We start from the raw sequence: 70,043 nt of genomic DNA on the forward strand, positions 1-70,043 counted from the left end.
CGCTCTTACTCACGTGGCATCTTTTATTTTGAAGCAATGTCTGCCTTGCTACGAACTTTTGGTTAATTTCCAGAGTTCTAAAACCACTTCTGTCTACAAGTGCCAGGGATTTTTGTTGCTTGCATGAGGCACAAACTTCTGGAGGTCTCTACTGTGTGTGTATGTGTTTCTTTTTCCTAAAATTACCCTAAATAGGCCTTTTTTGGTGGTGGTAGTGGTGGTGGTGGTAGTGGGGTGTGTGTGTGTGTGTGTGTGTGTGTGTGTGTGTGTGTGTGTGTGTGTTTTACTTGCTGAAGTTGAACCCAAACACATTCTACCTTGGAGTTACACCCCCAGCCCAATTTTATATTTTAATTTTTTTTTGTGGTACTGGGGAATAGAACCCTTTTACCTCTGGGCTATACTCCCAGACTTATTTTATATTTTATTTAGAAACAGAGTCTCTTAAGCCAGCAAGGCTGACTTCGAACCTGCACGATCCTTCTGTCTCTGCCTCCCAAGCGCGGGAATTACAAGCGTGCGCCACCACGCCTGGATATTTTTATTTTTTTTAAAACAGGGTCTTAGCCGGGCGTGGTGGCGCACGCTTATAATCCCTGCGCTTGGGAGGCGGAGACGGGAGGATCGCGCAGGTTCAAAGCCAGCCTCAGCTGCTTAGTGAGGCTCTCGGCAACTTAGTGAGACCCTGTTTCCAAATAAAATATAAAATAGGTCTGGGAGTATAACCCAGAGGTAGAAAAGCCCCTGGGTTCCACTCTCAGTACCACGAAAAAAATAAAAAATAAAAATAGTGCAGGGGTGTAGCTTGGAGGTAGAATGCCCATGGATTCAGCCCCTAGTACCACACACACACACACACACACACACCTTAAGGTAGACTAACAGATTGAATCTTATCTCCAAATGCAGTCATATTTTGAGATAACTAGAGATTAAGACTTCCACATATGAATTTGGGAAAGGAGGCACAACAGCCCCTAACACTATCCAGACAATATTCCAATTAATAAATATTTGATGTGAGGTTTTTTTTTTTTTGTGTGTGTGTGTATGGTGCTAGGAATTGGATTTAGGGGTATTTCTGCTCCAAACTATTTTATTTTTTTATTTTGAAACAGGGCATCAGTAAATTGCTGAGGCTGGCCTCAAACCTGTGATCCTCCTTTCTCAGCCTCTCAACTACAGGGGTGATAGGTATGGGCCACCACACACGGTAATAAATATTTGTTTAAAAAATCTTTCTGCATAAGTATAATCTGAGCATGTGATTTCTTATGTTTTTCCTTTCCCTCTTTATTGGCGGTGCTGGGGATTGAAGTAAGGCATTCTACCTCTGAGATACACCCCCAGCCCTTTTTATCTATTTACTTTTATTTTATTTATTTTTATGGTACTGGGGTTGAAACCTGGGGGCTTCTACCTCTGGGCTACACTCCCAGACCTATTTTATATTTTTATTTGGAAACAGGGTCTCACTAAGTGGCTGAGAGCCTCACTAAGTAGCTGAGGCTGGCTTCGAACCTACGTCATCCTCCTGTCTCAGCCTCTCAAGCGCTGGGATTACAAGCGTGCGCCACCACGCCCGGCTATTTATTTTTATTTTGAAATAGAGTCTCATTAAGTTGCTGAGGACCTCCCTAAGTCGTCTGGCCTAGAGCCTGTGGTCCTCCTGTCTCAGGTTCCCAAGTCCTGGGATCCAGGCGCGTACCACCACGCCCGCTCTCCTTTCTCTCTTTGAACACAAACCTCGACTCGCTTTTCCTCTCTGACTTTTGGAAACCTAGTGTTGCCTCGCTGCCGTCTAAGCTTGGCTGGGGCTGGGTGGCCACCTCATTTCCCAGAGTGTCTTCCTTTGTGAACTTTGACACAGTGCACAACTCACTCAAAGAGATTAAAGCAAAAAACAAAAAACAGGGTAAGCTCATAATGAATAAGGGTGGAAAGGACCCTTCTTACTCAAGGAAGGAGTGGCTCAACTGTCCCCTGGCTTCTCCACTTCTCTTTATTAATGATGACTTTTTTTGGTTTCGTTTTGTTTTGTTTTTGCAGTACTGGGGATGGAACCCAGGGGCATTCTACTTCCGAGCTATATCCCCAACCCTATTTTTTATTCTTTATTTTGAAACACGGTCTCACCAAATTTCAGAGGGCCTCACTAAGTAGCTAAGGTTGGCCTCGAACCACAATCCTCCTGTCTCGGCCTCTCAAATGCTGGGATTACAAGCGTGTGCCACCACGCCCGGCTCCCTGGGAATTCTTGAAAGGCAGTTCTTCTGAGTTTCAGAGAAACGCTGGCTCTTCCAGAGGTCCGAGGGAAGCCCTGGGGCACAGGAGGGGCCTCTGCACCTCGTTTCTTTCCCCTTCTGACTCCTCAGGCCTTCAGCCATGACAGCCATCTTCACCATTTTTACCGGCTCTCGTCTCTCTTCTTGGCAGCCCGAGGGAGTCCTGGTGGAGAAGACACACAGCTCCTTGCTATGCCCCAAAGGTGGGCGCTCTCAGAGAGGGGTGGCAGGGAGTCCTTAGAGGCAACAGGGGTTTTTCATAGGCAAAAGGTAGGAGGGTCTAGGAGTGCCATCCCTCCTGGGGCCAATGGAAATGTACAGCGCGTGCACCACTCTTCGGATTTTAATTTTACTCAACATCACTATGATTAAGTTTTAAAATATCTGCCCACAGCTGGTTGTGGTGACACACTTGTATTCCCAGTACTTGGGAGGCTGAGATATGAGGATCACAGTTTCGCGGCCTCACTTAGTGAGGCTCTCTGCAACTTAGTGGGACCCAGTTTCAAAATAAAGAATTAAGCCAGGCGTGGTGGTGCATGCTGTAATCCCAGCATTTAGGAGGCTGAGACAGGAGGATCGTGGTTCACAGACAGCCTCAGTTACTTAGTGAGGCCCTCTGCAACTTAGTGAGACCCTGTTTCAAAATAAACAATAAAAAATAGGGCTGGGGGTGTAGTTTGGAGGTATAATACCCTGTGTTCTAAACTCAGTACTGCAAATAAAAGAGAGAGAGAGAGAGAGAGAGAGAGAGAGAGAGAGAGAGAGAGAGAGAGAGAAAGAATAAAAAAAAATAGGGCTGGGGGTATAGCTCAGAGGTAGAATGCCCCTGGGTTCAATCCTCCAGTGCCACCAAAAAAAAAAAAAAAAAAAAAATCTGCTTCTATTGCACAAACAATACAGGATACAGAAAACCCAAGCTTATAGAACATTTTTCTATCACTTAGGTTTGGGACCCCACATAATTTCCAACATGGATAATGTCACCCTTTTCTCTGCCCCTTGCAGGAAAGGTGGTTTTAGACTCCGTCCCTGGAGTTCCCTGAGGATGCCATACCTGGGTCAACCAAGGCTTCTGTTACTGCTCTGAGTAAGCCCAGAAAAGTATGTTTGGCTTATTTTTGCTTCTGCGGGGCACACAGTAGGTGCTCACTAAATGATAGCTAATATGTATTTGTCGGGCGAATGATAAGGACGCCTACGGGTTTCTTCTCTCTGCCTTCTCCTTCCTCTCTCCTCTTGGAGCCCAGGGGACATTCTGGGCACCGCCCTGCAGAACCTGGACAGCCTGGTGCAGATGCCCAGCGGCTGTGGGGAGCAGGACACGGTCCCGTTTGCTCCAATCAACTATGTCCTGCGGTACCTGGAGAAGGCAGGGCTGTTGAGCGAGGAGATCAGAGCTCGGGCAGTGGGTTTCCTGGAGATTGGTGAGTCAGTTCAGTCTTTCTTTCTTGGGTATTCTCCTCAACGGCGCATATGATAGATTGATAAAATCTAGGGAGGTTCTAGCTCCTGAGGGGTGTCCCACATCCTTGAAAGGCTTGGGGAGCCTACTCCTTGGGAGGCTGACACAGGAGGATCGCAGGTTCGAGGCTAGCTTCAGCAATTCAGCAGGGCCCTCATCAATTTAGTGAGATCCTGTTTCAAAATAAAAGGATAAAATAGAGCCGGGCATGGTGGCGCGCGCTTGTAACCCCAGCACTTGGGAGGCTGAGACAAGAAGATTGCAGGTTTGTGGCTTAGCCTCAGCCACTTAGTGAGACCCTGTTTACAAAATAAAAGAATAAAAAAATAATTAGGACTGGGAGTGTAGTTCGGAGGTAGAATGCCCCTGGGTTCAGTACCAAAAAATAAAAGAATAAAATAGGGTCAGTGGGTATGTGGCTCAGAGATAGAATGTCCCTGGGTTAAATATCCAGTACCACATTAATAAAAAAAGCAAGCAAGCAAGTGAGCTGGGCATGATGGCACATGCTTGTATTCACCAGGACTTGGGAGGCTGAGACAGGAGAATTATAGGTTTGTGCGGCCACCTCAGCTACTTAGTGAGGCTCTCTGTAACTTAGTGAGACCCTGTTTCAAAATAAAGAATAAAAATCGGGCGTGGTGGCGCACGCTTGTAATCCCCGTGCTTGGGAGGCGGAGACAGGAGGATCGCGCAGGTTCGAAGCCAACCTCGCTATCTTAAGAGACCTTGTTTCCAAGTAAAGATATAAAGTAGGTCTGGGAGTGTAGCCCAGAGGTAGAAGGGTTTCTAGGAACCCCAGTACCACCAATAAATAAATAAATAAATAAATAAATAAATAAATAATAAGTAAGTAAGTAAGCAAAAAATAAAGAAAAAAACCCCATAGGGTTGGGGTATAGCTTGGAGGTAGAATGCCCCTGGGTTCAATCCCTAGTACCACCAAAAAAAAAAAAAAAAAAAGAAAGGAAAAGAAAAGAAAGAAGGAAGGAAGGAAGGAAGGCAGGCAGGCAGGAAGGAAGGAAGGAAGGAAGATGGGATGTCTGGGTTTCAATATCCCCTTCAACGGCACACCCCCAATCAATAACCTAAAATCCTCCAACAGGTTCCGCCTCCTGAAGATTTCACTACCTCCCAGGCCTTTGACACATGAGTCTTTGGGGGACAATTAAGATCCAAACTGTAACACACTGTGCAAAATGTACCTGGAAGCCGGGTGTGGTGGCGCACGCTTCTAATCTCCGTACTTGGGAAGCTGAGACAGGAGGATACAGGTTCACAGCCAGCCTCAGCTACTTAGTGAGGCCCTCTGCAACTTAATGAGACCCTGCTTCAAAATAAAGAACAACAGCCGGGCTTGGTGGTGCATGCTTGTAATCCCAGCATTCGGGAGGTTGAGACCTGGAGGGACAGCCTCAGCTGCTTAGTGAGGCCCTCTGCAACTCAGTGAGACCCGGTTTAAAAATAAAGAATAAAAAATAGGGCAGGGGGAGTAGCTCAGAGGTCAAATACCCCTGGGTTTTATCCCCAGACCCGCAAAAAAAATAAATAAATAAAATAAATTTTAAAGATTAAAAAATAAAGAAAAACAACAACAACAAAAAAATAGGGCTAGGATGTAGCTTGGTGGTAGAATGTTCCTGGGTTCAATTTCCAGTATCACAATAAAATAAAATAAAATAAAATAAAATAGCCAGGCGTGGTGGCGCACGCTTGTAATCCCCGCACTTGGGAGGCTGAGACAGGAGGATCGCATGGGTTCGAAGCCAGCCTCAGCCACTTAGTGAGGCTCTCAGCAACTTAGTGAGACCCCGTTTCCAAATAAAATATAAAAAAGGTCTGGGAGTATAGCCCGGAGGTAGAAAGCCACTGGGTTCCACACCCAGTACCACACACAAAAATAAATAAATAAAATAAAATAAAATGTACCTGGAGATACAAGACACAGCTTGACTACACAGTCCAAGCAATATGTCCTCCTTTCTTCCAGAGCCAGCCAGGCCATTACGGAGCCCATCACTTGTGTCAGCAAGTTTAGTGGTTTGGCACAGGGCCCCGGCAGACTCCTGGCTGCAAATACCAGTGTTGCTGGTATCGCCTTGGACAAGCTACTTAATCTTTTTAAGTGTTTGTTTTCTTATCTATAGAATGAGCATAATGGTTTAGATTAAGGCTTGCTAAAATCTTTTGGGAAAGGTGCTCAGCAGGGGCAGTGGTGTTTTTGTTTTTTTTGTTTTTTTTGTTTTTGCTGCCTGGGATGGAACCCAGGGACATTCTACCTCCGAGGTATACCCCCAGCCCTATTTTTTAGGTGTTTTTTTTTTTTTTTTTTTTTTGTGGTACTGGGGTTCCTGGAAGCCCTTCTACCTCCGGGCTATACTCCCAGACCTATTTTTACATTTTTATTTGGAAACAGGGTCTCCTAAGCCAGCGCGCGGCTGGCTTCGAACCCGCGCGATCCTCCTGTCTCCGCCTCCCAAGCGCGGGGATTACAAGCGTGCGCCACCACGCCCGGCTAGCAGGGGCAGTCTTGCTCCTGGACAAGGAGCCAGCCCGGTGCTTCTCAAGGGAAGTTCTGTTCCAGGATGGTCAGGCTAAGTGATGCTGAAGGCTTGTTCTTCATTCTTCTCCGCCTTTTAAACCTTGAATCCCTCTGACTCTCTTTCTTATAATTCCTAAGAGTCCCCTGTGCCAAAAACCTCCTGCTACCTCCTGCAGATTAGTGCTTACGGTTGTGTAGTTACTGGAGTCCAGTTCAGTCTCCCCTCTTTGTGTATTTTAGAGAGTTGGAGCTACAGAAAGCTTGCAGAAAGCCGGGCGTGGTGGCGCACCCTTGTAATACCAGCATTTGGAAGGTTGAGAGAGGAGGATCACGGTTTGCGGACAGCCTCAGCTACTTGGTGAGGCCCTCTGCAACTCAGTGAGACCCTGTTTTCAAATAAAGAATAAAAAATTAAGGCTGGGGGTGTAGCTTGGAGGTAGAAAGCCCCTGGGTTTCATCCCCAGTACCGCAAAAAAAAAAAAAAAAAAAAAAAAAAAGAAGGAAAGAAAAGAAAAGAAAGAAAAAAAAAGAAAGAAAGAGAGAGAGAGAGGGAGAGAGAGAGAGAGAGAGAACAGGAAGAAGGAAAGATTGCAGAAAGGGACAATAAAAAAAAATTCATCCAGTTGTGCAAGGTGGCCCAAACCTGTAATCCCAGCTTTTCAGGGGGCTGAGGCAGGATCGCAGACTCAGGGCCATCCTGGGCAACATAGGGAGAATGAATGTCTCAGAATGAAACATAAAACCTGAGGATCCTGGTATGGTGGCACATGCCTGTAATCCCATTACTTGGGAGGCTTAGACAGGAGGATTGCAGATTTGAGCAATCTCAATTGGCAATCAATTTGGCAATCAATTTGGCAATCAATTTGATTGCCAGCCTCAACAACTTAATGAAGGCCTCAGTTTTAAAATAAGGAATAAAATAAGACTGGGGGTTTAGCTTTCAGGTAGAATGCCACTGGGTTCAACCCCCACTACCTCCCCCCCCCCATTCATCCATTCAATCCTTTCAGAGGGGATGCTTTCTTGAAACTTGCAGAAGATTCCTGCAGTCCCCAGCTGCTGCTCTCTGCCGTACCGTGCTTCTCCCTCCGTCTAGGGTGGTGTTGAGGACGAGGTCTCCTTGACAGCGTACATCACAGCAGCGTTGCTGGAGATGGGAAAGACGAGAGCGGTGTGTCTTCTAGCCCCTCCTCTTTATCTTTCTCTCGGCCTCCCCGTTCCTAGAGGCACTCACCCCTCTGTCCCTACGCAGCCCTTTAAGGTCTGGGAGGTTATGACGATTTCCTTACGACTTCCCATTTCATGAAGAATGAACACTGCCTGACTTCAGATCTTCGGCTTCACTTTACAGGACCCAGTGGCGAGCCAGGGTCTGCGGTGTCTCTGGAATTCTGACTCCTCCACCAGCAGCCTCTGCACACAGGCCCTGCTAGTTTATACCTTCTCGCTGGCTGGAGAAACGGAGATCGGGAGCACCCTCCTCAGAAAGTTAGATCGACAGGCTGTCATCTGGGTGAGTTGGCCACAGACTTCTTTGGGATTGTGACAGTATGTTACAAGTTATGTGTCCTCTTTGTCTGTCCCTCTTTGGGATTGTGACAGTATGTTACAAGTTATGTGTTCTCTTTGTCTGTCCCACACACCGTCTGCGTTTGGTTTTGGTTTTGGTCCTGGGGATTGAACCCTGTGGCATTCTACCTCTAAGTTACATCCACAGCCCTATTTTTTATTTTTTTATTTTTTATTTTTTGCGGGTCTGGTGATGGAACCCAGGGGCATTTGACCTCCGAGCCACATCCCCTGCCCTATTTTTTATTCTTTATTTTGAAACAGGGTCTCACTAAGTTGCGGAGGGCCTCACTGAGTAGCTGAGGCTGTCTGCGAACCATGATCCTCTGCTTTCGGCTTCCCGAATGCTGGGATTACAAGCGTGCGCCACCACGCCCGGCTTCCTATTTTTTATTCTTTATTTTGAAATCTCACTGAGTGGCAGAGGGCCTCACTAAGTAGCTGAGGCTGGCTGCAAATCTGTGATCCTCCTGTCTCAGACTCCCAAGTGCTGGGATGACAAGCGTGTGCCACCACACCTGGCCACTTTAAATTTTTGGTAGTGCTAGGGGATTGAACTCAGGGACATTCTACCTCTGAGCTACACACCCAGCCCTATTTTATTTTTTATTTAGAAACAGGGTCTCACTAAGTTGCTGAAGCTGATGGCTAATCTTGGATTCTCCTGTCTCAGCCTCCCAAGTACTGGGATTACAAGTGTGTGCCACCACGCCCAGCACTGTTACACTTCCACACAAGGAGAGACTACCTGGAAGAAGTGAGTAGGAAGTTGTACTGACAGTCATTGCAGAGTCAGAACACTGGAGATTTTTGCAAATTCTTTGGTATACGATAACTTTGCATGTGTTTAGAATGATATTTGAGCCAGGCACGGTGGTGCACGCTTGTAATCTCAGCATTTGAGAGGCTGAGACGGGAGGATCACGGTTCACCTACAAGCCTCAGCTACTTAGTGAGGCCCTTTGCAACCCATTGAGACCCTGTTTCAAGATAAAGAATAAATGCTGGGCGTGGTGGCTCACGCTTGTAATCCCAGCATTCGGGAAGCTGAGACAGAAGGATCCAGGTTTGCCGACAGCCTCTGCCACTTTGTGAGGCCTTCTACAACTCAGTGAGACCCTGTTTCAAAATAAAGAATAAAAAATATGGCTGGGAGTGTAGCTCGGCAGTAGAATGCCCCTGAGTGCCATCCCCAGTACCACACACACAAAAAAAAAGAAGCTACATTTTCAGCCCTTTTTATTTTATTCTTTGGAAACAGTGTCATTAAGTTGCGGAGAGCCTCAATAAATTGCTGAGGCAAGCTGGGCGTGGTGGCGCACACTTGTAATCCCAGCATTCCGGAGGCTGAGACAGGAGGATTACGGTTCATGCCAGCCTCAGCTACTTACTCAGCTACTTAGTGAGGCCCCTTTGCAACTCAATGAGACCCTGTTTCAAAATAAAGAATAAAAAATAGGGCTGGGGTGTAGCTCGGAGGTAGAATACCCCTGGGTTCCATCTCCGGTACTAAAAAAATTAAAATAAAAAATAAATTGCTGAGGCTGACTTTGAACCTTACATAATCCTGTCTCAGCCTCCCAAGTGCCAGGACCACAAGCGTGCACCACCACACCCGGTTCTCAGCTTCCCTTTTCATGACAGACAGCGATGTTGTCCTCCCGTAGGAGCTCAGTGTAGGTTTCGGGCTTGTGTGTGCACAGCTCTAGCCAGGGCCAGAGCGTTCCAGACAGTGAGTGGACCACGCTGATTAATTGTGATGGTCTCTTTTCTATTATCTTCCTTTACAGGCTCATTTGTCTTCTGTGGTTCTTCCAATGAGATTATTTCCTGGGAACTATTCATTATCTTTCAACTCCTCTGTGATTAGACTTCTAATTTCCACTTTTCTCATTTTCTTTCTTTTTTCTTCCTTTTATTTTTTATTTTTTAATTTTTTAATTTTAATTTTTTATTTTTTGGTGGTACTGGGGGTAGAACCCAGAGGCTTTCTACCTCCGGGCTATACTCCCAGACCTTTTTTATATTTTATTTGGAAACAGGGTCTCACTAAGTTGCTGAGAGCCTCACTCAATAGCTGAGGCTGGCTTCGAACCCGTGCGATCCTCCTGTCTTAGCCTCCCAAGCGCGGGGATTACAAGCGTGTGCCACCATGCCCGGCTTTCTTTTATTTATGTATTTATTTACTTATTATTTATTTATTTATTTAATTTATGCAGTACTGGGGATGGAACCAGGGGCATTCGACCTCCGAGTTACACACCCAGCCCTATAACCACCCACACCTACTGGGGTTCCTGGAAACCCTTCTACCTCTGGGCTACACTCCCAGACCTATTTTATATTTTTATTTGGAAACAGGGTCTCTTAAGCCAGCGAAGCTAGCTTCGAGCCAGCGCGATCCTCTTGTCTCCACCTCCCAAGCGCAGGGATTACAAGCGTGTGCCACCACGCCCGGCCCTATTTTTAATTCTTTATTTTGAAGCAGGATCTCACTAAGTTGCTGAGGGCCTTGCTAAGTAGCTGAGGCTGTCCGTGAACCGTGATCCTCAGTCTCCTGAATGCTGGGATTACAAATGTGCACCACTGTGCCTGGCTCATGAAAGATTTTTACTAGCCAGGTGTGGTGGTGTATGCATGTAATCCCAGTATTTTGGGAGGCTGAGACAGAAGGTTCGCAGGCAGCCTCAGCAATTTACTGAGACCTTTATTCTATACAAAATACAGAATAAAAAACAGGGCTGAAGGCAATTTACTTTCCTATTTCCATTAGTATTGGAACCTAAAAATTAACAAGGGGGTTGTTTATGTCACTTTTGGAGGCAGGAATAATTATCTGTGTTCTAGTTTTACTTTAGGGAATTATGTACGAGTACACACACACACACACACACACATACACACACACACACACACACACACACACACACACACACACACACAGCAACTCCATTTTTGCCTCATGGCCAGTTCAGCAGCTGATTCTGAGTACTCTTTTCTACCCATGATGAATTCTTTTTTTTTTTTTTTTTTTTTTTTTTTGGCGGTACTGTGGATAGAACTCAGGGGCATTCTACCTCCGAGCTACTCCCCCAGTCCTATCTTTTTATTCTTTACTTTGAAACCAGGTCTCACTGAGTTGCAAAGGGCCTCACTAAGTAGCTAAGGCTGTCCCTGAACTGTGATCCTCCTGTCTCCACCTCCCAAATGCTGGGATTCCATGAATTCTTGGTTGCTACTCTGTTTTGTTTGTTTTTATTTGTGGTACTGGGGATGGAACCCAGCGGCATTCTACCTCCAGCTACACCCAGCCCTATTTTTTATTCTTTATTTTTCACTGGGGCGTGGTGGCGCAAACTTGTAATCCCAACGCTTGGGAGGCTGAGACAGGAGGATCGCACAACTTCGAAGTCAGCCTCAGCTACTTAGTGAGGCTCTCAGCAACTTAGTGAGACCCTGTTTCCAAATAAAATATAAAATCTGGGAGTATAGCCGGGAGATAGAAAAGGCCCTGGGTTCCATCCCCAGCACCACAATAAATAAATAAATAAATAAATAAATAAATAAATAAATGCGAAAATGCTATATTTTACAGAACAGCAGTGGGAAAATGTTCTCCTTCCAACTTTCTATGGGCGTCTTTCTCCTCCATAGGCGAATCCATTCACTGGAGCGGGAAGCCTGCGGTGTCACCAGATGCCAGCCCCAGGTCGGAGCCTCAGGCTCTGGACGTGGAGCTCACGCCTACGTGCTCCTGGCGCACCTCCTCCAGGCCAGCCTGACGCAGGAGGAGAGGGCCAGGGCCACTGGCATAGCGGCATGGCTGGCCAAGCAATGGAATGCATACCGGGCCTTCTCCTCCACTCAGGTAAGCAGCCGGCTCGCCGCCTGTCGCCAAGAAGGCTTAGATCCTGTGTGTGGAGGCAGAGAAAACATGGGATAGGAGGTTCACAGATTCGTCTGCAATTTCATGAGACTCTCAGCAACTTAGTAAAGCCCTGTTTTACTTATTTTATTTTTATTTGTTTTTTATTTTATTATTTTGTTGGTGCTGGGGATCTTGAACCCAGGGGCATTCTACCTCTGGGCTACACCCCAACCCGATTATTATTATTATTATTTTTTGTGGTACCAGGGACGGAACCCAGAGGTATTGTACCTCCAAGCTATACCCCCAAGCCTTATTTTTTAAATTAATTAATTAACTTTTTTTTTTTACGGGTCTGGGGATGGAATCCAGGGGCATTCAACCTCTGAGCTACACCCCTGCCCTATTTTTTATTCTTTATTTTGAAACCGGATCTCACTGAGTTGCAGAGGGCCTCACTAAGTAGCTGAGGCTGTCCGTGAACCGTGATCCTCCGGTCTCAGCCTCCCGAACTCTGGGATTAGAAGCGTGCGCCACCACACCCGGCTGGTAAATTACTTCTAAAGAGACAATTCATCCGAGCGTGGTAGGCACCGCTTGTAATCCCAGCGTTCGGGAGGCTGAGACTGGAGGTTAGCGGTTTGAAGACAGCCTCAGCTACTTGGGCCCTTTGCAACTCAGTGAGAGCCTGTTTCCAATTAAAGTATAAAATAGGTCTCGGAGCATAGCCCAGAGGTAGAAAAGCCCCTGACTGGCAGGCATGAATCGGTGGCTCCGCCCCACCTCACTGGGAAGAGACTAGACTGATGCCAGGGGTCCCTTCAATTTTGGGGGCCTTTCCCGAGAGGGGATGGTGGTAGAAGATGGTTCAGGGAAGGTAAGAATATCTTCTGCGGGTTAAATCTAGGAATATTAGACTTGGGACTTTGAGAACAGGCTTTAAAAATAAAGTTTGAAAGAAAATCTGTGCATCTGGTTCTTTGCATATTTCCTTGGATACCACTCTCTATTTAAAGGTAATGATCATCCTTTAACAAAAGCTAAAGAATTTGGCTTCTTTAAACCTGTTGACCAAAACTTCTCAGAGAATCACATCAGCGCCGAGCGTGGTGGCGCACGCTTGTCATCCCAGCATTCGGGAGGCTGAGACAGGAGGATCGCGGTTCGCAGTCAGCCTCAGCTACTTAGTGAGGCCCCCTGCAACTCAGTGAGACCCTGTTTCAAAATAAAAATACAAAATAAGGCAGGGGTGTAGCTTGGAGGTCAAATACTCCTGGGTTCTATCCCCAGAACGCAAAATAATAATAATAATAAAATAATAATAATAATGGTAATAATAATGTCAATTTTCATAATATGCCAGCTATTCCATGTTTTGTAATTCATGATGACAGGTTTTAGTTGTCAGCTTGAAAATACATGTGACACACACATCCAATTTTTATTTTGAGACTTGTTTTACTTTTAGACTACAAAGGTAATTCTATAAGTTAATTTGTATATGTGATCCTCTGAATTCTCCTGTTAACTTTGTGAAAGTCTATTTCCCTTAGGAAATAGGGGGATAATACTTTATAAGCCCTTAGGGCAAATACCTTATGAACCACAAAAGTAAATCTTAAAACTCAGGAATGCGATGGATGCAGCTATTTGCTCAGTCTCTTCCTGCTATGACCGCACAAATGTCAAGGCCTGGCGAACAGCCTTTACTGAATGCCAGAGGAGCTACAAGGCAGCACTCCTAGCAGCTGCTCGCTCTGGCTCTCAGAGTGAAAGAAGAAAGCAAAACACCCATTTATGTTAGTATCAGAGAACATTTCAGAGCCACTCCTCAGATCTAAAAATAGATTACCCGCCTGGCGTGGTGGCGCACGCTTGTCATCCCCGCGCTTGGGAGGCGGAAACAGGAGGATCGCACAGGTTCGAAGCCAGCCTCCCTGGCTTTAAGAGACCCTGTTTCCAAATAAAAATATAAAAAGTAGATCTGGGAGTGTAGCCTGGAGATAGAAGGGTTTCCAGGAACCCTAGTACCACAAAAATAAATGAATAAATTAAATTTAAAATAAAATAAAATAAAAATAGATTACCAGCAACCCACAGCCCTGTGTGTCTCTTCATCAAAACCCCTTCCCAAGCCAGGTGTGGCGGCGCAGGCTTGTCATCCCAGCATTCCGGAGGCTGGGACAGGAGAATCTGGGTTCGCAGACAGCCTCAGCTACTTAGTGAGGCCCTTTGCAACTCAGTGAGACCCTGTTTCAAAATAAAGAATAAAAAATAGGGCTGGGGGTGGAGCTTGAAGATAGAATGCCCCTGGGTTCCAACCCCAGTATCGCCAAAAAAAAAAAAAAAAAAAAAGAATGCGTCATATCTCTACAATGGTATCTTATTTGGCCATAAAAACACAAGCTACAATTTGGATTAAACTTGGAATACAGAAGCCAGGCATAGGGGACACTCGCTTGTCATCCCAATACTTGGGAGGCTGAGACAGAAGGATTGCGTTCGAGGACAGTGAACTGTGATCCTCCGGTGCCAGCCTCCCGAATGCTGGGATTACAAGCGTGCGCCACCATGCCCGGCTTAATTTTTTATTTTCAAACATGGTTTTGCTGGGTTGTTAAGAGTCTCTCTCCATTGCTGAGGGTATTCTTGAAACCGTGACCCTCCTGTCTCAGCCTCCCAATTACTGGGGTTACAGGCATGCCTCATTAAGCCCGGCTTAATTTTTTTGTTCTGAAACAAGGCTTTGATAAGTAAAATAAAAAATTAAATGCGAGTAAAATAAAAATAAGTGAGTACGGCGGAGTGTGAAAAACACGAGAGAGGTCCGGTACACGTGGCATGTAAAGTTTTAATGGCACGGCTCTCCCGGGGATCAGGGCGAGGCACCGTGGGGCCCGCGCGCCTGTCCGAAGCTAGAGGACGCGGGCTCTCCTTTTAAAGGCATGCATCTCGCGAGATGAGGGTTTACTCGCGGGAACGCCCAATTCTCGCGGGGGTTTCAGCCCCTCCCTTGCCCTGCAGAGGTCATGTGACACAAAGTCACATGAGTGCAGGACCCAACTTAACATTCCGGCCTTTTGATGGTAGGGATAATGGATGACGTTGGACCCTCTAGCTTCTTCCTGCTGTCAAGGGGCGTCGTCAGGGGCCCCAGGCCGGGAGGAGTTGGGAGTCCAGTCCCCCAGAAGGGGGTGCAGGTGGGTGCATAGCTGCAGTGCGAATTGGAGGTTACCCTGGACAGCTTAGTGATGTGCGCTTGAGGAGGCTTGAACAGGCAAGGGCTATTAAAGAAAAAAACAAATCATGAGATTGAGCAGGCGACCAAAAAGGAGACTGGTTTACTCAGTACCTGGAGAGCTACCCTGAGCTGGCAAAGAGGATGGAGGTTGAGGGATCCAGGAGCCGTCAGTCTTCAGCCAGGCTGAGTAGGGCCAGCGGCGGGGCCTGGTCTGGAAAGGTGCTCCCCCTGTGTTGAGGCACCTGGGGCTCACCCTTTTCCAAGGGCATTGTTCCAGTGGCCCTCCTGGCCACACGCCGAGCAGTCTGATTGGTAGGCGTGGCTTTGCCCCACTTGAGGCAGGCTCCTGGAGGTAGTTGTTGTTGCAGTCCTCCACACCTAGGTGGCGCTCCAGAGGGCTGAGCCGCCACCACCAGCCAAAGGGCAGCTACCAGGGATCTGCTTTTTGGCAAAGTCAAGAGTGTACGCTCCATCTCCACCTGTTTCTCTCTGGAATTAAAACTTAGATGCCATGTTAAGGTTCTGTCAGCTGCGACGGACCTATACTCACAAAGAGCACGTCCCAAGACGGGTGTCTAGCAAGAATGGCAACGCGGACTCCGCACGGGCAGACAGAGAGTGTCGCCCCAGCCCCGGCCTGTCGTTTCCCGCAGCACCTAGGGAGCGCCTGAGCGGGCCACCCAGCAAAATTGCAGTCTGGCGCAGGCCAAGATGGTGACTGTGACATCACCAGGCAGTGACTATGCGCCATCACAAAATGGCAGCTGGCAGGAAAATAAATGGAAGCTGATGGGGGAGAGCATTTGGAGGGATACCAGACCGCTTATAAAAGTTCCTAACTATTCCTGGGCCACCGCAACCTATTTCCCAACTCGTATCAAGGCAGACAGGCTCTCAGGGCATCTGCTAGTATAAAGGTTCGACTCCCCATAATTGGTTCGCGGGCGGAAACGAAGAACAGGAAATGGGCGTCCCCGATTTCCCTGCTCAATCGTTCGGAAGCAGAGGTTAAGAGATAGGGAAGAACGTCTTCATTCCTTCTCAAAACCGGAGGATGACCTGGTCATCCGCAGCGTGGTCCCAGTGGACCGGGGGACAATGGGTCACCAAGCGCTTGGATTTTTGGGTCCCAGTGGACCGGAAGACCCAAGTCCGGAACCCGCTAACCAAGGGAAGGAGGCAGTTTACCGGAGTGAAGTGTTGCCAGCCAGCGCTGGCTGCGACAGAAGCGCTGAGAAGCTGCTGGGAGCATGGTGGAGCTGGGGCGCGTGGATGCCGGTGGCTGGTGTGGATGGCACTGGCGGCTGGCGCAGGTGGGATCAGTGGGGGTGCGCAGGCGGCATGGCTTGCCGGGCCCGCGGCGTGGAGACAAAATGGCTTCCAGGCACACGCCAGACGCTGAGGCTGGGCCCCGAGGAGCACCGCCAGTGAGCCTGGCTCGGGGAGGGTGGGGCAAACCGGCCAGAGGTCCCGGCGGTGACCGGAGAACCAAGCTGGAACAGTGCTTTAGGAGGTCCAAGCGGCAGGCAGAGGTCCTGGCCCGCGCAGGCGGTTGGCAGGCAGAGCAAGTGCCAAGCTGCCTGGCTCGGGCCGGAAAGATGGCCACCGACTCCTAGGATTGGTTAGGAGTGGAAAGTGGGAGGGATTAAAGATGGCGAGGCCTCCACTGAGGCCATGAGGTGGGAGGGGTTAAGGATGGCGAGGCCTCCAGTGAGGCCATGAGGTGGGAGGGGTTAAGGATGGCGAGGCCTCCAGTGAGGCCATGAGGTGGGAGGGGTTAAGGATGGCGAGGCCTCCAGTGAGGCCATGAGGTGGGAGGGGTTAAGGATGGCGAGGCCTCCAGTGAGGCCATGAGGTGGGAGGGGTTAAAGATGGTGGGGCCAAGATGGCGGCCCCCCAGTGATTCCACGTGTCCAAGATGGCGGGCCAAAGCTGACGACCCCCCCCCCCCAGTAATTCCATGTGGCTGCTTACCGGAATGGCCAGGCCCAGGCAGCAGGGGTGGGCAGGCACAGGGTGAAGGGCGCCAGGGCGCGAGTCCGAGTGGAGGAACCAGCTGGAGCGCGGGCTGGACTTGGCGGGCTGGGGGCTGTTTAGCAGAGTGGCGGCCACCTAGATGGAGGAGGCAGGCAGCCCCGGCAGGCGGGTCTAAGCAACGCCAGGCGCGGAGAAGACATAGGCGCGCGGTGTGGCGCAGTCCGCGGGCGGCGCGGTCCCATTCCAGCGGCGGGCGGCGTGGGCGGGTGGGAACGGCGGTTTTAGGAGGTCCAAGCGGCAGTGGCGGGAGCAACGCCTGCAAGCGGAGCGCTGGTGTGGGACCTCACAGTCAGCTGCTGGCGGGTCGGAGAGTCCAGGGCTCAAAAAGAGAGTAAAAATAAAAAGAGAAAACAGAAAAAAAAAAAAAATGGGGAGGGACCCAAGAGTTCTCCCGGTTCGGCACCAAATGATAAGTAAAATAAAAAATTAAATGCGAGTAAAATAAAAATAAGTGAGTACGGCGGAGTGTGAAAAACACGAGAGAGGTCCGGTACACGTGGCATGTAAAGTTTTAATGGCACGGCTCTCCCGGGGATCAGGGCGAGGCACCGTGGGGCCCGCGCGCCTGTCCGAAGCTAGAGGACGCGGGCTCTCCTTTTAAAGGCATGCATCTCGCGAGATGAGGGTTTACTCGCGGGAACGCCCAATTCTCGCGGGGGTTTCAGCCCCTCCCTTGCCCTGCAGAGGTCATGTGACACAAAGTCACATGAGTGCAGGACCCAACTTAACAGGCTTCACTAGGTTGCTGACGCTGTCCTCAAACTTTTGATCCTCCTGTCTCAGCCTCCCAAGAACTGGGATGACTGGTGTGCACCACGACGCCCAGCTTTTTTGTGTGTACATGGGTTTGGCACTGGAGATTGAACCCACAGGGAGTTCTACCTCCAATCTATGTCCCAGCCCCTTTTTATTTTGTTTTTGTTTTTTGCAGTACTGCGGATGGAACCCAGAGACTTTCTACCTCTGAGCTACACTCCCAGCCCTATTTTTTATTCTTTATTTCGAAACAGGGTCTCACTGAGTTGCAAAGGGCCTCACTAAGTAGCTGAGGCTGTCCTTGAACCATGATCCTCCTGTCTCAGCCTCCCAAATGCTGGAATTACAAGTGTGCATCACCATGCCCAGCTCAGGTTTCTTCCCCATAATTTATCACTTTCTATAAAGGTGAATAAAAGTGTAAAGCCTAATCTTTTTTGGGAGGGGGAGATACTGGGGATTGGGCCCTGGGGCAGTCTACCCCACCCCCATACCCCCAGCTCTTTTTATTTTTTACTTTTAGACAGGGTCCTGCTAAGTTCCCAGGCTGGCCTTGAACTTGTGATCCTCCTGCCTCAGCCTGCAGGTATGAGGGAGGTCCTAGGTAGAACTATGTATTCATGGGTTTACAGGTTTCACAAGAGAGGACATCTTTGGCATCTTTTACTTTGCTTACCATAGTTTAGTAGCAGAAAGAAGAGAAAAAGAACTTAGGGAAATCATGTAGAAATTTCTCTTTACTGTTTCCTGGGCCGTTTCTCCGGTATCTTTGTGTACTGGTACCTAGAGCGATTTCCCTAGTTAACGAAGGCACAGGGGACCTCGCACTGCGGAGATTCACCCTGGCAAAAGCCAAGCTCCCAGACTGCAAACATTGTGTCCTAAGCATTTCAAATAGGTCTCTCACAGGACTCTGTATTCATGCTACGAAGGTAGTTGTTATGGATTGAGAGAATATGGTTGTGGGGAAACTGTTCCCGGGGACCCCTGTTAGGGTCCCGGACACAATTTCCCTCAAACCACAACAAAACCCAAAACGACCAAAACCAGAAAATTACCGCGGGTTCTTGTCCTAAGCCAAGAATAAATATGCATAGCTTGGGCAGTTGCTGAAGATTTAAAGAAATTTATTAAAAGATAGATATACAGAGAATAGGTACAGCTCCATACCAGACAATACACCAAAGGGATCGCACGTGGACCGGACTTTTATACCCATGACCTCCATCTTGTTTACAACTCTGACTTAGTGAACGTCCCTGTAAGGTACCCCCCCCAGCAAGGTGTGGCCGAGGTGTCTCCTATCATGAAGGTCGACCCCTCCTACCATCTTAGCCAACTTATCCAATCATGTAGATCTATCTTTAGATAAAGGACTGGTTCTCCTCTCCTATTGACTTGTTAATTACTTTTAGCTAGGTTAATTTACATTGGAATAGTTGCCTGCTTTTAGGCAGAAACCAAGCCCTTGCACAGATTTGCCCCTCACCCAATTTTTGAAATATATTAATAATCATAGCTTTCTCAAATCTTCCTAGGCCATTCCTAATACTAGTACAGTAGTGACTTTGCCCTGGAGTCAGAAAGATCTGAATTTAAGTTCTAACTCCAATACTCACTACCCCTATGAACCTTGAGCAAGTGTGTGTGTATGTGTATGTGTAAAGAGGTATGTCCCTTTTAGGCAAGGGCAAGAGCATCCCTTAACTAAACCTGGATATGTAAAAGAATTTTAACTGCTATTATCTGCTTCTGTAATCTGCTTCCCTGCTGCAGGGTCTTGAGGATGCTGCAGGGTCTTTCAAAGGATTTAATGATTTTACAACCATGAAAACCTGACTTTTCTAGTATCCCCAACTTTGTAGCCAAGGAGTATAAAAGGTCCTTAAGAGCCGGGCATGGTGGCTCACACTTATAATCTCAGTACTTAGGAGGCTAGACAGGAGGATCACAGGTTCGTGGCCAGCCCCAGCTACTTAGTGAGGCCTCCGCAACTCAGCGAGACCCTGTTTCAAAATAAAGTATAGGGCAGGGTGTGTAGCTCAGAGGTCGAATGCCCCTGGGTCCCATCCCCAGACCCCCAAAAAGAAAAAGAAAAAGAAAACAAAAGTAGCAATATATATTGTTACGGTTTGGGGAGAATACGGTGTGGGGAAACTGTTCCCTGGGAACCTCTGCGAGGGTCCTGGACACAATTTCCCCGAACCCATAACAAAACTCAAAACGACCAAAACCAGAAAAACCGCGGGTTCTTGTCCTAAACTAAGAATAAATATGCATAGCTTGGACAGTTGAAGATTTAAAGAAGTTTATTAAAAAGATAGAATTATAGAAAATAGTTACAGCCCCATGCCAAAATGGCATGAGGGGGGAGGGTGGCCTGGGCCAACTCACCACTCCCAAGATACAGCACATGGACTGGAATTTTTATACCCATGACCTCCATCTTGTTTCCGTAATTCTGACATAGTGAACGTCCCTGTAAGGTACCTCCCCTTACCCTGTAAGGTACCTCCCCCAGCAAGGTGTGGCAAAGTGTCTCCTTTCATGAAGGTTGACCCCTCCTACCATCTTAGCCAACTTATCCAATCATGTAGATCTGTCTTTAGGGAAAGGCCTAGTTCTCCTCTCCTATTGACTGGTTAATTGCTTTTAGCTATGTTAATTTACATTGGAATAGTTGCCTGATTTTAAGCAGAAACCAAGTCCTTGCACAGATTTGCCCCTCGCCCAGTTTTTGAAATATATTAATAATCATAGCTTTCTCAAATCTTCCTAGGCCATTCCCAATACTGGAACATATATATAGTAGGCAGTGCTTCCTCCAGCTGGCCAGAAAATAAAGTGATCTCTTTGGCATCTGGTCTGTCTCTGTAGGTCATCTTGCAACTCTGTGTGTGTGTGTGTGTGTGTGTGTGTGTGTGTGTGTGTGTGTTCTAGGGAATGAACCCAGGGACATTCTACCTCTGAGCTACACCCCAGCTCTTTTTATTTTGAAACAGGATGTCCTAAGTACAATATTAAGTTAGATAAATTGAGTCGAGCAATTTATCTAACTTTCCCAGGCTTTAATGTCCTCTCTGTAAATTAAAGATTAATCACTGGCAGAAAAGATTATTGAGAGGGTTGAATTCATCAGTGTGCAAAAGGCTCTAGTAGAAGCTCTAAGTAGATTATGAGATGTTTTTCCCTTTAGACTTCTTTTTTTTTTTTTTTTTTTTTTTCTTCGGTATGGGGATGGAACCCAGGGGCATTCTACCTCCAAGCTAGGCCCCCAGCCCTGTTTTTTTATTCTTTATTTTGACACAGGGTCTCACTGAGTTGCAAAGGGCCTCACTAAGTAGCTGAGGCTGTTCGCGAACTGCGATCCTCCTGTCTCAGCCTCCCGAATGCTGGGATGACAAGTGTGTGCCCCTATGCCCGACTCCTTTAGACTTCTCCTCAGGGGCTTCTCACTCTTGGCTGAGGGCACACAACCCCAGAGGGTTAAGTCTAGTGCTTGAGATGATAAATTTGTATGTTAAATATTAAAATAGTAGACCAAAAGGCATGAAACCTAACAAAGGTAAATTTAGTACACAAGAAAGAGGATGTCCTTTTTACATGATATAAGTTCATTAGCTAAATTCATTAATGCGGAGAGTGGTAAGTTGGCCCGGGCCACCCTCCCCCCTCATGCCATTTTGGCATGGGGCTGTAACTATTTTCTGTATTTCTATCTTTTTAATAAACTTCTTTAAGTCTTCAAAAAAATAAATTCATTAATGCATAAACTTGCTACCTTATAAAATAAAATTGTAATATAAACCAGGCGTAGTGGTACATGCTTGTTATCCCAGTACTTGGGAGGCCGAGACAGGAGGATTACAGGTTCGAGTTCAGCCTCCACTAGTGAGGTCCTACAGAACTTAATGAGACCCTATTTCACTATAAAGAATAAAAATTAGAGCTGAGAGGCCAGGCGTGGTGGCGCACACTTGTAATCCCCGTGCTTGGGAGACTGTGACAGGAGGATTGCACAGGTTCAAATCCAGCCTCAGCTAGTGAAGCTCTTAGCAACTTAGTGAGACCCTGTTTCCAAATAAAATATAAAATAGGGCTGAGAGTATAGTCTGGAGGTAGGAAGCCTCTGGGTTCCACCCCCAGTACCACCAAAGGGGGGAAAAATAGGGGTGGGAGTGTAGCTTGGAAGTAGAATGCGCCTGGATTCAATCCACAGTAACTCCCTCCCAAAAAAAGAAACAAAAAATCATGATATAAATAAAACATAACATTTTAGATATATTAGTGATAACAGAAATTGGGTTATTAGAAGATAATAACAATGATAGTCTGTACTATTTGTCTAGCTTGTATGAAGCACGTTTTTGTGTGTGGGGGGGTGCTGAGGGTGGAACCCAGGGGCTTTCTACCTCTGGGCTATACCCCAGACCTATTTTATACTTTATTTGGAAACAGGGTCTCATTAATTTGCTGAGAGCCTCACTAAATAGCTGAGGCTGGCTTTGAACCTGTGCGATCCTTCTGTCTCAGCCTCCCAAGCGTGGGGATTACAAGTGTGCACCACCACGCCCGACTCCTTCATCAGGAGAATGAGTTCAATCTCCAGCAAAATACACACACACACACACACACACACACACACACACACGCACATGCATGCGCACACACACGCACGCACACGCACGCACACATACGCACACACACAACACACGTACACACACACACGCACGCACACACGCGCGCATACACACACACACACACATGCATATCTGTATCTCTTTTGAGAGCAAGCCTAGATTGAATCAGCGTGTTAATTTTTTTGGTACTGGGGATTGAACCCAGAGGCACTAAGAGGAAGTCCAGACCTCCCTCCTCTGTGGGATTCCACCCACCAGCTCATGGAGGTTTTATATAAGAACTAAAAAGGGTGTATTCATTTTGAGTCACTCCCCATGCCATTTTGGCATGGGGCTGTATTTATATTTTCTGTATTTCTATCTTTAATAAACTTCTTTAAAAAAAAAAGAACTAAAAAAGTGGTGAAGACCTCCCCCACCCCCCGTTTTTTCTTTGTGGTGCTGGCAATGGAACTCAGGTGCATTCTACCTCTTGAGTTACATCCCCAGACCTATATTTTTATTTATTTATTTTATTTTATTATTATTTTTTGCGGTACTAGGGATAGAATAGAGGGCATTCTACCTCCGAGCTACACCCCCTGCCCTATTTTTTATTCTTTATTTTGAAACCGGGTCTCACTGAGTTGCAGAGGGCCTCACTAAGTAGCTGAGGCTGTCCACCAACCATGATCCTGTCTCAGCCTCTGGAATGCTGGGATTACAAGCGTGCGGCACCACGCCTGGCTTATTTTTTTATTCTTTTTTTTTTTTTTTTTTTTTTTGGCGGGTCTGGGGATGGAACCCAGGGGCATTCGACCTCTGAGCTACACCCCCTGCCCTATTTTTTTTTTTTTTTTATTCTTTCTTTTGAAACCGGGTCTCACTGAGTTGCAGAGGGCCTCACTAAGAAGCTGAGGCTGTCCGCGAACCGCGATCCTCCAGGTCTCAGCCTCCCAAATGCTGGGATTACAAGCGTGCGCCACCACGCCCGGCTTTTATTTTTTTATTCTTTGAGACAGGGTCTCACTAAGTTGTGGGGAACCTCACTAAGTAGCTGAGGCTGGCCTTGAACCTCGAATCCTCTTGGTGTCTCTCGTGTCTCAGCCTCCCAAGTACAGGGGTTACAAGTGTGCACCACCAGGCCTGGCTTGCCCTGTTGCTGTAGCTCTTCCTCTGGCTCAGGCCCCTCCACCTCTCAAATGGCCTTGTTTTTTCTAATTAAAACCTCCGCTTTTGTCAGGCGTGGTGGCGCACAGGCTTGTAATCCCAGCTCTTGGGAGGCAGAGACAGGGGAGACCGGAGGACCCAACAGGTTTGAAGTCGCCCCAACCACTTAGTGATGCTCTCAGCAACTTAGTGAGACCTTGTTTCTAAGTAAAATATAAAGCCGAGCGTGGTGGTGCACGCTTGTAATCCCCACACTTGGGAGGCTGAGACAGGAGGATCACACGGGTTCGAAGCCAGCCTCAACTACTTAGTGAGGCTCTCAGCAACTTAGTGAGACCCTGTTTCCAAATAAAATATAAAATAGGTCTGGGAGTATAGCCCGGAGGTAGAAAGCCTCTGGGTTCCACCGCCAGTAACACACACACACACACACACACACACACACACACACAAAATATATATATATATCCTCTGATTTTATCTCTGACTGGAGTATGTTGAAATTCTTTTTGCCATGGAAGCCAAGAACCCACAGAAGTTACTGTGTTTTCGCACGACAAAGCTACATCCTCAACCCAAGCGCTGGGATTACAAGGGTGCGCCACCACGCCCGGCTACCTAGTTCTTATTTAGACATTTTCTACTTGCCAGGGATTATGAAATGCTCCCCCCTCCACACACACCTTCTTGTGTTGGGGATCACACTGTCACAGGAGAAGAGATATCTTTGGAAGAGGGTGCGGGGAACTTCCGAAGAGAGGGGGCCACTCACTGCAGGACCAGCAGGGTGTCAGGTGTGTGAAGGAAAGGACTTTCAGCCCCTCCAATAGAGGCGCAGGGGATACCCAGAGGGAAAATGGGCCATGTGGGAGGGAGGGGAAGAGGGAGGCCCGTGGCAGGGAGGCATGTGCTTTGGGAGTTCACCCCTCTTTTTTTGTGGTACTGAGGATTAAACCAAGGGGCATTTTACCTCCAAGCTCCACCCCCAGCCCTATTTTTATTTATTTCTTATTTCTTTTTCTTTCTTTTTTTTTTGTGGGTCTGGGAATGGAACCCAGGGTCATTCGACCTCGGAGCTACACCCCCCTGCCCTAATTTTTCCCCTTTACTTTGAAACAGGGTTTCAGTAAATTGCAGAGGGCCTCAGTAACTGAGGTTGTCCAAGAACCGCGATCATCCCGTCTCAGCATCCTGAATGCTCGGGTTACAAGCGTGCGCCTCCATGCCCGGCTCTGTTTTTTATTCTTTATTTTGAAACAGGGTCTAACTAAGTTGTAGAGGACCTAAGTAACAGGCTGGCTGCGAACCTGTGATCCTCCTGTCTTATCCTCCCAAATGCTGGGATGACAAGTGTGAGCCATCACGCCTGGCTCCACCCCGCTTTTTTTTTTTTTTTTTTTTTTTGTGGTGGTGGGGGCTTTTCTTGTGTATGGTTTTTTTGTTTTTTTGTTTTTTTTTTTTTGTGTGTGTGGTTTTGTGGGGGGAACCAAGGGGCTTTCTACATATGGGCTACAACTCCAGCCCTATTTTATAATTTATTTGGAAACAGGTTCTCACTAAATTGCTGAGAGCCTAAGTAGCTGAGGCTGGCTTTAAACCTGTGCGATCCTCCTGTCTCAGCCTCCCAGGCGCTGGGGTTAAAAGCCTGCGCCACCACGCCCGGCTCCACCCCTTTTTTAAAAAGGGAAATTCTAGTAAGGGCTGGCCGGGAAAAGGTGTGTGAGGGATGACTTCAGTCTGAAGAGCACAGCTGGTTTACGGAGGCCTAGTCATTTTCAGGATTCTCAGGCTGATCCCGGTCTCCATTATTATTAACCTGGAAAGTCCCCTACAACAAGGTAATTGTGATACAGGAGTAAATATCCAGTAAGTTTAAGATCGTGAATGAAGATTTAAAGATTTTCTAGGAATTTGAGAGAGATAGGTCTAGGGGAAGAAAGGTTTGAGGGGTTTTAGCACAAGATGTGTGTGTGTGTGTGTGTGTGTGTGTGTGTGTGTTTTACTGGGGATTGAACCCAGGGGCATTCGACCTTTGAGCTATACCCCCAGCCCTATTTTTTCTGCTTTATTTTGAAACAGGGTCTCACTGAGTTGCAGAGGGCCTCGCTAAGTAGATAAAGCTGGCTGCAAACCTGCGATTATCCTGTCGCAGCCTCCCAAGTACTGAGATCACAAGTGGGTGCCTCCACGCCCGGCTTTTATATTTTTCTCATCTTGAAAGACCCTAGCTCAGCTTGGCTAAAGCGAAGCCATGATTAACCTAAATCTGAACCTGGAAGATAGAGTGCTGCTGTGGAGGGTTTCAAAAGTCAGTAAGCCTGCCAAACAGGAAGAATGGGAGCATAACTGCTCGCTTGCAGTCTCCTGGCAGAACAGACCGTTACCGTATGTCCTATACAATTTTCTATTAAGTAAAGGCCAAAACAACCTCATGATCGAGGTCGTCTTGTTCCCTAGTTACCGGGACCAATAGCAACTCTGTATCTAGGCTAACAATGCTTTTCTGCTTCTGTAACCCCGCTTCCGCTGCCCCTATAAAAACCCCCTGAAAAAGACCAGGGGCGCGCAAGTCTCTGTGCAGACTCTGCCGCCCACAGGTACCTGTGTTTAATAAAATCCTCATGCTATTGCATCCTGTGGTCTCGGACTGATCTCTGGGTTCCGGGGTCTCCATTCCTAAGGGAAAGACCACTCGGGGGTCTTTCAATCTACCTTTTTATTTCTCTACCTATTTCTCCCGCTCTTTCTCTCCCCCTCCCTTCCTTCCTTTTTCTGGTATAGGGGATTGAACCCAAGGGAATTCTACTTCTGACTTCCACCACTAGTCTGATTTTATTTTTTTATTTTGAAACGGGGTCTCCCTTAATTGCTAAGGCTTGCCTAAAATGTAGTATCTTCCTCTCTCAGCCTCCCAAGTACTGGGAGTCCAGGCGAGCACCGCCGTGCTTGGCTCTTCTATTTTATTTTATTTATTTTATTTTTTTAATTTTTTGCAGGTCTGGGGATGGAACCCAGGGGCATTCGACCTCTGAGCTACAACCCCTGCCCTATTTTTTTTTTTCTTTATTTTGAAACAAGGTCTTACTAAGTTGCAGAGGGCCTAAGTAGCTGAGGCTGTCCTCGAATGGAATCGTGATCCTCAGGTTTCAGCTTCCTGAACGCTGGGATTCCAAGTGTGCGCCACCACGCCCAGCCTTTTACCTGTTTCTTTTATTTCTTCTACCCACCTTGAAACTGAAGGCCTCATGCATGCTGGGCAAGCTCTACTGAGCTAGAAATGTAGGAACCCTTCACCCTGAAATGTCCCTCGCCTATGTGTATCATTTATTTATTTATTTATTTATTTATTTATTTATTTTGGTGGTACTGGGGATGGAACCCAGGGGCCTTCTACCTCTGGGCTACACTCCCAGGCCTATTTTATTTCCCAGGGGCCTTCTACCTCTGGGCTACACTCCCAGGCCTATTTTATTTGGAAACGGTCTCTTAAGCCAGCTAAGGCTGGCTTCGAATCTGCGCGAGATCTTCCTGTCTCAGCCTCCCAAGTGCGGGGATTACTAGCTTGGGCCACCACGCCCGGCTTATGTGAATCTTTTAGGTTTTAATTTTCTCCACTGAACACTGAGGGGCTTGGTTAAAGACTTCCATTGCTTTTTTTTTTTTTTTGGTGGTACTAGGGGTGGAACCCAGGGACTTTTCTACCTCTGGGCTATATTCCTAGACCTATTTTGTATTTTATTTGGAAACAGGGTCTCACTATGTTACTGAGAGCCTAAGTAGCTGAGGCTGGCTTCGAACCTGTGCGATCCTCCTGGCTCAGCCTCCCAAGCGCTGGGATTACAAGTGTGCGCCACCACGCCCGGCTTTTCCTGTTGCTATAAATCCTCCTAAATCTTCATTCTTTTTCCTCCCAATTAGACCTTACGGTGCTGTAGAGGATTGCGGTGAGGAGGTAGGAATTGGATGGAGGCACACATCCACAATTGGATGCGATGTGTTAGAAGGAGGTTATGATTCCTTTTTTTGTCTACTGTGTCCGGTCCATATTAGCATAAAAACATGGCCACACACCTTTACTCCTTTGGTTGTAGACAGACACAATGTGGCAACACACACATGTCAAGGGTAAGAACCATCCTCACAACTAACTGTACAATGCTGGGTTCCGAGGAGAGAAAGTCGATTCCTTGTTCAGTTGGCAATAAAAGTAGATTAGCTTCCTTTCTGTTTTACTTAGCTGCAGCGGAATGCTCGGTTTCCTTTCAGATCCCGGCTTTTCTTTATTTAGATGGGTTTGCAGGAGGGCTACAGCTGCAAAACAGGTTCAGTGCACTTCCTTCCCACCTGCGGAGGCCAGTGGCTGGCAGTGTTATGCAGAGTAAGGAGGTAACCCCGCCTGCATTCAGGAGGACTGTTTGGTTTGAAAAAGAAAAGACTAATTCCAGGGGAATCTTTAAATGAAAATGAGAAAGTTTAGCAAAAATTCAATTGGTGTAAAAAAAAAAAAGTCAGTTGAAGAATCTCTGAGGAGTACAGTTTGTCTTGTTTTTGTTGTTGTTCCTGATTTTTGTCTATAGTGCCACCTCTCAAGCTAATTTAGTCTACGGAAGTGATTATCTTGGGGATGGAGGCTTTTCTCTAACTTCGATTTGCTGTTGATACATCTAGGCATTGCGCATGCGCACGTGTGTGTGTGTGTGTGTGTGTAAATTAAAGTCTGAAACTTGTAAAGAATGCTATCAATACAGGGCACAAGGCCGGGCATGGTGGTGCACGCTTGTAATCCCTTGTACGCTTGTAATCCCACGCTTGTAAACGCTCATAAGCATTCAGGAGGCTGAGACAGGAGGATCGCAGTTCGCAGACGGCCTCAGCTACTTAGTGAGGCCCTTTGCAACTCAAGGAGATCCTGTTTCAAAATAAGTAATAAAAATTAGGGCTGGAATGCAGCTCGGAGGTAGAATACTCCTGGGTTCCATTCCCATTACTAAAAACAAACAAACAAAAAAACCCCACAAAAAACAAAAAACAGGGCACACAACTTCTTTATACATGGGAAATAAACTACTAGTCTATGATCAAAATACTATTCTCCATGATAGGTATGTATTATGTTGTTTTGAGGTACCAGAGGCATTCCACCTTCAAGCTACACCTCCAGCCCTATTTTTTTTTTCCCTACTGGGGGTGGAACCCAGGGGTATTCTACCTCTGAGCTCCCCCACCTTATTTTCCATTCTTGATTTTGAAAAAGGGTCTCACTGAGCTGGGTGTGGTGGGGCACGCTTGTAATCCCAGCATTCGGGAGGCTGAGACAGGAGGATCGCGGCTCTCCGCCAGCCTCAGCTACTTAGTGAGGTTCTCCGCCAGCCTCAGCTACTTAGTGAGGCCCTCTGCAATTTAGGGAGACCTTGTTTCAAAAATAAAGAATAAAACATAGGCCAGGGGGCTGTAGCTCGGAGGTAGAATGCCCCTGGGTTCCATCCCCAGACCCGCAAAAAATAAAGAAAAAAGAAAAAAAGAAAAAGGGTTCATTGAGTTGCAGAGGCCCTTGAAGAGTATCTGAGGCTGTCTATGAAACATGATTCTTCTGTCTCAGCCTCCCAAAATGGGATTAGGGCTAGGTGTGCGCCATCACGCCTCGCTCTTCTCAGGTTAAATTTAGAACAGGCACTCAATGAAATTATACATCACTCTCTTAATCCCTAAACAGAATTAGAAGCTGGTAACCTAGGAAGCACCGAAATACACACACACACACACACACTGGAGATTGAACCCAGAGGTAGTCTACCTCCAAGCCACACCCCCAGCCCTTTTCACTTTTTAACAGTGTCTGGCTAAGTTGTGGCAGGTGGCACAACTACAATCTACAATCCTCCTGTCTCAGCCTCCCAAGCACTACCAGGATTCCAGGTGTGGACCACCACTGTGGGCTGGGAAACAATCTCTTAGAAGCAGATTGTAACTATATGAAGGAGCGGCGATTCTGCTCCTCTTCTAACGGGGCTGAAACATGATGGATGTGTACCTTCTAGGTATAGTTTCCATAGATGGGAAGAAACATGTGGATACCTCTTGGCATCTGGATTCCTTATCCCTTGCCTGTACTGCTGACACCTGACAGTTAATAACTCTCCTTCGGGAGCCCCTGAGTCACGTCTCCTGGCTCAAAAAGTATACAATCTGAAAATTACCTATACTTTTGTGTTGGCTTTAGATTCATCTTGGAATCAATATATCCATTTGTAAGCCTCTGCAAGGAAGCTTCAAACTTGGCGGGCATGCCAAAATCTTAGGTTTGAATGAAGTGATTAATGCTTTACTCATTTTTTAACCACGAATTCTCCTTGCCAGACCTTTCCAATTCATCGTCTGCCAATGCCTGTCATCCCGGCTTGGCAATGTACGTTTTTCACCTTTTCATACCCCTGTTTTGCTTTTTCAGTCCTTTGGCTGCCCTCCCGACCCATCCCTCACATTCTTGTCTGACTGGTTCCTAGAAGCCTAGATTTTACCTGATATAAATCTGCCTACCACAAATGAAAATCCGGGAGACCGCACACTCCTCCCTCAGCTCAGGGTGAATCTAAATGGATCCAACTTTTTTTTTTTTTTTTTTGGTGGTACTAGGCTAGAACCCGTGGGCATTCTACCTCCAAGCTACACCCCCAGCCCTGCTTTTTATTCCTTATTTTGAAACAGGATCTTACTAAATGGTGGAGTGCTTCACTAAGTAGCTGAGGCTGGCCATTCAACTTGCGATCCTCCTGCCTCAGCTTCCCAAGTACTGGCTTTACAAGCGCGGGCCACCCCGCCCCGCTTCAAATGGATCCAATATATAAACAAAAAGGACCACTTCTGTTCCTTTTGTTCAAAAACAAAAAAATCACCCAGCCTCAGCAGAGAAAATGTCTTTTGATGCCTGCCTTGGTGGAGAAAATAACGGGCTAGAACGAGGGTTATCAGAAGACTATGATAACAACAGAAAAAGCATCAATTCCAGGTATTTATCAGCAAGGCGTCCCCTACCCCCCAGCGAAAGGTTAACGAGATAACAGTTAGCTTTGTTTAGTGCACTGATTCAATCCAAGCCTCCAAACCGGAGGGTAGATAGTAGCTGCTTCATAAATATTTGTTGACTGTTAAAAGAGAATAATTAGAAAACGGACACACTGATACCATAAAGAAACCGACAAAGGCTTCCCCCATCAACATGTTCCCAAATCGGCACCATTATTGTGCATATCTTTACACCCCGCCTTTGTTTTTTTTTTGTTTTTTTTTTTTGGGTCGTTCTAAGTCTTTCCCATACATATTTAAATCTAAGAGCTCGCGAGCTCCCGGGCATCCCCGAGGCCGCGGGCTTCAGTGCGGTTCGGGGCAAGTTGTATCAGGTTGCTTGCTTTTACGCGAATGTCAACTCCTAACGGGATCGCCGGGCGCAGCCTTCTTTCCCGCCTTCCTGGAGTCGAGGTGAGGGATTAAACAATCAGCAATTCTCTCTCCCCTCCTTCAGCCTTTTTCCTTCCCTTCTCCCCCCCACCCAAGATTTTCTTTTCCTTCTCTCCCCTTGATGGCCTTCCCAAACTCTGGCCCCTCGGGGGTCTCCGCTCGGCGCGGCCTGGCTCTCGGCCCGCGGCCCCCTCCCCTCTCCGGCATCCTTTCTTCGCATCCCCGATTCCCAGCGGCTCGGGGGGGGGGGGGGGATACCTTCTTTCCCCCTTCACGTCACTTCCCTCCCTCCATCACCCTGAGAGGTGAGTCCCCCCCACTCCCCCCCACCCCCGCTGGAGGCCCGCACTCTCCCCGCGAGCCGGAGCCGGGGAAGCCCGGGCGCGCCGCCGCGTCGCCATGGCAACGCGCGCGGGCAGGAAGCGGGCGCGGGGGCGGGGCGCGGAGGGGGCGGGGCCTCCGGGGGCGTGGCCGCGCTGCCCCGGAAGCAGCTCCCGCGGCCCCCTCCTCCCGCCCGCCCGCCCGCCCGCCGCCCCCGGCCTGCAGCCCCCAGCCTCCGCGCCCGGCCCGAGTGACAGGCGGGCGGCGACCCCCAGCCCGGCGGCGCGGCGGGGCGGGCGGGCCGGGGAGCGGCGGCGGCCGCGGCCCCCCGGGGCAGGGAGGCGGCGGCGCGGCCCACAGCCCCCCGCCCGGCCCGGCGACCGGGACCCCGGCCCGGAGCGCAAGGTGAGCGGCGGGCGGCGGGTGCGCGGCGCCCCGGGGCTCGAGCTGGGGCTGCGGGCGCCGCCGCGGTCTGTCCGTCGTCCCGGTGGCCTCTGACCCTCGCCGGCTTCCCCGCCCCCCCCAACCCGCCCCTGACTTGGGTCCCCGGCCCCAGCACGCCGTGGGCGTCCCCCCCCCGCCTGGCTGCCCTGCGCTGCGCTGCGCCCTGCCCTGCCCACCCGGCCCGGCCGCACACCCCCGGCCCCTCGCCACTTCTCCCGGCGCTGGGGGCTTCGTGCAGGCTCCAGGTCGAGCCCTAGATCCCCCTCGGGGGTGGTGTCCGCTGTCCCCCTCCGCTAGACGAGTTGGAGCTCTTTGGCACAGTCTTTTCTCCGCCTCTCGCCTGCTCACGCCCCATTCTTTCTGCAAGGTAGAGTTTTCTGCTTACGGATATTGACTTCTTTCAACTCTTGGCAGCGTAGACCCGGTCCCAAGTCCACCTGAGCATCCCTTTCTGGATCGCTTCCCCACCTCCATTCGCACCCACACGCCGCCTTCCGGGGTCACCAGGCCACTCCCGGGACCTCGGTCCATCTGCGGCTCCCTCTCCAGCTTAATCCCGACGATTTCCGTGCCCTGTGCCTCCCCCACAGTCGTCTTCACTTTCTCTAATCTTGCAGTCACACGTTGATCACAAAAAGAAAGAAATGTGTGCCCCTCGGGATCCAGGGAACCCAAGTTTTGATGCCAAGTTTTTCCCCATGGAAAGACTTCTAAGTTGTCTCCATTTCTATTTCTGTTTCACAACCTGAAGAAGAAAATTGAGAGTACCATTTTGGGGGAGCTGAGGGGTCGTGGAGACCGTGAGCATTCTTACCTGTGCGTGTAGGCTTTGGGGGTCCTGCGCGGTCTCCTGTCTGAGTCCAGCGAGCCAGGTCCATAATCGATATGACTATACCGTGCTGCCTCTAATCCTTACCCACTTCTTTTTCTTCACATGCTGATAATGAGGATTCATGGGTCTGTATCTGTTTAGTGCTTTGATACTTTGGCAAAAGAGGTGGGGAGAAGGTATGCTGTAGTGGAAGCGGATATGTTGTCTTCTCTGTGCTTTTAGGGGGTTGTATCAATGTTTGCAAGTGATGTTTGCTAGTCCTAAATGAAGCAGAAGATATGGGTAGAGTTCTTGGGGATAACGATGTGACCAGATTGCACTGGGCCTGCATCGAGGAGAAATCTCCACCTATTGCCAAGGCCAAGTGGTTTATTTTTATTTGCTTTGTTTGTTTGTTTTGAATGCAATTTCTTAGATAAATCACTCACCCCCGATAAAACTGTTGATAGCCCCTAGCGGAAATTCTGGTTTGATGTTTACATTCCTAAGTCAAATAGACCTCTGGCAACCTCATACTTCTGGTGCCCAGTGCCTCAAAAGTAGAGACTGTAGTATGTAAGTTCAAAAAAGGGAGGAAAATAAATAAGAATGAGTGACAAGCCATATTGTCACTTCTTGCCGTTTTGGAAGAATATTTCCTCTCATGTCTTTTTGCTTGGTTCTCAGCAATGTTTTCAAGTGTGCCTTTTGCAATGCTTACTGCAGTCCCCAGGGGGTAAATTATGACACTTTGGTAGATCTTATTTTTTAAAAGTTTCATTATTATATATTGAATATGTTTTGTATCTGGGAGTCATTTCTTAAAATGACAGCACATTTAGGCGAAACCTTCCTTTACAAATAGGGAAAATCACGGGGCGTGGTGGCGCACGCTTGTAATCCCAGCACTTGGGAGGCTGAGACAGGAGGATCCTGGTTCACGGCTAGCCTCCCTCAGCTTCTTAGTGAGGCCCTCTGCAACTCAGTGAGGCCCTCTGTAACTCAGTGAGGCCCTCTGCAACTCAGTGAGGCCCTCTGTAACTCAGTGAGGCCCTCTGCAACTCAGTGAGGCCCTCTGCAACTCAGTGAGGCCCTCTGTAACTCAGTGAGACCCTGTTTCAAGATAAAGAATAAAACAAAGGACAAGGGGTGTCAAATGCTCGGGGGTCAAATGCCCCTGGGTTCCATCCCCAATACTGCAAAAAAAGAAGAAAAAGGAAGTGATGTGGTGAGGTTAGACTCCGCATCATGCACTAGAGAGCCTAGAGAGCCGGGCAGCTACTTGGGCTCCGTGGGCTGCAGGCTAGCACTTCTGCCTCCACGTTTCCTTATCTGCATCTCAAAGCCCTGCTTCTGGCAGTGAGGAGACTCCAGAGGACACTGCTGTAACCACAGACTTTTTGGTTTGAAGGAGAAGCATGTGCTACTGTAAAGATGATACTCAGACAAACCTCATTTCCACAGTTTCGGGACACCAGCAGTGATACTTACCTCACAGCACCGTGGCAGGTGATGCAGGTGAAGCATCTAGCCCAGGGAAAGGAGGCGTGGCGGGGTGTTTCACAGTAAATGGAAACCATTGTGAAAATAACGGTTCAGATGCAGAGAAAAATAAGATGGTCGCAAGCTCTGCGGCTAGTCCCCAGCCCAGAGAGCAGCGATTTTTAAATGGGGACATTTTAAGCCGGGCGTGGTGGCGCACGCTTGTAATCTCCCTCCTTGGGAGGCTGAGACAGGAGCATCACACATGTTCGAAGCCAGCCTCAGCTACTTAGTGAGGCCCTCAGCAACTCAGTGAGACCCTGTTTCCAAATAAAGTATAAAATAGGTCTGTGAATGTAGCCTGGAGGTAGAAAAGCCCCTGGGTTCCACCCCCAGTAACTAACACACACACACACACACACACACACACACACACACACACACACTAAATGGGGATGTTTTAAGCTGCTAAGAAGTACTAGGGGATGTGAGGTGGCTTTGGTATTGGAAAATACGGTGTTATATTCTGGAGATACTATTTAATGACAGCCATGAGGAAATACCTGAAGGTTATTTCTTTGGAGACAGTGAATAGGTTTGAAAAGATAGCAGGGACGATACGGGTGTAACGTTGCATTGAAGACTTGGGGTGTTTTAAGATCTTCCAAGAGGGAGATTCTGAGGTAACTGAGGGATTTACTGTGGTGCTGGATAATAGACGAAATAGCCGTTGGGAATCAAGGTGTGAAATTTCCTTCTCCATCCTTCCGATCTAGGTCTTGAGTTGGAAGCCACCGTTGGGGACCCTGGAATACCATCATGGAGACTGAGAGCGAGCAGAGCTCCGGCCCCACCAACGGGGGCTCCAGCTCGGGGGGCAGCTCCCGGCCCCAGATAGCCCAGATGTCCCTGTACGAGCGGCAGGCGGTGCAGGTGAGTCGGCCGAGGAGGCGGGGTGCTGCAAATAGTGGTCCTGTTTCTTTCCAGCAGCTGGGAAGAGTTGGTTAGCGGATGACGACCTGTCCATTCCAGCTCTAGAATCTTCTTTTTTTTTGGGGGGGGGATCTAGGGATGGAACCCATGGGCATTCAACCTCCCAGCTACACCCCCTGCCCTATTTTTTATTCTTTATTTTGAAACAACGTCTCACTAAGTTGCGGAGAGCTTCACTAAATAGCTGAGGGTGTCCGCAAACCGTGATCCTCTGGTCTCAGCCTCCCAAATGCTGGGATTACAAATGTGCGGCACCATGCCCGGCTCTGAGGATCTTAAGAGTTTGCAAAAGCTTGGGCACGCATACAGTAAAATTTAGTCTTTCACCTAAGGAGTAAGGGGAAAAAAAAGTCAGTTCATCTAGCCAGATTCAAACTAACCATTTCTCTCTCTCTCTCTCTCTCTCTCTCTCTTTTTTTTTTGGGGGGGTCTGGGGATGGAACCCAAGGGCATTTGACCTCCGAGCTACACCCCCTGCCCTATTTTTTATTCTTTATTTTGAAACAGGGTCTCACTAAGTTGCGGAGGGCCTCACTAAGTAGCTGAGGCTGTCCGTGAACTACAATCCTCCTGTCTCAGCCTCCTGACCATTTCTTTTCATGAATTGTCAGGTTTTTTTTTCCTGCTGTACTAGGGATTGAACCCAGGGGCATTCTACCTCTAAGCTATACCACAAACCCTATATATAGTTTTTATTTTGAAACAGGGTCTCACTGAGTTGCAAAGGGCCTTACTACGTAGCTGAGGCTGTCCATGAACCTAGATCCTCCCATCTCAGCCTCCCAAATGCTAGGGTTACAAGCGTGCGCCACTATGCCTGGCTTATAGACGTCTTTAAAGATGTATTTATGCCAGGCGTGGTGGCGCACGCTTCTAATCCCTGCGCTTGGGAGGCTGAGACAGGAGGATCGCACAGGTTTGAAAAGCCAGCCTCAGCTACTTAGTGAGACCCTTTTTCCAAAAAAATAAAAAAAGGTCTTGGAGTATAGCCTGGAGGTAGAAAGCCTCTGGATTCCATCCCCAGTACCACCAAAAAATAAATAAATGAATAAATAAAGGTGTATTTATTTATTGGTACTGGAGTTTGAACCCTGGGACATTTTACCTCCAAGCTACACCCCCAGCCCTATTTTATATTCTTTATTTTGAAACAGGGTCTCACTAAGTTGCAGAAGGCCTCATTAAGTAGCTGCAGCTGAGGCTATCTGCAAACTGCAATCTTCCTGTCTTAGCCTCTCAAATACTGGGATTACAAGTGTTTGCGTTAATTATCCTTTTTTTTTTTTTTTAAATATCCATTAGCACTGCATTTAGGGTTTTTTTTTGGCATGTCTGGGGATGGAACCCAGGGGCATTCGAACTCCGAGCTACACCCCCTGCCCTAGTTTTTATTTTTTATTTTGAAACCGGGTCTCGGGGTGTATTCATTCGAGTCACCCCTCCATGCCAGTCTGGTATGGAGCTGTACCTATCTTCTGTATTTCTATCTTTTAATAAACTTCTTTAAATCTTCAAAAAAAAAAAAAAAAAAAAAGAATGAAACTGGGTCTCACTGCGTTGCAGAGGGCCTCACTAAGTAGCTGAGGCTGTCCACGAACGGTGATCCTCTGGTCTCAGCCTCCCAATGCTGGGATTACAAGCGTGGGCCACCATGCCCAGCTTATCCTACTCTTTTTCTACCCTTCTGGTCCTTGCTGTGTTCTGTATTTCCAGGTCTCACTTTAGGAAGTAAGGGTTCAGCTAGGCGGGGTGGCGCAGGCTTGTCGTCCAGTACTTGGGAGGCTGAGACTGGAGGATCGCGGGTTGTAGCCAGCCTCAGCTACTTAATGTGGCCCTCTGCCACTGAGTGAGACCCCATTTCAAAACAAAAGAATGAAATAGGGCTGAGGGTATAGCTTGGAAGGAGTGTCCCTGGGTTCCATCCCCAGTACCACCAAAAAAAGGGGAAATAATGGTTCGTGTTTATTGCACTGCCTTACTTTATATGAGGATCGACTATAGAGTTCCTTCTCTGGTGTTTAGAGGACTATCTAGACTGCTTAGTCCTGAGAGAGCAAAGGACAAATCAGTCTTGACAGCCGGGTCCTCTCCCTGTCCAGGCCGACCTCGGGGTGCGGTGACTCGCAGAGGCGGGTGGGGGCGGCCTCCTCTGACTGCCCTCGTCTTCCCCTAGGCGCTGCAGGCCCTGCAGCGGCAGCCCAACGCCGCCCAGTATTTTCACCAGTTCATGCTCCAGCAGCAGCTCAGCAATGCCCAGCTGCACAGCCTGGCTGCCGTTCAGCAGGTGAGAGGTCAGCAGCCAGCTGGCCGAGGGAGGGGTAGTCTGTAGGTGGGAGGGGCCTGGGGAGCCAGCGTGCCTTCACTGCGCCAGGCTGCGGCAGTCTGCCTTGCCTCCTGTCCTCTTAGAGAAGGCACGGGTCTTGGCCTCCGAGACCACAGCAAGACTGTGGGGCAGTCACCTTGTAGGTATTAGAATGGCTTGGTTTTTTGTGGTACTGGGGATGGAACCCAGGGGCATTCTGCCTCTGAGCTACACCCCCAGCCTTATTTTTTATTCTTTATTTTGAAACAGGGTCTCACTGAGTTGCAGAGGGCCTCACTAAGTAGCTGAGGCTGTCCTCAAACTGTGATCCTCCTGTGTCAGCCTCCCAAGTACTGGGATTGCAAGTTATAAGTGTGTGCCACCACGCCTGGCAGAATGGCTTTTTTTTTTTTTGTGTGTGTGTGGTACTGCTGGGTGGAACCCAGGGGCTTTCTACCTCCAGGCTACACTCCCAGCCCTATTTTTTTTATATAATTTATTTGGAAACAGGGTCTCACTAAGTTGCTGAGAGCCTAAGTAGCTGAGCCTGGCTTCGAACCTGTGTGATCCTCCTGTCTCAGCCTCCCGAGCGCCACCACACCTGGCTCACATGACTTGTTTTTGATTCATTCTATTCGATATGTAGGCACTAACCACATATAGCTATCGAGTGCTTGAAATCTGGTCACTCTAAAATGAGATATGCCGTCAGATTTTAGAGTTTGAAAGTTCAGAATGACAAAAAAGTATGTAAAGTATCTCAGTAATTTTTTTCTTGTACTGGAGATAAAACCCAGGCCATTCTACTTCTGAGCCACACCCCCTGCCCTATTTTATTTTTATTTTGAAACAGGGCCTCACTAAATAGCTGAGGCTGGCTTCAAGCCTGCATGATTCTCCCGTCTCAGCCTACCCCTTACTGGGATTACAAGGCGCGCCACGCCCAGCTCCGCCTGTGGTCTCTTAATCTCTTACTGGAAGGCTGAGAGCCTTTTCCCTCACGGTCTCTCTGCTGTTTCTTGTTTTTCTTCCATCTTAATAGGCTACTATTGCTGCCAGCCGGCAGGCCAGCTCTCCAAACACCAGCACTGCACAGCAGCAGACTCCCACCACCCAGACCTCAGTGAGTCCCCTCCCGGACCGCGCCGCCTGGCTCCCGTCCTCGCTGATCTGAGGGTGTTTGTTGTGTTATTCCCGGTCCCATGTGTAGCCCAGTAGGAGTAAAAGGGAAGGGGCCAGCGTGGACCTGTGTAAGAGTCTTTGATGAGGAATCCGAGGAAGCAGGAGGGAAACCCAGGGGAGGAGGAAAGGGGCCTCCAGAGGGCAAAGAGAAATAGAACCCGTCCCATCCATTCTCCGGCTTCCCCAGGTGCCAGCACTAATGGCGAGGAGCTGTTTTTGGTCAGACCCCAAGGTAGCCGGGAGGACGGTTTGCGGAGGAAGCTGTGCCTTCCTCCGCCTCCCCGAGAGTGAGGTCCTCTGTTCCTGACGCATCACTCCGTGTCTGTCCGTCTCCCACATCTGGGTTCCTTTCTGTATCACTCAGATCAACCTGGCCACCACGTCGGCCGCCCAGCTCATCAGCCGATCCCAGAGTGTGAGCTCCCCCAGTGCCAGCACCTTGACCCAGTCTGTGCTTCTGGGCAACACCACGTCCCCGCCCCTCAACCAGTCCCAGGCCCAGATGTACCTGCGGGTAAGTCAGTCTCGGTCACCGACGTCCCGCGTGGACTCGGGGGAGAGCGTGCTTGTTTATTTAGGGACTTATTTATTGTTTTGCGGAGTCAGATCGGCCGCAGAGCCTCATGCATGCTAGGCAAGCATTCTACCACCGCGCTGCATCCTCAGCCCCAAAGCTTTTGTACCTAACTCTGGTCCCCCAGGTGTTTTGAGACAATCTGACCTGCTTCCCGTGCCTTATTTCCCCTAGACGTGGTGCTCAGTGCTCACGGTAGCCTGCAGAGACCATTGCGATCTTTCGGTAACATTTGGCTAAATTCGCGTTACAGTCTAACCTTTAACCCGTGGCTCCAGCACACAAATCCTGTGTTACCTCTCAGCTTATCTTACTTAACCGTATGGAACTACTTACTCTATACCCCTCGTCTCAGCTTCCTCTACACGTTCTAGGTTTCCTTCTGGATGGCCCATCTCAGGTGGAGAACGAGAGCGCCCTGGGCCGGTGTGCAGAGGGACAGGGCTTAGAGGTTTAACATCTGCTGTTTATTTTTTCTTGTGGTCCTTCCCTTGTCTCTTCTGTCTCCTCCTTTCCTCCGTCCTCCTCGCTGCTCCTCCTCTCCTGCCAGCCACAGCTGGGGAACCTGTTGCAGGTAAACCGGACCCTGGGCCGGAATGTGCCTCTAGCCTCGCAGCTCATCCTGATGCCTAACGGGGCAGTGGCTGCCGTCCAGCAGGAGGTGCCCTCCGCGCAGTCTCCCGGAGCCCATGCGGACGCAGAGCAGGTCAGTGGTGGGCGCCGTGCTGCGGACGGGCCGGCAGGACGGAGCCCCCGCGCCCTTGCTGTCTTTCAGAATTTTTTATTTTTTTTTGTGTGTTTTATTTTCCTTTAAAACATGAACACATTTTGAGCTGATTCGAGTTGGAGAGAGAACGTAGAATTGCCTCAGAAGAGCCCTGAGAAGTTTTGTAAGGAAGATGCATTTTCCTGCTATTCTCGTAGTCCTGGGTAGCTCACTTTTACTCAGGGAGTTTCTTTTTTTTCTTATTATTTTTTTCTTTTTTGGGTACTTAGGGTTGGACCCAGGAGAATCCTGCCTTCACGTTATACTCTCAGCCCTTTTTATTTTTTTCTTTTATTTACTTATCTATTTATTTAATTGTATTGGGGGTTAAACCCAGAGGCATTCTATCTCCAAGCTCTACTCCGTCTCAGCCCTGTTTTGTTTTTATTTGGGAGCAGGGTCTTCCTGGGTTGATGAGAATCTCATTATTTGCTGAGGCTGTCCTCCCACCTGTGATCCTCCTGTCTCAGCCTCCCTAGTACTGAGATTACAGTGTGCCTCCACGCCCGCCCGGCTTATTCAGGAGTCTTCATCCTTTCCCATAGCTATGTCTTGTGAGGCCAGGGAGGGCGGAGGGGATTCTGCTGGGGGCTCGGTGGCAGTGAGCCCGGCAGAGCTGCGGGAGCGGTGTTCGGTCCCTTCTGCTCATAAGCTACTGACCTTAACTTTTCAGTCTCCTGTTCTGTTTGCTCTTTTCCCAGCTCATTTTTTCCCTCACCATTACTGTTATGATCCAAAATACGTGTATTTTAACCTTTAGTTTATGGACGGGACGCAAACACATCGTGGTTTTACGATGGCTGTTTCATTCTCTCGGTCTCAGTTGGCAGGTCACAGTGAGCTTTGGTTGTTGTTGTTGCTGTGTTCAGATATATACTAGAGATTTCTGAGGATTAAACAGAAACGGGTGCATCCTAAGGGGGAGATGCAACCCATATCCTCGGGGTGGACGTGTGGAAAAAGAAAGCGTCCTGGCCGGGGCAGCTGTTCACAGGAGGGGTTGGTTCACACGGGCATTGCAGGGACCTTCGGGCACCTGTGTCTTGTGGACCCACAAATAGTAAATAAAGAAACCTCAGTGTGAAAAGAAGAAGAAATGGGAGTTAAGTCTTCACAGAGCTTAGAGAACAGAAGAGCTGCACTAAGCGCTGCTCCCTGTGAGGGGCACGGGGGTGCGCAGGTGAGTTGGCTGTGGGACTTTGCAGGGTACTTGCACTGCCGTCGTCGTCGTCGTCTTTTTTATTTTTTATGGTACTGGGGATGGAACCCAGGGTCATTCGACCTCCGAGCTACACCCCCAGCCCTGTTTTTTATTCTTTATTTTGAAACAGGGTGTCACTGAGTTACAAAGGGCCTCACTAAGTAGCTGAGGCTGTCCGTGAACCGCGGTCCTCCTGTCTCAGCCTCCCGAATGCTGGGCTCACGAGCGAGCCCACCGGGCCCGGCTCCCTTGAGCAGTCTCGATGGGTAGGATTTGATTTGGAGTGAGGAGAAGACTGGAGCTAGGATAGCAAGTGTCGGACGTTCGGCTCCGACGTGTCAGTGTGAGTGTGGCGGCCGGGCGGGCGTGAGGCGGTGGGTGGAGCGGAGGCAACGGTCCTGATGATACTTGGAAGAGATCCCTGCTAGAGAGGAGCCTAAAAGCCAAGAAAGGCGCTTGTAATGAGCTTCACAGGTAGCAGAAACCACTGCTGGATATTTCACGGCAGATTTTAGGATAAGAAAACTACTTTAGAAATAATCATTGACATCCGGGCGTGGTGGCACATACCTGTGATCCCAGCATTCGGGAGGCTGAGACAGGAGGATTGCGGTTCGCGGGCAGCCTCAACTACTCAGTGAAGCCCTTTGCAACTCAGTGAAACCATTTCAAAATAAAGAAAAAAACAGGACTGGGGGTGTAGCTCGGAGGTAGAATGCCCCTGGGTTCCATCCTCAGTACTGCGATTAAAAAGGAAAAGAAAAGGGAATAATCACTGAGGAGCCGGGTATGGTGACACACACCTGTAATTCCAGGAGTTGGGAGGCTGAGACAGGAGGATCGGAGGTTCATGGCCAGCCTCCACAACTTAGTAAGACCCTGTCTGAAAATGAAAAAAACAAGGCTGGGAATACAGCTCAGAGGTAAAACATCCCTGGGTTCCAATCCTAGTACATTCACCCCTACCAAAAATAAAGTAAGAATTATTAAAGCCAAGCATGGTGGTGCAGCCTGTAGGCCCAGCTAATTGGAAGGCTGAGGCAGGAAGAGCTCAAGTTTGAGGACAGCTTGGGAAATTTAGCAAAATCTTGTCTCAAGATAAAACAATAGCGGGCATGGTGGTGCACACCTGTAATCCCAGTACTCAGGAGGCTGAGACAGGAGGATCTCAGGTTTGGAACCAGCCTCAGAGCAGGAGTCTCAAACCTAGTGAGACACTGTTTCTAAATAAGTAACACTGGTCTGGGGATGTAGCTTGGAGGTAGACTAACTCTGGTTTCAATCCCCAGTACCAAAACAACAACAACAACAACAACAACAACAACAACAACAACAACAACAACAAAAATACCCCAAAATAAAACAAAAAAAATAAGGATGGTGGCAGACACTTGTAATTCCAGTATTTGGGGAGCCTGAGACAGGAGGATCACAGGTTTGCGGTCAGCCTCAGCTACTTAGTGAGGCCCTAACAACTTTGACACTATTTCAAAATAATGAATAAAAAAAAAATGGGAGCTGGGTGCCGTGGCGCACGCTTATAATCCCAGTACTTGGGAGACTGAGACAGGAGCACCGCAGGTTCGTGGCCAGCCTCAGCTACTTAATGAGAGCCTGTTTAAAAATAAAGAGTAAAACATAGGGCTGGGGTGTAGCTTGGAGGTAGAATGGCCCTGGGTTCAGTACCTAGTGTCACACACGCAAAAGTAGTAAATTAAGAGAGCTGAGATGCAGTTGGGAGGCACAGTGCCCTTGGGTTCAATACCAGTATTGTTAAAAACAAAAACCAGCATCACACCGCTGAGCCTGGCATGTGCCTGGAGAAGTTAGGGAGTCTGCTAAGAGATGCGTGGGCTCATCTGGTTATAAAGCAAGACCCGTCTTCTAAATTTTAGACTATGGAAGTAGTCCTGGGCACCAAGGCAGAGGTCACTCCTGTTTCCCTATTCAGTTCTCTTGCTTATCCACGCATCCATTCGTCGCGCCGAGCGGTGAAGGGCAGTGGTGAGCGCGCAGCTCACGTGGGGCTCCTGTTCTAGCCCCGTTGTTTCCTGGAGCCACGGGCCCCTGACGCACGTCCGTCCGTTGAGGTGTCTTCATCTATGAAGATGCCTACCTCAGGGTGTGTGGACGAAGACCGAGTGAGTCGATAACGTGCGACTACTTGGGTAGTGCCTGGATGTAACGTTTGAGTGTTAGGTTTCTGTTAGCTTTTTTTTTTTTCCGGTAATGGGGATGGAACCCAGGGGCATTCTACCTCCGAGCTACACCCCCAGCCCTATTTTTTATTTTTTTACTTTGAAACAGGGTCTCACTGAGTTGCAGATGGCCTCACTAAGTAGCTGAGGCTGCCTGCAAACCTGTGTCATCCTGTCTTAGCCTCCCAAATGCTGGGATTACAAGCGTGGATTTTATATGAAGGGGAATAGGAAGCTGTAGAAGGATTTAAATTTTTTTTTTTTTTTTTTTTTTTTTTTTTCCGGTACTGCGGATGGGACCCAGGGACATTTTACCTCCAAGCTATACCTTCAGCCCTATTTTTTATATTTTATTTTGAGGGTTTTTTTTTTTTTTTTTTGTCTTTTTGGAACCAGGGATTGAACCTAGAGCGCCAGGTACTTTGCCCCTGAGCTACATCCCGGCCCCTTATCCTTTATTTTGAAACAGGGCCTCACTAAGTAACTGAGGCTGTCCATAAATCAGGACCCTCCTGTCTCAGCCTCCCAAGGAATCGGATTATAAGCATGTGCCACCACATCTGGCTTGTAGAAGGGTTTTAAACACAGATGTGAAGTTTTCTTTTTCAAAAGACTATGTTGAGCCAGGCGTGGTGGCGCACACTTGTAATCCCTGTGCTTGGGAGGCTGAGACAGAAGGATCGCACAGGTTCAAAGCCAGCCTCAGCTACTTAGTGAGGCTCTCAGCAACTTAGTGAGACCCTGTTTCCAAATAAAATACAAAATAGGTCTGGGAGTGTAGCCCGGGGGTAGAAAGCCCCTGGGTTCCATCCCCAGTACCACACACACACACACACAGCCCATGTTGAGTTGGGCATGGTGGTGCACACCTATAGTCTTAGCTACTGGGGAAGCTGAGGCAGGAGGATCACAAGTTTGAGGCCAGTCTGGGCAGTTTATTGAGACCCTTTCTCAAGAAAAAAAGGGCCGAGGAGGTAGCTAGGTGGTGGAGCGGGAGCGTGCCTGGATTCATTCAGACAGGCACTGAAGAAGGCAGGCCAACTGGTCCTTCCGTGGAGGCTAAATGCAAATGCTGTGAGAGCCAGCAGGGGCAGCAGCTGTTACTGCAGGTCAGCGGAGGGGTGGTAGCAGTGGCCCCGTTCCCCCATTCAGGACGTTCCCCCATGGGGACGCGCTGGCAGAGTCTGCCCTTCCTGCAGAGATGTTGGGAGATCAGTTCTGTATCCATGGCCTTGAGCTTAGGGAGGCCTGGGCTGGAAGCAAACGTGGAAGTAGTTTACCACACAGATGGTAATTACAGTGGGGGATGTTTACACTTGTGCAGGGAGACGGCAGGTGTGCAGAAGAGCATTTCGTACGGAGCCCAGCCTTAGGATGAGCCGAGGTGGCGCACGCTTGTCCTCCCAGCATCCGGGAGGCTGAGACAGGAGGAGGACCGCGGTTCGCGGCCAGCCTCAGCTACTCAGGCCCTCCACAACTCACTGAGACCCTGTTTTAAAATAAAGAATAAAAAATAGGACTGGGGGGGGGGTGTAGCTCAGAGGTACAAGGCCCCTGGGTTCCATCCCCAGTACCGCAAAATAAATACATAAAATAAAGATAAAAAATAGATCCGGGGGGGGGTGTAGCTTAGAGGAACAATGCCCCCTGGGTTCCATCCCCAAAATGGCATTAAAAAAAAAAAAAGAAAAAGTAAAAGAAAAAAGAAAAAGCAGCTCCAGGGTGGCTGGAGGGTGACCGGCTGGAGGGAGGTGAGAGGGCAGTAAAGCAAGGAAGGCGGGACGCTGGGACGTGTGGAGGGAGAGCTGCTGGGGCTGAATCCAAGTATCCGAGGATGAAGGAGGTGAAGTGGGAATGCGCGCAGCCTTCAGCGGTGCCAGGAGGGCGGGACAGGAGGAGCCGGTCCTCAGTCCTCCGTCCTCCGTCCTCGGAGTCCTGGAGCGGAGGATTGCCTTCGGCAGCAGGAAGAAGAGAAGGGCAGGGGCACGGGTGGTGAGGGTGCAGATGTGCAACTGGCGAAGGAAGGTGCTTGGGATCGTTTTTCTTTTCTCTGCTAGGGGTGAAGAATGAGAGCTGAAAGAAAGTGGTTCTGAGAGGGAGGGGTGGGGATGGGCAGGAGGTGGGGAAGGGCTAATTGGGTGATGTGTGCATGTGTGTCTCCACCGTCTTGTACCCCATTAACATGTATGGCTGCAACACACCAATAAAAAACAAAAAAAATAAACAGGAAAAAAAAGTGGTTCTGAGATACAGGGAGAGTAGGAAAACTTGAAACAGCCATTGTGGAATGGAAGCTGATTTTAAAAATTATGTGATGAAGCGGGCATGGTGGCGCACGCTTATAATTCCCGCGCTTGGAAGGCTGAGACAGGAGGATCACACAGGTTCGAAGCCAGCCTCAGCTACTTAGTGAGGCTCTCAGCAACCTCCTGAGACCCTGTTTTCAAATAAAATACAAAATAGGTCTGGGAGTATAGCCCGGAGGTAGAAAAGCCTCTGGGTTCCACCCACAGTACCACCAAAAAAAAAAAAAAAAAAAATTGTGATGGCTGGGTGTGATGGTGCACACCCGCAATCCCAGGACTTGAGAGGCTGAGACGGGAGGATCACAAGTTCGAGGACAGCTTCAGCAAGTAGTGAGTCTCTTACCAACCTAGTGAAAACCTAAAAAAATAGGGCTGGTAGTGTAGCTCAGGGGAAGAATACCTCTGAGTTCACTATCCAGTTCTTAAAAAAACAAGAAAAGAAAAGGAGCTGGGTGTGGTGGCACACGCAAGTAATCCAGTACTTGGGAGCCTGAGACAGGAGGATCACAGGTTGGCAGCCAGCCTGAGCGGCTTAGTGAGCTGTTTCAAATAAAATAGGGCTGGGTGTAGCTTGGAGGTAGAAGGCCCCTGGATTCAATCCTCAGTACTAGAAAAATAATGAACAGGACAGTAAGTAAAGAAGAGAGGTGTGGAGTTGTGACGCGGAGGAAACATGGTTGCCAGATGACGCTGTGTGCTGGAGAATGGTCCCGATTACTCTGTAAGAGTCTCTGAGGCCGCAGCCTCCTCTTTGCTCCTGCAGCCTGAATTCAGGTTATTTTCACCTGGCTTATTGTACCACTTTTCTAAGTGGTCCTGATTTCAGTATTGTCTACTTGTAAAATCAGGGAAAATGTTTTTTTTTTCTTGGTACTGGGAATTGAACCCACAGACACTCGACCTCCAACCTTTACCCCCAGCCCCATTTTATTAATTTAATTTAATTTAATTTAATTTTTTACAGTACTGGGGATAGAACCCAGGGGCATTCTACCTCCGAGCTACACCCCCAGCCTGATTTTTTTCCTTAATTTAATTTAATTTATTTAATTTATTATTTATTTTTGGTGGTACTGGGAATAGAACCCAGGGGCCTTCTACCTCCGGGCTACACTCCCAGACCTATTTTATTTTATTTTATTTTTATTTTTACTTTTATTTTTGTGGTACTGGGGTTCCTGGAAGCCCTTCTACTTCCGGGCTACACTCCCAGACCTATTTTTTAACATTTTTATGTGGAAACAGGGTCTCTTAAGCCAGCGAGGCTGACTCCGAACCAGCGCGATCCTCCTGACTCAGCCTCCCAAGCTCAGCGATTACAAGCGTGCGCCACCATGCCCAGCTTTTTCCTTATTTTAAAACAGGGTCTTGCTGAGTTGCAAAGAGCCTTTGCTAAGTAGCTGAGGCTGTCTGCGAACCGCGATCCTCCTGTCTCAGCCTCCCAAATGCTGGGATTACAAACATGCACCACCACGCCTGGCTGATTTTTGTTTTGAAGCAGGGTCTCACTAGGTCGCCAGGCTCTTGCTAATTGCTGATGCTGTCCTCAAAGCTGCGATCCTCTTATCTCAGCCTCCCAAGTACTGGGATTACAAACCTCAGGCTCCCAAGTACAAGCTTGTGCCACCACCCCCAGGTAGGATAATTGTTTTAAAAGAAGAAGACATACATTGTTACTAATTGTTCTTTAAATTACATCTCTAGTACACAGGGTTCTATATATCATAGTCTTTGGTTTAGGACACTCATTGGCCTATTCACAATCCACTTTGATTCCTTCAGTAATTTTCAGTGGTGTATTACTGGCTGGTGGTGCAGTTGGGCCTAGCGTACGTGTGACCCTGGGTTTGATCCCCAGCACTGCCAAAAATAATGTTCTAAGTCCTTACCATTTCCATGCCTGCGTGCCCTGCTTGTGATAACAGTCGTTCTGATTTCTAGATCTATACTTTCCTGCGTCCCTCTTAGATAGTTTTATTGTACCTCTGTATCTCTATAAAGTTTTACAAAGTATTTTTATGATGAAAAATTTCAAGTGTATACAAAACAGAGGAAAAAAAAAAGAATCCCCGCCATCCAGCTTCAACAGTTCTCAGCACGTGGCCGTGTGTTCGGGCTGTCCGTAGATTAATTTGAAGCAAATCCAACACCCCCCCCACCAAATTTGTATTTTAAGTACGCTATATGTAATCTTTTTTTTTTTTTTTTTTTTTTTTTTTTTTTCTTTCGGTGGTACTGGGGTTCCTGGAAGCCCTTCTACCTCCGGGCTACACTCCCAGACCTATTTTTACATTTTCATTTGGAAACAGGGTCTCCTAAGCCAGCGCGCGCGGCTGGCTTCGAACCTGCGCGATCCTCCTGTCTCTGCCTCCCAAGCGCGGGGATTACAAGCGTGCGCCACCACGCCCGGCTGTAATCTTTTTTTTTAATTTTTAATTTTTTTTTTTTTTTTTGGGTACTGGGGATGGAAACCAAGGGCATTCTACCTCTGAGCCACACCCTCAGCCCTATTTTTTATTCTTTATTTTGAAACAGGGTCTCACTGAGTTGCAAAGGGCCTGAGTAGCTCAGGCAGGTTGAGAACCGGGCTCTTCCTGTCTCAGCCTCCCGAATGCTATGCTTTCTTTTCTTTTTTTGTTTTTTGAGCGGGCTTGTGCCCCGTTGCCCAGGCTGGTCTCCACCTCCCGGGCTCAAACCATCCTCCTGCCTCAGCCTGCCTATCATTTGGGGCTGCAGGCGGGAGCCACTTCTCTGGCCCTGGGAGGACGGCTTTTGTGCTGGAGATTGAACACAGGCTACACCTCCAGCCCGTCTTACATTTAATGTTAAAGCAGGGTCTCACTGAGTCGGCAAAGCTGGCCTGGAATCTGTGATCCTCCTGTCTCGGCCTCCCCAGTTCTGAGATTCCAGGTGGGTTCTATGACTCGACTCTGTTGATTCCATACTTGATCTTCACCTAAAGGCCGAGAAGCAACTTGTTGATTCTGAGTACCAATCCCAGTGGTCTCCCGTGACCACCCACTCCCACTTTTTCTCACCTCCCACTTACATATTTTGGAGCACCGTGTGCTAGATGCTGCAGTGGGTGCTGAGAGTATAAGATTATAACAGTGAATACGACGAGTAAGACAAACTTGCCATACCTTTTTTTTTTTTTTTTTGCAGTACTGGGGGTGGAACCCAGGGGCATTCTACCTCTGAGCGACACCCCAGCCCTATTTTTTATTCTTTATTTTGAAACAGGGTCTCACTGAGTTGTAAAGGGCCTCACTAAGTAGCTGAGGCTGTCCTCTAACTGCGATCCTCCTGTCTCAGCCTCCTGAATGCTGGAATTACAAGCGTGCGCCACCACGCCGGCTCTGGAAGTCTTTCTTGATCTTGCCGTCTGTTTGTTTGTACCTGTGCCCACTGTTATGTTGTGGATGGTGCTTCCCTTGTAATGGGCAGTTGTCCTAAGGAGCAGGGTCTGGGTCCTCGTGCCTGCATAGTGGGTATGTGGCAGATGTTGGAGGAACGAGTGGAGAGAAAAGGGAAGGTCGGAGATTTTGGAGGAGTAAGGGGTGGAACCTGACCATGGATGGAGGAGACTGGGGCTCGGCTGTGACTACCAAGCTCCCCCGGGAGGTGGGGGGCCTTCCGTGCACACTGCGGAGGGAGGCGGGTACAGCCCGAGGTGGCCGGGGGTGGGGGTGGGGGATATGTTGCCGTTGCTATTTTTGTTGCTTTTTAGTGTCACAGAAATCTACTTCTTGAAATGTCTTCCAGGTGCAGAACTTGGCAGTGAGAAACCAGCAGGTCTCAGCCCCAGGGCCCCAGATGCAAGGCTCCGCGCAGAAGGCCGTACCCCCTGGAGCCTCCCCGGCCTCCAGCCAGGCCCTGGCGGTGGCACAGGCTTCTGGGGCCTCCGGCCAGTCACTGAACCTCAGCCAAGCTGGCGGCGGCAGTGGGTCTAGCCTGGCAGGGCCCTTGGGTCCCGGCGGAAGTGGCCAGGCCCCCGGCGGCCTGGGGCAGTTGCCTTCCTCCGGCATGGGTGCTGCGAGCTGTCCTAGGAAAGGCACAGGAGTGGTGCAGCCCCTGCCTGCAGCCCAGACAGTGACTGTGAGCCAGGGCAGCCAGACTGAGGCCGAAAGCGCGGCCAAGAAGGCAGAGGCCGACGGGAGCGGCCCGCAGAACGTGGGCATGAACCTGACGCGGACGGCCACACCGGCGCCGAGCCAGACGCTCATCAGCTCGGGTGAGTTGCCAGCCGTCCTGATGTCAGGGAGCTCGGGCCGGGTTGAGGTCTGCAGGGCACTTTTCTCTTGGCCCTGGCGTAAGGGAAGGAAAGAAACCATACCAGCTCGAGCCCACTTGGCAAGGACAGAGGGCGTTACAATGCTGAGCTTATCTGTGTCCCACTAGCTACAGTCAGCTGACAAGGTACCTTGCCTGCTCCCTCGGCCCGAGTCTGCAGGTTACTCGCTGTGTCTGCGCTCTCCCCGGTGTGAGCTGGGCGGACAACTCGAAGAGCAGATTCCCTGTCCGTATGTCACTCAATAGTTTGGTACAAGGGGCACCTTTTCTTCTGTCTGTTTAATGGTGCTCATTTCATCCGGGTAGAGCAGATAGATAGAAATGCCCTGGAGCTCTGAAGAGTAGCAAATAGAACCATAATACAGTCAAATTAGATAGATGTGTGTGCCTTACTTGGTAATGTTGATTTTTGCCTTGTTTCTGACACCTTAGTTACTGATCTATTTGGATAATTTACTCACAAAAAACTAGAGTTAATTATTGCTAATACTAATTATTTAAGTACTATAGTGTCATTTTGCCATTTTTTCCCCTTCCAGTACTGAGGATTGAACCCAGGGGTGACTTCTCACCGAGCCGCACACCTAGCCCTTTTTATTTTTTGAGTCAGGGTTTCACTAAATTGTTCAGGCTGGCCTCGACACTTGTGTTCCTCCTGCCCAAGCCTCCCAAGTCGCTGGGATCACAGGCCTGCATCGCCACGCTTGGCAAGACACCGAAGCCTTTGTATTCCAGAGTGCTTCCCCATCACTCCGCACTCTCTGGATGGCTGGGCCTATTTGGGGGGTGGAGAGGGCCAACCCCGGGTACAGTGGAGGAAGCTGAGCAGAGTCAGAGCTACCGCGGCTGCTGACTCTCAGACTTCTAGGTCCTGGTGGAGTGTGTTAAAAACCGAGGCCTTGATGGGAAGATGTTGGTGTCTTTGGCTCTGTGGGAGTTTATCTTTTCAGTGACTATTAAAGGCCCATTATGTGTCAAGCGCTGGATTGTGTTCTAGGCATGTGAAAGTGACCGCAACATGGAGTCAAAGCTGGGCGTCGTGGCATACAGTTACAGTTCCAGTCCTTGGAAGGCTGAGACAGGAGGGTTGCAAGTGTCGAGGCCAGCCTCGAACTTAGTAAGACCCTGTTTCCAAATAAGAAATAAAATTGGGCTAGGGGTATAACTTGGAGGTAGAATGCCTCTGGTTTCAATCCCCAGTACCACAGTAAGTAAGTAAGTAAGTAAGTAAGTAAATAAATAAATAAAAATAAAAAACCATGGAATCGGCCTTCACAAGACTTAAAGTCTCATCATGTGGGCCAAGGGCCGCCTCTACTCCTGAGGATAGAAGGAAAGGATAGGACGTTTAAGAATAGCAAAGAAAAGAATCGAGAACTCAGTGACGTGGGGAGGGTCTCCCTCCGCATCTGACTGTGTGGTGGGCTTGCCCAAGCCCCGCGCAGGCTAGCTTCCATTCGCTGCAGGACCACCCAGACGCGCCTTGGAAGGGCCGCGCTTCCCATTCGCGGTGGCCATTTCTCCTCTTCCCTTGCCCTGCCCTGCGCAGCCACGTACACGCAGATCCAGCCCCACTCGCTGATCCAGCAGCAGCAGCAGGTGCTGATCCAGCAGCAGATTGCCATCCACCACCAGCAGCAGTTCCAGCACCGCCAGTCCCAGCTCCTCCACACGGCCACGCACCTCCAGCTGGCACCGCCGCAGCCGCCGCCCGGCCCAGCCCCGCCGCCGCCCGCCCAGCCTCCGCAGCCAGCCCAGACCCTGGTGGTGCAGCCCATGCTCCAGTCGGCCCTGGCCCTCCCGCCCGAGCCCACGCCCAAGCCTGCGCCCATCCAGTCCAAGCCGCCCGCGGCTCCCAGCAAGCCTCCTCAGCTAGGTGCCGCTAAGATGTCCGCCACCCAGCAGCCGCCTCCCCACATCCCTGTGCAGGTGGTGGGCACCCGGCAGCCGGGCACGGCCCAGGCCCAGGCCTTGGGGTTGGCGCAGCTGGCAGCCGCCGTCCCTGCTTCCCGGGGCCTGCCCGGCACGGCTCAGCCTGGCCAAGCCCACTCGGCCTCCTCGCCACCCTCATCCCAGGCCCCTGGGGCGCTGCAGGAGTGCCCTCCCGCCTTGGCCCCTGGCGTGACCCTCGCCCCCGTGCAGGGGACAGCGCATGTGGTGAAGGGCGGGGCAGCCCCCTCCTCGCCCGTGGTGGCCCAGGTCCCCGCTGCCTTCTACATGCAGTCTGTGCACCTGCCGGTGAGTGGGGTTTGATGCCTCGATGGTGCTGCCACTCGTGGGGTGGACTGGGACTGGAATAGAACTTCCTTCAAAAGACTAGTCTAGCCAGGCGTGGTGGCGCATGCTTGTAATCCCAGCATTTGAGACGCTGAGACAGGATCGCGGTCTGCAGTCAGCCTCAGGCCCTTTGCAGCTCATTGAGACTCTGTTTTAAAATAAAGAATGAAAAATAGGGCTGGGAGTGTACCTCGGAGGTGGAATGCCCCTGGACCCATCCCCAGTACCACACACCCACACACAAAGCAACAATAAAAAGCCTATGTCCGCTCTGTCTGTCAGAGCGACGTTAATACATAGGACATCTGGGTCTCATGGTTCCAGTCGGCCTGGGCTTTGGACATATTGTGAGTTAGGTCAGGAGAGTCCTCACCCCCAGTCCTTGGAAAGACAGCCGTTTTTAACTGGGCCACAATGAATATGGGGCTCATGGTCTGTCAGGACTGAATCACTGCACTTTCTTTTATCCTGATAATGAAGTTATAATTGGGGTGACCAAGAAGTTTTAGTTGTACTGCGGACAGTGTTCAAGTTGGGGAGCAGGAGTTAGGACAGTGTTTTCTAAAGGATGGAAGTATCCCCTTACATCCCCTACACCTAAGTCCTGGTGCTCTCCTGCTCTTCACCACGTAGAGCAAACCCCAGACGCTGGCCGTGAAGCGCAAGGCGGAGTCGGAGGAGGAGCGGGATGGCGTCTCCACGCTGGGCTCGGGGCTTCCGGCCAGGGCATCGCCTGCAGCAGAGAGCCCCAAGGCCGCAGAGGAGCAGAGCAGTCTCGGAGGTGACCAGCTTCGAAAGTGCCGTGCAAACACACAGGACAGACACGCTCCGAGGGGGCCAGAGGAGGACTGGGCTCAGCAGAAAGCCGGCCTGAGCTTAGCAGACAAACAGTAGCTCCAAAAGTGGGATCTGGGGCGGAGGCCAGCCGCGCCCTGTGTGCTGGTGGAAGGCCTGGCGGCTCGGCTACCTTAGGCTCTCCCACATCTTACTGTGTGTGTGTTTTGCAGAGAAAGGTGAACCAGTGGCCAGTGTGAATGCCAGCACACCAAGCGGCGAGCTGGTGGCCCTGACCCCCGCCCCGTCCGCACCGCCTCCTACGCTGGCCATGGTGTCCAGGCAGATGGGGGACTCCAAGCCCCCACAGGCCATCGTGAAGCCCCAGATTCTCACCCACATCATCGAGGGCTTCGTTATCCAGGAAGGAGCCGAGCCTTTCCCGGTAGGCGGGGCCTTGCAGCGCGCGCACTGAGCTAGTCAGTTACTAAGGAAAGTTCAGCGGTGTGTATTTAGTTGTAAAGAAGGGAGAGAAAAGGAAAGTGAAATGTTGGGAAGAGGACAAAAGGAAGAAGTCACCTTTAAATCCACACTGTTTAGTTAGGTAAGTGAGGAGGTTTCATGATGGAGAGGATTATGGCAGAGAGGGAGGTTGAGGAGCGGCGGAACCGGGTGAGACCAGGGATCCGACTCTGCCTCCCTGCTTGAAGGGGAGGGACCAGGCCGGGCGGTAGGAGCCCGCCCCGCAGCCTGTGGGAGGAGCCAGTTAGAGATCCTCCAGTAGCCTTACTGACAGGGACTCTCCGGGAGAAGCGTTGGAAGCTGCAGGGAGGCCGAGGGAGCTGGGCTGACTTAACTGTGAACTGTCCTTGGGCAGGTGGGCTGTTCCCAGCTACCGAAGGAGTCCGAGAAGCCGCTGCAGACGGGCCTCCTGCCCGGGCTGAAGGCGAGCCAGTCCGGCGGCCCCCGGGGAGGGGACAGCCCCTCTGCTGGTGAGTATTCCTGTAGCGTCCCACTCACGGAGGTATGTGTAGGGTCAGTAGTAATACCTGCTTGCTTAAAGAAGGAATTAGATGATGCCCGTCTATTCACAGAAATCATACCGTAGGTGTACCCAATAATACAAAACATTATAGAAGCTGGGCGTGGTGGCGGACGCTTGTTATCCCAGTACTTGGGAGGCTGAGACAGGAGGATTGTGGTTCGCAGCCAACACCAGCAACTTAGTGTGGTCCTCTGCAACTTAGTGAGACCCTGCTTCCAAATAAGAAATAAAATTGGGCTGAGGTTTTAGCTCAGAGGTTAGAATGCGTCTGGGTTCAATCCCTAGTGTCAGGAAAAAAAAAAAAGAGCTATAGGATTAGGGGGATATTTATTTATTTTTGTGGTACTGGGGGTGGGACCCAGGGGCTTTTCTACCTCTGGGTTATACTCTCAGACCTATTTTTTAATACTTTTTTTTTTTGCGGGTCTGGGGATAGAACCTAGGAACATTCTACCTCCGAGCTACACCCCCTGCCCTATTTTTTATTCTTTATTTTGAAACTGGGTCTCACTGAGTTGCAGAGGGCTTGCAGAGGGCTTCACTAGGTAGCTGAGGCTGTCCACGAACCGCGATCCTCCAGTCTCAGCCTCCTGAATGCTGGGATGACAAGCGTGCACCACCACGCCCGGCTTTAACACTTTATTTGGAAACAGGGTCTCACTAAGTGGCTGAGAGCCTCACTCAGTAGCTGAGGCTGGCTTTGAGCCTGTGAGATCCTCCTGTCTCAGCCTCCCAAGCGCTGGGATTACAAGCATGTACCACCACGCCCGGTCGGGGAATTTTAAAGTAACCTGTTAAAGCCAGACATGTTGGCATGTGCCTGTAATCCCAGTATTTGGGAGGCTGAGAAAGGAGCATCACAGGTTGGGGCCAGCCTCATCAACTTGGTGAGACCATGTTTCAAAATAAAAAATAAAAAGGAAGCCAGGTGTGGTGGTGCAGGCTTGTAACCCCAGTGCTTGGGAGGCTGAGAAAGGAGGATCACAGGTTCGCGGCCAGCCTCAGCTACTTAGGCCCTCTGCAACTTAGTGAGACCTTGTTTCAAAAATAAAGAGTAAAAGCCAGCCAGGCGTGGTGGCGCATGCTTGTAATCCTAGCACTTGGGAGGCTGAGACAGGAGCATCGTGCAGGTTCAAAATCAGCCTCAGCTACTTAGTGAGGCTCTCAGCAACTTAGTGAGACCCTGTTTCCAAATAAAATATAAAATAGGTCTGGGAGTATAGCCCGGAGGTAGAAAGCCCCTGGGTTTCAAGCCGGGCGTGGTGGCACACACTTGTAATCCCAATATTTGGGAGGCTGAGACAGGAGGATCTCAGAGGACAGCCTCAGCTAGTGAGGCCCTTTGCAACTTAGTGAGACCTTGTTTCAAAATAAAGAATAAAAAATAGGGCAGGGGATGTAGCTTGCAGGTTGTATACCCTTGGGCTCCATCCCTAGACCCGCAAAATAAAATAAAATTCAGGCTGTGGGTGTAGCTCGGGGGTGGAGTGCTGCTGAGTTCAGTCCTACTCCCCATCTCCCCCACACACTCACACAATAACCTGCTGAATTAATGCATTACTGCATTAAGGATATATTCGAAAGTGATAGAGTGGAGAGTGCTTGCCGAGTACGAGTTTGATCCCTAATACTATGAAGAGAAGCGAGATATAAAATAGGATGTTTATTTACTTATTTATTTTGTGGTACTGGGGATAGAATCCAAAGGCGTTCTCCCTCTGAGCTGTTAGATTAAAATTAGTAAGATACCTACAATGGAAGTAATCTGGCTGAAGTTTGGTAAGACTCTAAAGGCTGGACCCAGTGGTGCATGCCTGTCATCTCAGGGACTTGGCGGGCTGAGGCAGGAAGATCACAAGTTTGAAGGCCAGCCTCCACAACTCAGCATCAAAGGGGCAGGGGCAGAGATGAGTCTTCACGCACTTGCTTTCAGGGAGTCTTTAGGTGGGCAGCCGGTGACCCGCAGGGAACTCCCTGTTTTTCAGAGCTAGATAAGAAGGCCAACCTCCTCAAGTGCGAGTACTGTGGGAAGTACGCCCCTGCGGAGCAGTTCCGGGGCTCCAAGAGGTTCTGCTCCATGACTTGTGCCAAGAGGTAGCGTAGCCTGGCCGCTGCCCAGAGCTGGCTTCTCCACCAGCCCTCCCCCCTGGGCCTCCCTCCTGGGGTCTTGGCCTATCCCCCCTTCACTCCCCTACCCTGTCAGGGGCCCTCCCTCCTGGGGTCTTGGCTTACAGCTGCCCTCCTGGGCCTCCCTCCTGGGGTCTTGGCCTATGGCCCCTCCCTCCTGGCCCCTCCCTCCTGGGGTCTCGGCCCACGGCCCTCCTTCCTGACTCTCCCTCCTGGCCCTCCCTCTTGGGGTCTTGGCCCATGGCCCTCCCTCCTGGGGTCTCGGGCCCACGGCCCTCCTTCCTGGTCCTCCCTTTTGGGGTCTCAGCCCATGGCCTGCCCTCCTGGGGTCTTGGCCCACGGCCCTCCTTCCTGGCCCTCCCTCCTGGGGTCTCGGCCCATGCCTGCCTCTGCTAGCGTCCTGTGCCCACACCAGCTTCAGTACCAGCTGTGTCTGAGGCTGCGTGTGCCCTGGCTCATAGGTACAACGTGAGCTGCAGCCACCAGTTCCGGCTGAAAAGGAAAAAAATGAAGGAGTTTCAAGAAGCCACGTTCGCGCGGGCGCGTCGGCGTGGCCCCCGCCGCAGCTCCTCTGACATGGCCCGGGCCAAGATCCAGGGCAAGCGCCACCGGGTGAGCGGGTGGGCCATGCCAGCAGAGGCTGCTCCCCTCTACTGGGCTGGAGGGGTGCCGGTGTTGAGCTGATGAGTCAGCACCTGGGGAGGGCTCACCAGTGTGCGCATTCCTTCCGGGGCAGGTGTCCCGGCCTTGGGGTGGCTCACCTGTGGGCATGTCCCTTCCGCGGGGCAGGTGTGCCGGTCTTGGGGGGACTCAGCTGTGCATGTGTCCCTTCCGCAGGGGCAGGAGGACTCCAGCAGGGGTTCCGACAACTCCAGTTACGATGAAGCAGTGTCCCCCACATCCCCCGGGCCGCTGTCAGTCAGGGCTGGGCATGGAGACCGGGACCTGGGGAACGCCATGACCGCCCCACCAACCCCGGAGCTGCACGGCATCAACCCTGTGTTCCTGTCCAGCAACCCCAGCCGCTGGAGTGTGGAGGAGGTGTACGAGTTCATTGCTTCTCTCCAAGGTGCTGAGGGGCCTCCTGGGGGTCACCCACTTTTCCTGCCTGTGAGCATGGCCGAGGTCAGCGCTGGCGCCCTCTGCTGGACAGCCTCAGGCTGGGCCCTACTTTGGGATTGGGGGGGTGACTGGGGATGGACCCAGGGATTCTACTTGGGAGCTGCACCTTCACCCCTTCGGAAGCTTAGTAACTGAGGCCGTCCTCCACCGAGTCCCTCCATCTCAGCCTCCCAACTGGGATTACAGGCGTGCGCCACGTGCCCCGGTTCCCTAGCTTCCCTCTGGGTGGTGCTGTAAGAGCAGTTTTGTAGTGTTTTTCTGACTCAAGTCGCTTTGTCTGTAACTCTGGTTTCCACCATGGGTAAAACTTGGCTTCTTTGGTATCAGGGACTGAATCTAGGGGCACCACTGCTGAGCCGCAGCCCCAGCCTTTCTTGAGATAGGGCCGCATCCAGCCACGTGTTGCTGTGCCTGGCTAAAACTAAGGACCACTCTAACCTTACTTTCTTCAAAGCAGAACTATTCTCCAGAAAAAAACCAAACATCACCCTGTATTTTTTTTGCTATTTGCTCTTTATTCTGGGCCCTCTTAACAGTAATGTAAAGGCTCTTAACTTTGACCTTTCTTGTCTGTGTAGAAGAAAATATGCCCATTTGTGTTCTTTCCACTCTGTTTTGAGTGACAGACATAACTTACAGGGACTTCCCTGACATGGTTTCAGTTTGCCCTCAGAACCGTGTGGAGCAGAGCATCGTTTCCCAGGTCTGGAGCTGGCTGCTCACCTTGGTAGTGCTTTCTTGGGCCTGGGGACACTACCTCTAATCTCTGTTATTCTCAGGAAAGGGTGTCTATCTACTATGTATTTCCTTTACAGGTAGCTGGTTCTTGGCCTCTCCTTTCCTATAGGCTCACGAGATGACCTCGTGTTGTCTACTCAGGGTTTCAGTCAGGCATCCACTGCAAAGTGCAGTCTCTAGCCGCAGACCTTCCCATAAGCCCACCCTCGTCCACAGCTCCCTGAGCCCCCCCATCAAGCATGCCCCAGGGCTTTTACCTCACCCCGCCCACACCCGGGCTCCCGGTGTTGTAGTGTTGTAGAGGACGTTGGGAGGGAAGGCCTCAAGGCTGCGCGGACTGGGCACAGCCCCAAGAACCTAGCAGAGGTGGGCAGGGAACTGCGCCTCGTTGATCAAGTTGTTTCCGTGGTTGAACAGCCTCCTTTCCTGATCTCATGTTTTCCTTCTTAATAAGCGCCCGCGGTCGTCTCAGACCTTGACGTTACTGAACCCAGGACAAGGACTCTGGGCCTGGCCATCGCTAGGCGTTTCCTCATCTTTAACTTCCCGTGAGTGGAGCTACGTGGCAGCTCCTCATCCACCATCTCGCGTTTCCTCCTAGGCTGCCAAGAGATCGCAGAGGAGTTTCGCTCCCAGGAGATTGATGGACAGGCCCTCTTGTTACTCAAAGAAGAACATCTTATGAGTGCCATGAACGTCAAATTGGGCCCTGCCCTCAAGATCTGTGCCAAGATAAACGCGCTCAAGGAGACCTGAGCGGCTGCACAGAGCGCACTTCCCGCCGCCCAGGCTGCAGGAGGCTACGTGGCGCCTGGAAGAGACGCGCGAGCCCTGGCTGCGGGCTGCGTGGTGGCAGCTCTGACTTCGCTCTGGGCGACGCTTTATTTCAAGTCTTCACAGATCTTGCCGTCCGTGGAGTCTAGCCAGGGTCTCGGTTTCCCTCGTGGGGTAGGGTGTGTGGGCAGGCCAGGCAGCAGGGGGATGTGGTCTGCGTGCCTGGGGAGGCGGGTTTTCTAGCTGTGTGAGGGACACAAGCAGCAAGACCTGGCGCGCCCCCTTTCTTCAGGACTGCGGTACCGCAGCCTTTTTGTGGTCGCTGACTCCCTTAGTATCGGGCATTTTCTCCTGTGGGGCACCCGCAGCGGGGTCAGCGCCCGGCTGGCTTCTGACTTGGCACAGGGCTGGGTGTTGGTCTGACACCTGCGTGGCTGTTGTCCTTTCTGCCCCCATCTCACCTGTTTTCTTCTACCCTATCTTTTCATTTCTGAACTCTGCTCTATCCTATAGCTTTATAAACAGGAGTGTGTGGGCTGAGGTCAGGATTGTAAGTACCTGCCTATGTACAACAAAAATATGAAATATTTTTTTCTTCCTCAGTAAAAGGATGAAAATTGGTCTTACTTGTCTTACTCCGTTCTATTCTGCCGACTTTCATACAAATCACTAGGCCAGCATGTTTTGTTTGTTTTTTAATCATTAAGCATTTTTGTACAAAAATTGGTGTATTTTTTCCCATTTTAAAACACTAGGGTATGGGGGAGAGATGCAGACAAGTAACAAAGGAGATGCTTTTACAACATTATTTTCTCTATTTAGAAAGAAATTCAGTATTATTGAAAAGCCCAAAGTTGAATGATATCACTTTCTCCTCAAGGCCTATGGGAGGCCCCGCCCACCGACCCCGCCCGCTGACCCACCCTGTGTCCAGTGAAGCCGTTCTTCCCCATTGGCCAGAGGTTCACTCTAACAACAAGGTCAGCCCAGGACTCGGGGCATATGGTCTAAAGGCAGACAGAAGCCTCAGGGTTAAGAGCCTCCCAGACACCAGGGCCAGAGGGTGCTCCCTGAGCCAGCAGGGGGTGGGCGCGGACTGCGAGCAGGCCCCTGCTCCCTCCCACTGCCCATCCAGAAGATTGAAAAGTGAAAACCACACGCCTGTGAAGAAAGTGCAACATGTTTACAAATGCCGGCAGAGAAATGGGAGTAAGTGTCTTCGCCAGCTGTACTGCCAGTGGAGAAGCAAGCCCGCGCGGACATCCACCGCGCGGTGAACGCCTCCCTGCTCAGACCCCCGCGGCATCTTTCAGCCAGCCTTTCCCAGGACGGCTGCTGGATTAGGCGTTTTCACTACACATGGACTGAAGACCACAAGGCCAGGCAGACCAACTCCAGCCGTCAAGCCTCCCCGATGCCTGCAAGGGTGTGATGGGACCTCCTGGTCCCGTGGTTGGCAAAGTTCACATTTTTGCTGTCCTAATCCCAGATGTGGGAGAAACAAGTCTAGAACATCTCTAGGCCGAGACCAAATGGGAGTACTTGGGTTGCAGCCAAGTAATCACTCCAAAGCAGTTCCAAGCAGCAAGAAATCACATCAGCTTCTCATGGAGACTACCACAGGGTACAGTTACAGCACGAAAGCAACCAAACCTGTATAAATAATGCTGCTTTGCTTTTTTCTTTAATTAAAGAAAATCCAGTGTCTCAAAAACTTGTGAAAATTACTTAAAAAAGGAAGGGCCAAGGACCCTTTGCCTACTTTAACTGTCCTACGTGTACCTTCCGGCAGCAGAAGAGTCCAGGAGCCTCTGTTTCCACAGGTCCAATTACCTTACAATTATACCTCTAGAAGAAAACCACAGAGAGCAGAGGGAAGGCAATGCTAGTGCGAAGAGGACACGGAAAGCCGGGAGCGCGAGGGGCTGGGCAGGAGCGGGCAGGAGGTGGAGACCTGGTGAGTGCGCTTTGGTTTGGGGACTGAAGAGGCTGGCTGAGTGAGCGCGTGCGGTCACATTGGTAACAGATGGTCATCCCTCTCCTCCGACTCCGCCCCCAGCTGCTCATCCCCCACACCTCGGTAGGCCGCAGGCGCGGGGCGGGGCTTGGAGCGGCACACAAAGTCACAGCCGTCCTGCGGGGAGAAAATAGACAACAGTTTGGAATCCTCACAATCTGGGACTGTGACAAGAACTGGTTTTCTCTATGGATTTGAGGAGAAAACCCCAAACTCAAAGACTAGCCTACATTCAGTTTAGGGAAAGGAGAGAAAGTAACTTTTAATCAGGCCACAGCTTCTACCTTGGTGGCCCTAACTGCGCAACTGGGCCGTGAGCTGCTCCAGCCAGTCACCAAGGAGAGGCGCTGGTGCCTTGCTGCTGGATTCTCTGTGCTCGGGCACCCTGGCTGGACGGGCCTTTGTGGTACCGGCACCCAAGGTCCTGTGGTCTAGGAAACGCTTCTGCAAGCCAGGGGCGCCCCGCCTGGGCACAGGCCCGCCAGCCAGCTGCCTCGCCACTTACTGCCACCAGGTTGCCGAGGTCTTGCCAGAAGGCCAGGTGGGGAAACTGCTCCATCCCCTTGGCGCCCACCACGAGCCGCTGGTACAGGAACCCCCCGATGATGTAGACGGCCACCAGGGATGCGAAGCTGCAGAAAAGACGCCTAGACTCAGCGGGAAGCTGGGGCGGTCAGATCACAAGTTGAAGGCCAGCCCAGGCCACTTAGATGCGGATACTAGGGATGACTGCTGTGCTCAGTGTGAGCCGTTTCCTACGCTATGTTTTGTGAAACAGGAAACAAAAGGGCAGAGAGGACGATGAGATCAGCTGAGATGGGCTATGGCCTCCCTGGGGAGCCAGCTGCTGCCGACAGGAGCCAGGCGCGACCCAGCGCGGGATTTTAACAGCGAAGGACAATCGCCATTAGGTTGAAGACTCCATTTCTCCACAGCTCTAATAAGCTAATGGGACAGTATTCAAAACCGCTCCGCCTTCTAGGAAGGAAAAGAAGTATCTCTAAAGGCAATGATTTGTCACGGACTAAATCTAATTGTTTTTTCCTGGTGTGGCACTGGCGAATGAACCAAAGCATTCAGTCTCTGGGCTATGCCCTCAGCCGGTTTTTTTTTTTTTTTTTTTTTTGGTGGTGGTACTGGGAATGGAACCCAGGGGCCTTCTACCTCCGGGCTACACTTCCAGACCTATTTTATTTTTTATTTGGAAACAGGGTCTCTTAAGCCAGCTGAGGCTGGCTTCGAACCTGCACGATCCTCCTGTCTCAGCCTCCCAAGCGCGGGGATTACACGTGTGTGCCACCACGCCCGGCTCTCAGCCTGATTTTTTGTTTTGAAACAGGGTCTTGCTAGGTTGTTGGGAGTCTTAAGCTGCTGGGGCTGTCCTTGAACCTGTGATCCTCCTCACCCCAGTACTGGGGTTACAAATGTGTGTCAATACCAGGCCCAGCTTTAATTTTTTTAACCTTCCACAGCTAGAGTTGGAGTATTTTTATAGTCATCCCCCTAACTTAGCACAACACATGCAGGCAGCACAATCCATGCCCATCGCCGCTGAGCAGCTACTTAGGTAAGGCACTCACGTCACAAGTAAGACGGACCCCACGCTGAGGTGGGAGGCCTCCGGCGGGCAGGCCAGGCTGCTGTCCATCTCAAAGAGGTACAAGCAGTCTTGGACTTTGCCTCGCTCCTCAGACACAGGGTTGAAGTTGTCCTATGAGGATGGAGCACAGAACGTGTGATGAGAGAGGATCCCACAGGCCCAGGCACCTGCTCCTCCTGGCTCAGGGGCTCATTTTCCAACTGGGATGAAGGACGTGAGACCGGGAAAGACAGCTCCAGTTTGCTGCGTCCACCCAAGGCTGACACCCCTGCGGGCCGGGGTCCTCACCGCGAGGGTGTGCCGGCTGCAGGAGATCATCACCACCGCGCGCCGCTGCTCCTTGCCACAGTGGTTGTCGTATTCGTCGCCCCCTTTATAGATCAGCATGATCCAATTACCTGCGGAGGGAGAAGGAAAGGGCGCTGGGCGCGGGAGGCGGAGGCAGCTCTGGGCGCCAGGAGGGAGGGAAGGAGCTGGCGATGCGGGTGCTAAAACGACCATCATCGTGTGAGCTCTGCGCTTCTGACTTGGCAAACTCAAACGTGCTTCCTTGTCTTAATAAGAACCAGATACTCATGAAGGAATCATCCGGAATTTCCCACATTAACAGCAGGCAACTTGTAGTGTGAAAACAATTACGACCCACACCTTCCCAAGGAGTCACGTTTCCTGAACACTGGCTAACAATGAAAGAGCCAGGCGGTACGCAGCAGCCGGATCTAAGATTACCCACAGAGAAATTCAAAGTGGGCGGCTCTCTGAGATGGGAATACATTTATTATTTACTGTATGCAAGGTCCTTTTGCAAAATATCATTTGCTCCAACAAGCTGGTTGGGTGAATAAGGTAAGGAGTCTGCTTCCAGTTTTGCATGTGAGAAAAAAAAAAAGGGCAAAAAATGTAATTTTTCAGTCACAGCACTAGGAAATCTAGTGAGCTGGATAAAAACACACTTGTCTAGCCCCGCCCCAACTCTTTTATTTTCTTTGCAGGAATAAATATCCACACTGGACAGAGTAGTTCTTTGTTGATGGGAAGGAATTAAGACTAAGTGCTCCTGTAGTCCTTTCCAGCAACAAGAGGTTATATATATATATATATATATATATATATATATATATATATATATATATTTGCAGTACTGGGGAAGGAAGCCAGGGCACTGTACCTCTCTGCTACACTCCCAGCCCTATTTTTTAGTCTTCTTAGTTTTGAAAGTGTCTCACTGAGTTGTGAAGGGCCTCACTAAGTGGCTGAGGCTGCTGCGAGCCACCTGTCTCCACCTCCCAAATGCTGGGATTACAAGCGTGCGCCACCAATGCCTGGCTCAGCAATAAGATCTTATGACTTTTATGACTTTTTTGGCGGTACTAGGGATTGAACCCAGAGGCATTCTACCTCTGAGCTACACCCCTAGCCCTATTTTTTATTCTCTATTTGGAAACAGGGTCGCAATAAACTGCGGAGGGCCTAAGTAGCTGAGGCTGGCTGCGAACCTGCACCACCACGCCCAGCTATCTTATGACTTTTTTTTTTTTGGTGGTACTGGGGGTGGAACCCAGAGGCTTTCTACCTCCGGGCTATACTCCCAGACCTTTTTATATTTTTTATTTGGAAACGGTCTCACTAAGTTGCTGAAAGCCTCACTAAGTAGCTGAGGCTGGCTTCGAACTGTGTGATCCTCCTGTCTCAGCCTCCCAAGGGCGAGGATTACAAGCGTGCGCCACCACGCCCAGCCTATCGTATGACTTTTGACAAATATCACCAGCACAGCACAAGTTAATGGGGAGTACCTTGTAGAATAGTCTGCTCTTCTGGCTGCGCGTGGCGCACGCTCGCAATCCCAGCATTCGGGAGGCCGAGACCTGGAGGATCACAGTTCGCGGACAGCCTCAGCTGCTTAGTGAGAGGCCTTCTGCAACTCAGTGAGACCTGGTTTCAAATAAAAGAATAAAAAATAGGGCAGGGGGTGTAGCTGGGAGGTCAAATGCCCCTGGGTTCCATTTCCAGACCCGCAAAAAAAGAAGTTTGCTCTTTTAAAATTTAGCTTGGTAAACACTGGTCAATTTGGTGAGAAATAGTTATGGTTCTTTTTGCATGAGTTTTCTTTTTCTTTTTGGACCTGGGGATCAAATCCAAAGAGATTCTACTACTGAGCTATATCCCCAGCCCTTTTTATTTTGTGACGGTCTGTTTGGTGTTAAACTGCCATTTCTTCTGTCTTAGCCTCCCCCAGTAGCTGCAACGACAGCTTGCGAGCCTTTCCTGAGCTCCAGAACAAGGGGTCCTGTGGGTCAGACCACACCCCATTCACACACTGAGGAGCCCGGGAGAGCCGAGGCTCGCGGGGCTGGGGAGCGGACGCTCGGGATGGCCACGTCCGCGGGAGCCTTACTTCCGTTGAAGATGTGCGTCTCGTTGAGCCTCCCGATCACCGTCTCCTTCCCGTTGCTTTTGTTGATCTGCACCAGGCCGGCCCCCGAGCTGTGGTTGCTGGCCTCCCGGCACACCCGGAATATATACATGTACGTGTCTGCGCCCTGGCCCACCGTGCTCTCAAAGCTGTGAAGAGAGGCGGGGAGAAGGGAGGAGTCACTAGCTATCTGCTCTGGAAGCACGTGCTTCCTTCTCTTTCTGAGCACACGCAGAACACACTTGGTTTACTTATCTGACGTCGTAGATGAATGTGGTGAATATGTGTTGAATTATGAGACAGTCACGACCCTGACAGACCATTCCAGTCATCGATAATGAATGATTCCAATATGCCCCCTGAGACAGATATTCTAGGATGCATGTTCTCAAGGGTTAGCAAACAAGGATCATTTGTAGGACGTTCCCATGTTTCTTAAAGATCACCTTCACACACATCAGAAGATTCCTGACGCTGACGACGACACGTACAAGCCTCAACATGTTCATCTGAACTATGGGATATAAAATTCTACTCAGCAATGAAGAACAAAAATGTCAACTGCAAGAAAATGGATGGGCTTGGAGAACGTGCGAAGCGAGACTGGCCAGTCACAGAAAGGGAAGGGCCCTGTGCCCTTGCTCGCACGGGGAGTTGGAGGGGCTAAGGGGAGCGGGAGGGGCAGGATCAAGAAGGAATTGCTTTCATGGACTATATATGTAAGAATACCAACGTCACGCTCAATGCCTCCCCTGTATGGGGAGGGGGCGGGGAGCCCCCCCAGCGCTGTGGGCCTGCACGTCACCATCGTGAACTGCATTAGGACGTGAGACTAAAATGCACTAAGTAGAAAAGAAACATGTTCATGTGATACATGTTAAGCCTTATTATATGACTTCTTATATGAGGTATCAAATAATGCTTGAATTCCTACAAGATCCCAATCTTAGAAATGGCTGTTCTCCTGTAAAAAGTAAAAGCATGTTGTGACTAAAAACTGGGCTGAAAATTTGCTCTATAGCATGAGAGAGAGCAAGGACCATGGCAAAATCAAACTAATACCACTAAGGTTCAGATCAGAATCCTTTTCCCAGAGGGGGTTATTATACAAATAAATGCAGTAAAAAACCTGGGTATGGTGGCACACATACTTGTAACCCCAGCACCTGGGAGACAGACAGGAGGCTCACAGGCTGAGGACAGCCTCAGCAGATCCTGTTCCAAAACACAAGAGTGCTGCCTGCCGGGCGTGGCGGTGCACCCTGCAATCCCAAGAATCGGGAGGCAGAGACAGGGGATAGCGGTCAGGACAGCCTCGCTATTTAGCGAAGCCTTCTGCAACTTAGTGAGACCTTGTTTCCAAAACAAAACAGGGCTGGGGTGTAGCTCTGAAGTAGACTGCCCTTAGGTTCCATCCCCAGTACAAGTGCAAGCCTGTGATCCCAGTACTTGGAAGGCTGAAAAAGAGGATTGCAGTCTTGAAGCCAGCCTCACCAATCTAGCAAGGCTCTTAGCAACTTAAAGAGACCACTCTTTCTTTTCCCTCCCTCCCTCCCTTCCCTCTCTCTTTTGCGGGTGTGGGTCTCACGCGTGTACGCACCTTCTCTCTTCCGCAGGTCTGGGGATAGAACCCAGGGGCATTTGACCTCCGAGCTACACCCCCTGCCCAATTCTTTATTCTTTATTTTTTAACCAGGTCTCACCAAGTTGCAAAGGGCCACTAAGTAGCAGAGGCTGTCCGGGAACCATGATCTCAGCCTCCCAAATGCTGGGATTACAAGCATGCGCCACCATGCCCGGCTGAGACCCCTGTTTCTAAATAAAAAATAAAATAGGGCTGGGGGTGTAGATCAGAAGTAGATGCCCCTGAGTTCAATCCTTAGCACCACACACACACACACAAATAAGTTAACGAAAATAATAAAAGAAAATAATAGGGCTGGGGGTGTAGCTCAGAGGCAAATGCCCCTGGGTTCAATCCTCAGTATCCCCCCACCCCCACACAAAATTAATAAAAGTAAAAGACTTAAGAAAAAAGTTTCTCAGCTGGGCACGATGGTGCACACCTATAATCCCACTACTTAGGAAGCTGAAACAAGAAAATCAGAAGACCTGAGGTTTGAGGCCAGTCTCAGTAACTTAGCAAGACTCTGTTTCAAAAATAAAGGATTGGGTCTAACTTACAAGTAAAATGCCCCTGGTTCAATTCCTAGTACCAAAAAAGGGAAGTTTTCCAAATCCCCCAAGGCCTTCTCACTCACCTTTTGCTATACAGTGGCGTGAGCCTTTTCAGCAGAGCTGACTCCCGCTCGGACTCTTTGTCCTTTTCTCCTACCAGGTCGCAAGTTTTTTCTTCTGTTTGCCAGGATTCTCTCACGGCTGCTGCCAGGAGCAGCAGCAGCAGCGGCAGCCCCGTCCCCGAGCCGCTGCAGAGGGGGCGCATCCTTTTAGAAGAGCAAAGGAAAAATTAAGTATGTTCATACATAAGCACCAAATGGTATTTTAATTATGCAGAAAGTATGATTCTTCAACATATACAACAAAGAACACATGTTAATAGTCACGGCAAGAGCAACTATGGCAGGAAACCATATACCGTCTGTGCGTGTGCATGTGCGTGCGTGTGACTAGGAATTGGGCCCGGAGGCTTCTACCTGAGCTACGTCCCAGCCCTAGTTTATTTTGTGATACTGGGGACTGAGCCTGAGGGGTTCTCCTCCGAGCTATACCTCCAGAGCTGTTCTGTTTTTTGAAACAGGGTCTGGCTAGGTTGATGAGAGTCTTCCTACTTGCTGAGGTTGGCCTCAAACTTGTGATCCAATCTCCCAAGTATTAGAATTACAGGTGTGTGCCACCACACCTGGCTTATATCTAATTTTTTGTGTGTGGTGCTAAGGATTGAACCCAGGAGCACTCTACCTCTGAGCTACACCCCCAGCCCGATTTTTTAATCTTTACATTGAAACAGGGTCCCACTCAGTTGCGGACAGGGCCTCACTAAGGAGCTGAGGCTGGCCACAAACCCCGATTCTCTTGTCTTAGTCTCCCAAGTGCTGGGATTACAAACGTGCACAACCATGCCTGGCTTTATACCTAACTTTTAAGTCTTATAGGTGAATTCTTCAAAACGATGAAAAAGGGAGGGGGGAAAAAAAAAAAACCCAGGCAGGGAGAAAAAGGAAAAGGAAGAAAGAATGAAAAAAATGTTAATTAGAGTAGCCTGGGTGCAACTCTCCTTGCCTCTCTTGCTGGGTGAAAAGCACCATTGAGATTTATTATTCAAAAGTTAATACTGGTGGCGTGGGGACGCACGCTTGTAATTGTAGCATTTGGGAGGCTGAGACAGAAGGATCTAGGTTCCCGGCAGCCTCAGCTACTCAGTGAGGCCCTCTGCAACTGAATGAGACACTTTTTCCAAATAAAGAATAAAAAATAGGGCTGGGGGTGCAGCTCCCCCTGGGTTCCATCCCTAGTATTGCCAAAAGGTGGGGGGTGAGGGGTAGCAGAGGTAGAATGGCCCTGGGCTTAGTGGGCTCAATCTCCAGTAAAACACACACACCACCCTAGCATCCATTTAATCCTCAGCCATTGCTACTTGTTAGTTTTTCTAACACAAAGTTTAACCTTTCCAAACTTTTTTTAAGAGGGTACCTGGAGGCTCCAACCCTGAGTCCTGAACACACTTTTCCTTTTCCCCCAAACTTACATTTGACCTTCCATTTCCCATACTCCATCGGGACAACAGATGCTTGGGAACTAATCTATCTATCTGACTGTGCGTACCCCAAACACAAATCCACTTGCCGTAATACTAACAAGGTATTTCCACAGGAGAATCGGCCCTGGAGCACACTGAAGTACAAAACCACAGAGTAGGAAACACTAAGGGCACAGAGCCATCAGCCAGGCGCAGCGGAAGCACTTAATGTACATTAACGGATTCGTCCTATGATAACCCTGGGCAGCAAACACAATTATGGCCCCTATTCAACAGAGAGGGAAATGGACCAGTCTGCGGCAGAGCTTGTGATGATGAGCAACCATTGGAAAAGCAAGAAAGGGAAGTGGCTGCTCACAACGCTGACTGGCTGGGAGGTGGCATAAAGAACTCCCCCTCCAACTCCTGCCTGCCCCAAGTTAACCCCTGCTCAACACACAGCTGGTCGGCTGACTTAAAGAAAATAGGAAACTCTTTTTTTTTTTGGTGGTGGTGCTGGATATTGAACGCAGGGGCATTCTACCTCCGAGCTACCCCCTGCCCTATTTTTTATTCTTTATTTGGAAACAGGGTCTCACTGAGTTGCGGAGGGCTTCACGAAGGAGCCGAGGTTGGCTGCGAACTGCGATCCTCTTGTCTCAGCCGCTCAAGGACTGGGATTGCAAGCCTGTGCCGCCAGGCCCGGCTAGGGAACTCTTTCAGTTGGGCTGATTTAGCATGCCAACTTCCTTATGTTCTCTCTGGGCCTAATTTAAAATGTTTACTTCTGTGCTCTCAAGCTCTTTCTCCCCAGGAGCAGTTTCTGGAAGGATGCTCAGAAAGACTGCGGTGTTCTTTGGCCTCAAAGTTAGTTCCTTATTTGTTACCAGTTGATTTCTCTTCCCAAATTAGAACAGAGAATCTCACAAAGCTGGAGTTGAGCTACCTTTCATTTGCTTATTGGTTCAACAAGTTAGTGTGAGAGTAAATTTATATTCTCTCCTTCCTGCTTAGAGTGTGGGTATAGATTTAAGTTGCTCTTCGATTCAGTGCGTCCCATGCTCTACCTAGATTATGGTCATTCATCTTCACACCCCAGAGAAGTAGTTATAACTGCCCCATTTTTAAATTGTGATGCAAAGCCGGGCGTGGTGGGCACGCTTGTCATCCCCGCGCTTGGGAGGCAGAGAGGAGGATCGCGCAGGTTCGAAGCCAGCCGCGCGCGCTGGCTTAGGAGACCCTGTTTCCAAATAAAAATGTAAAGAGAGGTCTGGGAGTGTAGCCTGGAGGTAGAAGGGCTTCCAGGAACCTCAGTACCATTAAAAAAAAAAAAAAAAAAAAAAAAGTGATGCATACAGAATTGCTCAATAAGTTACTGGCCCTAAATGATACAAGTATTAAACGGGTTAAGTTCCTGGCAGAACGTGGACAATTCACAGCACAAAGGTATTTGCTGGAAAACTGATAAATACAAGGGTACAACAATTAAGAGTATAAAATCCAAGGTCCGGGCAGTCTGTTTTTAATATACACCACTTAGAATCTCAACGTACAAATGTTTGCCTACATGCTTTGG

The 70,043-nt window shown here is 49.8% G+C and overlaps 3 protein-coding genes across 16 annotated transcripts; 2 read left to right on the plus strand and 1 right to left on the minus strand.

Annotated features, from left to right (window-relative positions):
• Positions 1–2,385: 2,385 nt before the first annotated feature.
• LOC308270309 (alpha-2-macroglobulin-like protein 1) lies at positions 2,386–30,066 on the plus strand (the record flags this gene model as incomplete). The annotated part of the gene is given in 9 exon segments (XM_080706113.1): positions 2,386–2,508; positions 3,309–3,375; positions 3,536–3,712; positions 6,431–6,486; positions 7,392–7,466; positions 7,647–7,812; positions 11,519–11,605; positions 11,608–11,732; positions 30,004–30,066. Coding segments are annotated over 9 exon segments (939 nt in total).
• Positions 30,067–34,849: 4,783 nt separating this feature from the next.
• PHC1 (polyhomeotic homolog 1) lies at positions 34,850–58,722 on the plus strand (the record flags this gene model as incomplete). Of its 14 annotated transcripts, none has more annotated exons than XM_080705201.1 (15): positions 34,888–35,001; positions 37,235–37,345; positions 38,406–38,486; positions 38,910–39,059; positions 39,670–39,825; positions 49,356–49,824; positions 51,433–51,647; positions 51,918–52,121; positions 52,794–52,941; positions 53,168–53,379; positions 53,812–53,926; positions 55,965–56,073; positions 56,568–56,718; positions 56,944–57,175; positions 58,568–58,722. In XM_080705201.1, 15 exons carry the CDS (start codon positions 34,888–34,890, stop codon positions 58,720–58,722), a joined length of 2,622 nt encoding a protein of 873 aa, XP_080561327.1. The 14 variants fall into 14 exon arrangements, with proteins under 14 accessions (XP_080561320.1, XP_080561327.1, XP_080561328.1 ...); XM_080705202.1 differs by having other exon boundaries at positions 51,978–52,121; XM_080705194.1 differs by having other exon boundaries at positions 34,850–35,001; positions 51,433–52,121.
• Positions 58,723–60,751: 2,029 nt separating this feature from the next.
• On the minus strand, positions 60,752–62,744 carry M6PR (mannose-6-phosphate receptor, cation dependent; the record flags this gene model as incomplete). The annotated part of the gene is made up of 4 exons (XM_080705557.1): positions 60,752–60,874; positions 61,263–61,389; positions 62,338–62,468; positions 62,646–62,744. The coding sequence occupies 4 exons, from the start codon at positions 62,742–62,744 to the stop codon at positions 60,752–60,754; spliced, it is 480 nt and encodes a 159-aa protein (XP_080561683.1).
• Positions 62,745–70,043: the final 7,299 nt, after the last annotated feature.

This window comes from Muscardinus avellanarius, assembly GCF_963383645.1.
Source record: "Muscardinus avellanarius genome assembly, chromosome: 11".
Lineage (NCBI taxonomy): Eukaryota > Metazoa > Chordata > Mammalia > Rodentia > Gliridae > Muscardinus > Muscardinus avellanarius.